Below are 69,918 nucleotides of genomic sequence, written 5' to 3' on the forward strand. Positions count from 1 at the left end.
ATAATTACTTGTTTATAAAGTGGACAAATAAAATAAATAATCTTGCTTTATCAGTAGTCATTTTTAAAGCATTATCGGTAACACTATAGAATAAGGTTCCATTAGTTAATGTTAATTAACTACTTTAGTTAACATAAACTAAGTAAGAACAATCCTTCTGCAGCATTTATTAATCTTAGTTCTTTTTAAATTCAACATTTATAAATGCATTATTCAAGTCAAACGTTGGGCTTGTTAACATTAGTTATTGCACTGCGAATTAGCATGAACTAACAATGAATAACTGGATTTTCATTAACTAACATTACCAAAGATTAATTAATACAGTAAGAAATATATTGTTCATTGTTTGTTCATGTTAATTAATACATAAACTAACATTAACTAATGGAATCTTATTCTAAAGTGTTACTGCATTACCAAGTGACTTTTTTTGTGTCAAGTTTCACTTGTGAGAGCAATTCATTTATTTTATTTGTCCTTTTTCATGGAAAAGTACTTTCTTCATTCTAAATAAGTTAAAAATTACTCATATTCTTCAATCTCTTAACCTTTAGCAAAAGATTTTTGAATCTCATTGGGTCTCTCGCGAGAATTGAATCACACTTGTTCAGTGTTGCAAGGCATGTGATTGGCTGTTCACCAATTATGTTGCACATTCATGTGTACGTGCTCCACAAACTCGGGATCAAAGCCTGAGCTTACAAAAAAGTTGATGATTAGCATTATGGTACCAACAAAGCCGGATTGGAGTGGTTTGGTTTTGTCAACTTGAAACTAATCCTGTACCTCTCACTTTGTTCAACTACCATCATGCTACAGGCCCCAGCAGGTTGTGTTGTGTTGTGTTGCTTGAAAACGCTCAACGGTGCTGCTGTGGCTTTGACTGAAACAGTTTTAGATGGCAGATCAGTTGAAAAGTAATTGTTAATATTGTCTCTAAAATGTAAATTAAACAATATTAACTTCTTGTTTATTGAAATGTTATATAAAAGCAATATCACATCTGCACATGAGCTATTTGTTCATATTTAGACTCGACAGTAACACTTTTGCTTGTGTGATTTTGTTATTCTTATTTAAATTATGTAGTCACTCATAGACTGGACTTGCTGTTCATAATATTTAATAGTCCCACCAAAACATACAAATAGTATTCAATTATTTAAACTTGTGTGTCCAAATTCACTATTTATTGTTTGGAGAGAAAGTTGATAGCCAAAGCCTTCTGATTGATGCAGACTCAACCTTTATGTGTTGTGCAGCACTCCCTGCATTATTCCAGTAATTGAATGTTCATGCTTCTGAGTCACTTCCGTAGGATTACAGTTCAAAAAGACATTCAACCAAACCTTCATATTCCCACCTTCACAGGTCTGACAGACAGGTAAGTCAGCACCAGCACAGTCTGTGACACATCAACTGTCTGCTCCTCTTCTGCCTGCTCTTCAGGCTTGGCTGCGTTTCCAGGGAGCCCAGGCAACATGTGTGTGATTAATTCACTTTAGGAAAATGTTTGTGGACTAGTCATTTTGCTGTTTTTTTTTTTTCATATTACTCTTCACCTTTTTTCCCCTAATGCCACTTAAGTCAGGGTGCCACAAGCCGAGGCTGTAAGGGATTTTTTTTGGTGGGGGAGGTTGAAAGCGTTCCATACAGGCCACAACAAGCCTTTAAGGTCACACACACAACTTATGCATAAATACACATGCAGACATTCCTTGCTTCTGAGAAAATTGCTTTGAGTGATCCAACCGATCCTGTTTGGCGAGGGAATGGAGGGAGGGAAGTGGCAAATGAAGGAGTGACAGATGGAGGAAAAAAATAAAGAGAGATGATGAGGACAGATAAACAGCATGTTCCTTGTGAACTACTTTTAAGGGGTTTATTTGCATGTTGAATCAGGGTTTTTAACTGTAACAGTTCAGGCGGGTGGGGGGGGGTTACCATCGCTATACATCGTTAGTTATTTGGACAATCTAATGAGGAAATAATGGGTGGAAACAAAACAAACCTGTGGTAATGCATAAATAAGATTAACCCTTTGCTTGTGAATTAGGCTATGGCACAATTTTGCTATAATTTGCATATATTTTCATATGAATAAGCAATCATTCAATTGGAAATGGAATTTGAAAACATTAGATTACATTAAAAACATCAAGTTCAGGGATCAAGGGGATCAAGTTCCGAGAACATATAAAACCTGCAATAGGCTGTAACAAACCAGGCTATAAACTTTGAATATAGATTAGCTATAGGTCTTATTTTTCACCCTACGACTAAATTATTGAGTTTATGTAAATATCTAAATTATCAGTTCAGGTAATTGCATAGGATTTATCAAAAATTCATAAAGAAGGTGAAAAATAAAGTTTAGTCTTTCTTTTTCTCCTTTGTTATTATTCAGTTATGTAAGACTGAATAATAAAAAAACATCAGTAAAATGTCATATTATTAAAAAAGAAAATTATAAATAATAGTATATATATATATATATATATATATATATATATATATATATATATATATATATATATATATATATATATATATATATATATATATATATTAAATGCACAATAAATTGTTTGATTATGAAAAAGTGTAATCTAAATCTAAAATAAAACATAAAGAAACAAACACACCCTTCTTATTCTATCATGCTGAGGACTTTCCATTAAACTGTATAGTTTATATACTGAACTAATTATATTTCTTTCACTTACCCACGCCCTAACCCTCACACAAACCTTTTTTAATTTTTAGTTAAGACTTTAATAAAGCATTTTTCCTCATAGGGACTGCTGACCCCCACAACATTGGACCTCAACTTTAAATATAGCATAGTAGATTCAAAAAAGCAAAGGTGAAATACTTAATAGTGAATTTGTGTTTTACTGTCATCTAGTGGCCTTTTGCGCTGTGCTTTTCTCTATTATCTCTGGAAGCTGGTAACCAAAGTGTCATACTGTCAAAGATAAACAGTTGGGAATTTCAAGTGAGTGGCATTGTGGCTAAAAAGGTTCAGTCTCCACAAATAATAATCTATAAAACATCACCACTGTGGCAATGCAATGGATGCATAAAACAAAAAGTTAACTAAAACTGATAATTAGTAATTATAATAAGCAATGAGTAAATATGTTACCAGTAAATGAATATCAGCCTATTGTGACTCATGATTTAGTTAATAAACTATCACTTGCTTTTTATAGAACCAAGAGAGAAGCAATAGATTAAACAGTAAATTGTGGTCAGTTTGCATCTCAACCCTGTTATGTATAAGAGCTCGGCAGATGTTTTTAATTGCAAGAATATGCTTTAGTATATTGGTAAAGGAGTAAAGACGAGCATTAATATAAACAAGAATGAACAAACTGAGCAAACGAGTCCACCTACTCTGAAAATATTACTGACAGACATGGCTCGACTGCTTTCAGAGGTCACATTTGAAAAAGTTTCTGAATAGAGTTATTGATGGGAGATGTTGGCACCAGAGGCAATGTGGTTGCTTTGCCTCAGGCAAGCACTAACATGTTCCCGGCTTATGATTGCAAAGCTGTGTAAACTATTGTTAAAATAGACTTGTTTATGTGCGGGAAAAAATCTGCCCACTGCTCTCTTCACTGTTATTGTCTTTTCTTAATGAAATGAAGTCTAAGCATACGGTCTTTCTTAATTGAGCGTTTCTAGATTCATGTTAACAAGATGTCTAGGTAAAAGACCCTGAAAAATCAGCTAACACCATCTATTTAGCTGTCACTGTGAAATGGAAAAGCCTAAACAATTATCCTAAACAGCACCAAGCACATAAATAAATTAAACCTCCCACTTGGGTAACCTGTCATTGTACCCTATAATGCAAATATTGATTTAGATAGACGCCAGTGAGTTCTTTTCTTTGTGTTTATAGTTCAGGCTTCCCACAGCTGTTCACATGTCATTATCTGTCATTTCATAAGTGATGTTTTCAGTAGAGGAGGAAAGTATTTCAAAATAATCTTTTATTTACCCTTTCACGTGATATGTAACATTTCTCATTCATTTTAGCTACCCATTGTTCGCTTTATCTGTGTAATTACAGTAATGGGCTTTGTAAAATTGCATGTAATTGGTGGTTATTTTGGGTGTGGTGATTTGTTCATTCAGTGTATCAGTGTCATTTTGGACAGTTGCGTTGTGTCAATAATCAGGCTTTATGAGTCACATTCAAACCGTACATTACAGTACAGTACAGTGCAGTACAACAGCCTTATCACTTTGCATCTCTATTTCCTCAACACGTAATAAAAACTATAAATGGATGTAATATTGCATATGAAGACTTCAGAATATTGGCCCCAGCAGGCAGAAAAGTGGTGTAATAATAATTATTGATGATTTGTGATTAATTAAAATTATGTATTGAAATGTTATTATTAATATATAATGTTATTGTTATTAATATATTATGTTGTTATTATTAATATAGTATGCATTCATATTATTTTTATATATATATATTTTTAACATTTTAAAAACATAAGTATGCTGTTAATATATTATTTAAAAAATCCAACATCTAAATGGTAAAATAAATAAATAAATAAAGTTCTATATTTAATTGAGAAACATATGAGATCATTGAATTTTACCAGATATATTTCGGTAAATGATTGAACTTTCAGTCTGTGATTTGACACTGAACTGCAAACATGTTTTGTGGAATTTACAGAGAGGTTCTCTAAAACACCCCCTGTAAAAACTGTAATCATTGGTTTAATTATTGTACACAGTTTACAGTACATTATCATCAGTGCACTGAATTATTTAGGACATCTGTTATTATGCTTGGATTATTACCTATCATATATCAAATTTTAAACAGTTGTTCTATTTTCATCCTCCCATCATGCATTGTGTAGTGCCTCACATTCAGTGTTTGTTTATATTATTCATATATTTATATTTACATACAATGGTACATATATTTTCATTAACTTTTTACATGCAACATTCTATTGTGATTAACTACTGCACATTTATTTATAGAGCACCGTGGTTTACGTATAGTGGCACCATTTTAATCCTGTGACCTATATGTCTATTTTATGAGTGAGAAAAAAAATAGAGCAGAGCATACTTGGCTTCAGAGATCTATGTCACCCAGTTCAGCAGCATTCAACAGAGGAGGAAGAAAACAGCTTATTTTAGCATCTTCCTGCTCTGTGTCAGACTGCTAACCTATTGGTGGATGGGCTGAGCAGCCTGCAGACACATGTGGGTGAGACGCGCGGCAAAACCAAACTATTTAGTCTGAAGATTCCTTTCCTGTTTTCCTACGCGTCAAGTTTAAATACAGGTTAAGCGCGTGGTTTGGGGGAAAACACAACTGCCACTTTGTGCCTGAGAGGATGAAAATCACTTTTCATTTTGCTGTATGTTCTCAGAGAGAGTTTAAATGAGGAGGTTATCCATTTTGTAAAAACAGAGGGGAAATATTATGTTTGAAAACTGCTTCGTAGGAGTAAGTTCAAAATGTCAAGGCTGATTTCACAAGACTAACTGCCAGGTTAATGATAAGCAACATCAGCCATTCTCTGAATTAAAAGGAAGAGTAACAAACCTGCCATTTCAGACAAATACAACAACAGGCTCTTTTCATTTTGGTCTGGCCTTGATCCAGAACCCTCCTCTGTGTTTCACATGGAGCTGTCTGTGGTCTGGACTGGAGTCAGGGTTTTGTGTGGAAACAAAAAATCCTGTAGGGAAAATTCCTCACTCCCCGTGACTGAGCAAACATGAAGTGCAAAGACACAACATGATGTTTATATCCATATTCATACAATATTGTTCAAAAGTTAGTTCTTTCGATCAGCAAGGGTATATATTGATGAAAAATGACTGTAAAGACTTTTACATTATTAAAAAAAAAAATACATATCTTATAAATGCTGTCCCTTTTAACTTTCAATTCATCTAAGAATGCTGGAAAAATGTATGTGAATATTTTTGTTTGTTTCAACATTGATAACAGTAAGCCTTTTTCTTGAGTACCATATTATCAGTGTTAACGTGATTTAAAGGATCATATGACTGGAGTAATGGCTGCTGACCGAAATTTTTGAACAGTAGTTTTGTCTTGATAGACTGAGCACTGCTATATTGAAAATATTCCTTTACAAGTTAAAAACGTAACGGATTTAAATAAGATAATACCTTCTTATTATATATATATATATATATATATATATATATATATATATATATATATATATATATATCATCTATACATCTTAAATGTTTGTAGCAGCAGACATGATGTCCTCGGGGTCAGCATCATCATCTAGGACAGATCTATTGTGAGCCTTTAAGTAGCCATGCTTTAATTAAGATGATTAACCATGATCTCTTTGAATGAACATTTTTGTCACATTTAAATTCTCTTTCAAAAGAAACAATAACCAATATGAAGTACTGTAATGAAGATGCACAGCCAAACGTGACGTGAAGATTGTCGGTCACTGACATGGAAATTATCTCCATGACATTGTGTGTTGACAGTTCCTCGGTCTAGGCCCCTCCGGTCTACTCAAAGTACAAAGTTTGATCCAAAAATATCTGCATCTTTCCTTTTTTTTGCTGAGAAGGCATTTTCCAAATCAAACATACCATTAATCACTTTGAAAAGGTAAATAATTACATGAAGAAAGATGTTAGCAGTGTCCTGGCACAGTTGCTGACGCTCATTAGATGTGTGTCATGGGAAAAAAGGAAGTTCATTAGTGACTGATAATGGAAAAAGACATGTTCATAAGTGTTGTGAACTAATAAATGATTAGAGATTGGTAATTGTATAAAGATTCATCCTGTTCTGAGTTTAAAACAGTTTTCCGTTATCTAAGCAAATTACCAAAATTAATGAATTCATGTTAATAAGAACAATTTGGTATAACAGCAATAGAGCAATATTACATAATTACTTTTCTTTCTTTTTTTGTGTGTGTGTATGTTTAATCAAAGGTTTATTTTAATGGCACTTTATTTTTTAGCTTTTTTTGGCTTTCCAGACCTGCTATAAGAGGAGTCTGTGAATGAGCTCTTGTAAAACACAAAGTTATGTAATATTTATTTCACAGCCCATTGCTGTTATATTATACATAAGTATATGGTCAGGTTTCATGGAGAAAAGTAACACAGAGGCACATGTGTCTACATTACGAAACCTTGAGTACAATTGGTAATTTGGTGCAAACTTCTGGCTAACCATTAAAAGTCTTTGCCTTTCACAGAAGTCTCATGACCCTCTGGAGGTGTGGTTCTCTTTCCTCTCCCCTCCTTCTCTAGTAATTATATATAACAGACAGGACTGAGCTACAGTTAGTTGAGTCGTGGAGTTAAAGGCTAAGAAAGTTTTCAGGGTCATATTTACCTTGTGTGTTTTACACAGGAACTGAGCATTCGTATATCAGTCAATTTACTGATAACGTAACCGATCAAGCAGAAGTCATTCAAGACGTTTGGTGAGTACTCTGTTTAGTTACTTTTAAACTTTATCTGTATTACATTTACATCTGGCAGTTAGTGCTGGGTTACAACAGGGTTGCAGAATTCATCATTTTTTATTCAAGAGTGGATTTTTCCTCCAGGGCAAAGTTGATAAGATGTTGGTAATTGAATAATGCCGCGTTTCCACCGAAATTACCCGGAACATTTTTACCAGGAACTTTTTTTCCCAGGAACTTTTTTCCCCCCAGACCTGTTGCTTTCTGCGTTTCCACCGCGGTGTAAAGTACCGGGTAGATTAGGCAAATAGACTGGTGACGTAGGTCTGCGCGCGTTTCTCAATACAAAGTACTGCTGATTTGTTTTTTGTTTTTTTAAAGTACGCTGATTTTGGACGTGCATCCTCGGTAGTTAGTTCAGACTTTGTGCATTCGACTTGGGAGTGTGATGTCCGCGACGACGCAAGTCCGGTAAATCTATAAACAGCAGCGTACTTGATAACTTCAGTCAGCTCGTCTTGGCTACTGCAATTTTCCTATTTACAATAAAACGAAATGGGATATAAAATACCACTGCCTCCTTTGGTTTTCATTTAAGCATAATAACAGCTGCAGAAATGTACTTAGTTCAGGGATATGTGTATATGCAGCCATTACAATGAAACGAAATATTATATAAATTTGCCTTTTTTATTTTCATTTTAACATATAGATAAATTGAATACAGACCAAAGAAAACCTGTTAGATTTACCCCGCAGCTGAATTATATGTTATGTTTAACCACTAAAGACACATCAGAGCCAGCGGCACATATCAGAAGGTCTAGCCGATTTGAGGCTGCATCTCGGCGGATACATGAGGACTGAGCTCTCGCTGATCGAGTGGAGCTCACCATCGCAGAGATCGGCGAAACACATTTTTTAAATAGGCACGGTCTTTATAAATAAACCATAGATTTGCGTTTTAAACAACTACATTCTCGCCTGAAATACTTTTAAAATTACATTTCATGACACAATAACAGTAATATTTGAAAATGATCCAAATAAATGGTGGTTGAACTCAACCAATGCTGCGTGAACTCAGATCGCTTTGGCTACTGCAATTTTCCCCTCAGTACATTTACAATAAAACGAAATAGGATATAAAATACCACTGCCTCCTTTCGTTTTCATTTAAACATAATAACAGCTGCAGAAATGTACTTAGTTCAGGGATATGTGTAACGTTATATACAGCCATTACAATGAAACGAAATATTATATAGACTTGCCTTTTTTATTTTCATTTTAACATATAGATAAATTGAATACAGACCAAAGAAAACCTGTTAGATTTACCCCGCAGCTGAATTATATGTTATGTTTAACCACTAAAGACACATCAGAGCCAGCGGCACATATCAGAAGGTCTATCCAAGGTGAGGCTGCCTCTGGGCGGATAGATGATCACTGAGCTCTCGCTGATCGTGTGGAGCTCACCGTCTCAGAGATCGGCGAAACACATTTTTAAATAGGCGCTGTCTTTATAAATAAACAACAGATTTGAGTTTTAAACAACTACATTCTCGCCTGAAATACTTTTAAAATTACATTTCATGACACAATAACAGTAATATTTTGAAAATGTTGATCCGAATAAATGGTGGTTGAACTCAACCAATGCTGCGTCAACTCAACCAATCAGGATGTTTAGCGCCAAAGTCCCGCCCCCGAAAGTTCCTGAACTTTAAAAAAGTACCACCTCGCCAGCAGGGACTTTCTGGGGGGCATTTTTTTACCCGGAACTTTTATTTAGTTCCTGGTTCCTGCGGTGGAAACACACCAAGTACCGGACCAAGTCCCTAGTTCCTGGGTAAAGTTCCTGCGGTGGAAACGCGGCTTATATCATTACTTTTCGTTCATGTCAGCTCACAAGAGATGTACAAAGTTGTTCTTGAGACTTTACTTAGAAATGTAGGCCTTCAACTGTCTGTATCTAATATCACTCATACACAACACTTAAATAATTGGAAAATTAACTAATTATAATTATTCAGGGTATTCTTGTGCATGTAAATGTGGTCAGTGAACATCATAACTCTGTGTATAGTCACAAACACCTGTTTTCATAGAATAATACGTAATTCAACAGTTCCTTTACTACTCTAAGAAGCATGTGCTCTAGTGTTTTGTATCAAGCTGAAATTTGTCTCTTAAGATCATCTGATCTCCGAAGGCACGTAATAGTGTGTGTTACAAAGTTGCCATCAAAATGAAAAGTATTTTCAGGCACATATTCAAATAGCATGCTTAATGAAGCATTATTAAGCTTCTTTTTTCAAATTAATATTGCACTTTGTTTTAGAAATTCTTTACTTGACTACTTACACTGGCACACAGTAGAGCTTAATGTCCCTTCAAATGTTTTTTGGAATGTTTCATTGTCGTGTACTAGGTTAGGCTATTTTGCACATAAAAGGCATATAAAAGTAGTGTGGTTTACTTTAATTGTGTGTTTCTGTTTTGTGCTTTTTTATAGTCAGGTCTTAAAGTCTCTAATGCATCCAAATGTCTCTTTCTTTTCTAGAATGTACCATCAAACACTACTAAAATCTAATCCACAATGGATGTCTCTGTCCGTGTAGCCACCCAAAGTCAATGCAAAGCCCTTACTGTTATTAGTATATGTAGCTAACAGTTGCTTTTTACTTTCTGATATTATCATTTTCATTTGTAGAGGTAGACTGTTCAATTTTTTTTTTTTTTTTTTTTTTTTTGTATTCTAATTACTTTGGATATTTATTTATTTATTAAGAAGAAATACCTCAATAATCCAGCTCAGTTTGATTCACAATAGGCCAGTAGTGCACTTACTCTCCAGCAATGGAATCTACTACACTAGCATCCCTAGCAACAGTTACCATGCTAACAGCAGCCTCACAGACAGACATGTCTGGTGTTCTCTGGCTGCTGGTGCTGGGCTTCGTCATCGCTTTTATCCTGGCGTTCTCTGTGGGTGCCAACGATGTAGCCAATTCCTTCGGTACAGCAGTGGGTTCTGGTGTAGTGACCATGCGCCAGGCCTGCATCTTAGCCACCATCTTTGAGACAGTGGGTGCCATACTTTTGGGGGCCAAAGTCAGTGAAACCATCCGCTCGGGTATCATCGATGTTCATATGTACAACGGCTCAGAGGCTGTGCTGATGGCTGGCTCCATCAGTGCCATGTTTGGTGAGTGCATACTTAATTTAATGTGATAGTTCATGTCAAAAATAATCTTCGCATCCTCTTGTTTCAAATCACTATGGCTTTATTTCTTCTGTGGAGCATAAAATAATATATTTTTGAGTTACTGGGTTCTTTTAGTAGTAGTAGTAGTACCTTTATTATCTCCTGTTTTAGTGGTTTCAACATGGGTTTCACATAGATGCAACACAGCAACAAGAACACAAAAATGAGAAAAAAATAAATTTCTTTATTTCAGATATTTTAGACATTTCACTGCTTATGGTAAAAAGGATTTCCTCTCTTATTTTCAAGAAAAACTGGCATCCTAAATCTTCGACCTGAAGGCAAAAGCTCAAAGTTATCATACAATGGGTGCATATGATCAGATGCAATTTTCATCGCTTTGCTAATGCATCTGGTTTGATAAATTTGTTCTAGATCTATCATTGGGAAAACCAAGGACTTTACATAGCAAACTTTTTTGTTCCACTGTAGCATTTCCAAACCAGCAAGTGATACAAGAGGTCAAAACACTTTCAGTAAAATAATTCATACAAAGCCAGTACATAACATATCCAAAAATGTCCATCATAGTCACACGAGTTAAGGCAATTATGCTGAATGCAGTCAATTATGAGCTTGTCACCCAGGTTGGAACTCTATCGTGCTGTCATGACTTGTGTTGGTCACCCTAAAAGCTTACAGTATGTTTTTTTTTCTGTTACAGGATCTGCTGTTTGGCAGCTTGTAGCTTCCTTCTTGAAACTCCCCATCTCTGGGACACACTGCATTGTGGGCGCCACAATCGGATTTTCCATGGTTGCTAGAGGTCATCACGGGGTCAAATGGCTGGAATTGCTTCGCATTGGTATGTGAAACTGAGTATTTTTGATATTTTGCGTAAGCGTGCTTAGTCAGATTATTTTATTTTTTCCCCAAAATTGAGTCAGTTAATGGAAAGATAATATTTTCCCACGTGACCCCATAAACAGTAAATGGGAAGACAACCCCAGCATGATTTAATGCAGATCTCTTAGTTTTATTCTTTTTTTCACATGACCCAAATGAGATCTATTTATGGAACAGAACATTTTGGACTACACAGGAAACATGGTCACATGCTTAGCCCTGGTGACACGTTGGGTTTGTTGAAACTTGGCGTGCAGCCCTGAGAAATTTTGGGCCATACAGTTTTAAGATAAGAGAGAATAACATCACTGTTTAGATGTTATATTATGATTATTGTGTAACCAATTGATATATATGTTCCAGTTGCCTCTTGGTTTCTTTCACCTCTTCTCTCTGGCATTATGTCTGCCATTCTCTTCTACTTTATCCGCAAGTACATCTTGAATAAGGTAAAAAGCAATTCAGAGCTTACCTCTTACATATGTGCCAGTGTATGTTTTGGTACTTTTTAATCTCTTGTTGTTGTCAATAAAAGAAGAACATATGCTTTTTCCCATGTGCTAAATGAGAGTATTTCCATGTATTCCAGGAGGATCCAGTGCCAAATGGTTTAAGAGCATTACCAGTTTTCTATGCTGTTACAATGGGAATCAATCTGTTCTCCATCATGTTTACAGGAGCGCCAAGTAAGTTTTTTTCTTCTTTAAATTATTATTATTATTTTTATATTTTTTTACTGAATTTGAATTTTCTTTATCAATAGCTATGAGTTTTCTTTATGAATTGATTTTCCTATGTCTCCAAATATCATTAAAAGGAGGTTATGTCAGATTTAGCCTTTTGAGGAATATTTTTTTCCCAAATTGTGATCACATGTCATGTCATGATCAGATGTCATGATCAGATGTATGCATACAGGACCCGTCCCTCATTTGTCATTAATTAACCTCCTGTTAATTTACTTCCACATTCACAAACACATAAAGTCTGGTGGGTTAAACACAGTACACCGTATTGAAAATTTGTATTGTAGCTGTCTGTACAGTTTGTTGATGCAATAATAAAGTTATGAAATATAATTTTGGCCCAAGTCCAACAATCTGTTCTCATAAGCAAACTTCCGGGGATCATGATGTACTGAAGATTTTAAAAAAGCCACTGTGAACCAAAAGTTCTCATTGAGTCTGTGTACTAATCAGTGAATCAAAGGCCACCCTCTTCCTGGTTATCTGAGCCATGCACATGATCATGTATTCATTTACATTTACATTTAATCATTTAGCAGACGCTTTTATCCAAAACAACATATGAGGAGACCAATAGAAGCAAACAGACAAACGAGAGAGCAACAGTATACATTTGCTGTGACAAGTCTCAGTTAGTCTAGCACAGTACACAAACCTAGTTTTTTTTTATAGAATGGATAACAGGTAAGTGCTAGTATTAGTTCCACCAGCTGGGCACAGTCCAGGAAAAGGTCTGTGATAGTGAATTTGTGCCTCTTTGGGATGGCACCAAAGGGCGTCATTCACCTGCAGAATGCAAGCTTCTGGAGGGCACATAAGTTTGAACTAGCGAGTTTATGTATATTGGTGCAGCCCCAGCTGTTGTTTGATAACGTTAGTGGTTCTGTTCTTTCAAAGGAACTGAAAATTAACTTAGCCATAAGCTCAAATGATAAAAAAAGAAGTTTTCAGCCTCCTTTTTCGACCTCATTTTAAACAGAAAATTGTATAAACGTTTGCTTCCATTTAGAATTTTTAATAGAATACTTGTATTTAAATTTGACTTATTTACACAGTTTTGCTTTTGAGCCAAGTTTGAAGTTATGCTAATGCTAATTTGCTAATTTAGTGAAACCCACTAACTTTTCAGGAGGAATGTAAGACTTTTCAGAATTAAAATGCAGAATATATAGTAGTGTTTATCACTAAACATGTTAAGTTTTAATCTCTCTCTTTTCTTTATTCTACAGTGTTGGGATTCGATAGGATAGCATGGTGGGGCACTCTGCTGATCTCACTTGGCTGTGCCCTGCTGACTGCTGTGGTGGTCTGGTTCATTGTGTGTCCACGGTTAAAGAAGAAGATGAAAGGTATATATTTACATCATGTCATGTTTGGAATTTTGGAATTCGGGCTAGTTTTTTGTGTTTTTGTTGCTAAATATCTTTATTTCTGTAATTATTTCCTCCTTTTCAGGTCAGAACATTGCCAACGCTAGTGGGACACAGTTGACTGAAAAGAAGCCACCCTCAAATGGCCCCGTGGACCATCCTGCCTCACCTCAAAGCTACTCTCCTGTTCCACAGACACCCCCTGCTGACAGCAACAAGGTGGCCTTTGACATCGGAGGTTCAGCAGAAACCGACCTGGACAACAAAGATTTTGACACCAAAGATCTAGATTGCACTCACGGTCAGTCTCTTGATAAATGATAAATACATTGGATTAACTGTAACTTCTGTTTGTGTTTTAATGAACTGATTAAGCTTTATTTTCTTTCTTTCGACTGAAGTACTAATTCTCTAATCTATAATTTTGGTCATCCATTGTAGCTTTAAATGGCAGTGCTGGAATTGCTGTCCCAGACTTGAACGGAAGCCAGTTTCACACCGTACACAAAGACTCTGGAATCTACAAGGATCTACTGCACAAACTTCACTTGGCCAAGGTGGGCGAATGCATGGGAGAGATGGGAGACAAACCCATCCGCCGCAACAACAGTTATACTTCTTACACCATGGCCATCTACGGAATACATGGATCATTGAAGGATGGGGAGGGAAGTCGGACCGGACTGGATGGAGAGAAAAGGCGCTCACGGTACAACAGCTTTAACAGTTATTTTACTGCTGTGGCTGATGGAGAGGTTGCTGCTGGAGATGGAGGTCTGACAGTGGAGATGGGGGACGAAACAGTCAGAAGAGGCTCACTGGAAGAAGAGACGGATGAGCTTGAGATTGACAAGACAGAGGTGGCCACACTCTTCCAGTTCCTGCAGATTCTCACCGCGTGCTTTGGATCGTTTGCACATGGTGGGAATGATGTTAGGTATGAGAGAAATAATATACCTTTTTTTTTTATATATATATATTTTGTCCAAAATAATTGAAAAATAAAAATGAACTTAGTAAATTTAGCCATCATAGCATTAGAATATAGATTTTGAAACATGGATATTCATTTTGAAATTTGCTAAAGATTACATGTAACATAATCAATAAGTCTTTAGTATAAAAGTACCTAAATGTAAAAATAGCGTAAATGAGCAGTAATCACACTTAATGTCACCCTATAAATGATATGGCATAGATACAGTATATAACCATTCAAATGTTTGCATTCTGTACAGTAAGATATATATATTCTTTAAATAATTTTATATTTTCAGTAAGGATCCATTAAATTAATCAAAAGTCACTGTAAAGATACTTATAATGTTACAAAATATTTCTATATGAAATTGTTTTCAAAATTATTTATTTATTTATTTTCTTGAGCTTCAAATCAGCATTTTTGAATTTAGGGTTTCTGAAGAAATATGTTGTTGAAGACTGGAGTAATGGCTGCCAAAAACATTTGCTTTGTCATCACAGGATAAATTTCATTAGAATTTTTTTTTTACTTTCACTTTCATATTAACATAAACAGTTATTTTACAAAAAAAAAAAGATGAAAAGAAAATCTTACCAACCTTTAAAGTTTACACTTTAGTGTATATCTTGCATTTCTGACCTTTTTTTCACATTGCTTTATAATGAGGACAGTGCTAATCTCTAACTGATAACATTACACACCATTTCTTTCTTACAGTAATGCGATTGGCCCTCTCGTTGCACTCTGGCTGATTTATGAAAGCGCTTCTGTAGCACCCAGTGCTCCTACACCAATTTGGTTGCTCCTGTATGGTGGAGTGGGTATCTGTACAGGCCTTTGGGTTTGGGGTCGGCGGGTCATGCAAACCATGGGCAAAGACCTGACTCCCATCACTCCCTCCAGGTAACAAGCATCTAATTACCATAATACCTCCTCTGAGCAGAAACTGATAAGAGTGCTTATTTGTGGGATCAGAATTTATAGTTCAGTTTTATCACCGTGGTTCTCATGGGGATTATGGGCCTGGTTCCCACTTTCTTATCTCTGTTGACTGTCAGTGTAAACAAACAGTTTAACTCCTTGTCTCATGGAATTTCCCTCAAGCACCACATTTGTCTTGTCTTTAGTATTGACATTTTGACAATGCCACAGTACGTTTTCCATTCAAACAGTCCTTTGCTGTGTTTAAGGATGCTTAAAGAGCTTATTATAATCATCATGTCTGTCTCTCAGCGGATTTAGCATTGAGCTCGCCTCTGCTGTAACTGTGGTTGTCGCTTCCAACATTGGACTCCCAGTCAGCACCACTCATTGCAAGGTGGATACTAGTAGATTAAATCCATATAGTTCTAATTTGTAATAACAAATGTCAAAATCTTTTATCTTTTTTGTTTGTGTGTTTATGAACAGGTTGGATCAGTGGTGTCAGTTGGCTGGCTCCGCTCCAGGAAGGCCGTTGATTGGCTTCTGTTCCGGAATATCTTTATTGCATGGTTTGTGACCGTGCCAATTTCTGGCCTCATCAGTGCTGCTATAATGGCACTCTTCTATTATGTTATATTGCCTCTGACCTAATGTTTTATGTTAAACCATTTATTCCTTGTAAATACTTTTGTGCAAAAAAAGGGCCTCCACTATGGAATGCCTCTTCATCCTGTCCCATCATATGTACTGTACATAGCAAATCAAAGACTGTGTATGTTTGCACATCAAACTCTTACGTTGTGATTTTTGTACGTTTAAGGTGCTTAATAGTGTAAGGAAATTATCCTTTAGCTGTAAAATGTGTGAGATGTGTAGTATAATAATGTTTATTTAGTTTTCCTTGGGGCCTCACATATTTTTATTAAGAAAAATTTTGTTAGTCTTGACTGAAATTCTGTTTCAACCTCTGACAATAAAAATGTATACTTTAAGCTGTAAGGCAGTATTTTATATATATATATATATATTTATATATATATATATATATGTACGTATACTTGCATGACATGTGAAAAAAAATGTTTCAGAATTAAATGTTTATTTCAACCTGTAAATAAAGCAGTTTGTACAAAACATAATAAATTGTGTTTCTTTTAACTAAAACTGTGAAAAACCGGCTTTCAATGCAGTATTGAAATTCCATGTTTAATAAAGCAAGTGTACAGGTGCATCTCAATAAATTAGAATGTTGTGGAAAAGTTCATTTATTTCAGTAATTCAACTCAAATTGTGAAACTCATGTATTAAATAAATTCAGTGCACACAGACTGAAGTAGTTTAAGTATTTGGTTCTTTTAATTGTGATGATTTTGGCTCACATTTAACAAAAACCACCAATTCACTCACATTTCAACAAATTAGAATATGATGAGATGCCAATCAGCTAATCAACTCAAAACACCTGCAAAGGTTTCCCCGGCCTTCAAAATGGTCTCTCAGTTTGGTTCACTAGGCTACACAGTCATGGAAAAGACTGATCTGACAGTTGTCCAGAAGACAATCATTGACACCCTTCACAAGGAGCCACAAATATTCATTGCCAAAGGAGGAAACCAAGGTCGTAGAGGCTGGAGGAACTGTCAAGAGGAAAATGAGGAACGAGGCCAAAAAATGCAGATGGGCTGAAGGCCAGTGTCAAATTCCTGTCAAATTCAAATTCCATACCACCTCAGCAGTGCCACAAACTGATCACCTCCATGCCACGCTGAATTGAGGCAGTAATTAAAGCAAAAGGAGCCCCTACCAAGTACTGAGTTCCAGTAAATAGAGTAAATTTCCAGAAGGCCAACAATTCATTAAATGTTTTTTTTTATTGGTTTTATGAATATTCTAATTTGTTGAGATTGTGAATTGGTGGAGTTTTGTTAAATGTGAGCCCAAACCATCACAATTAAAAGAACCAAAGATTTAAACTACTTCAGTTTGTGTGCACTGAATGCATTTAAAATACAAATTTCACAATTTGAGTTGAATTAATGAAATAAATGAACTTTTCCACGACATTCTAATTTATTGAGATGCACCTGTATTTAACAAATGTTTTGAGGAAAAATAAAAATATCCCATATAATAGAGATTGCTGAAAATTATTCCATAACTCTTTCATAGCACCACAAATGGTTCCTTTAAAGTCTGAAAAACAAAAAGGATTATTACATTTGACAAGACATCAATTATTACAAGAATATTCGATCTGTGGACATGCATTGCTGTCTTTTCCTCACAAATGTTGGGATAAATAGGAACTTACCAGAAGTCAAATATCTGTGACACTGTAGATTAGGGTTAACCCCTGTATTCCTCTTCTGTTGCTGAACAAACTTTTGAAAGGGTTCATGTGAAATACCATCATTTCACTTGCAGTATCTGCCCTTTGATATGCTTAAGACAATAGGTTAAGTTTATTCAACACAAATGTAACATTTTCAGAACAATTTCTGTAGTATTTATCATTTACAAAATATATATATTCTATGCTAAGTTGACAGCTCTGATCAGCTCTGATCAACTAAAAGGGTGTATTCTGTGGATATTGTGCCTTCACGTTTTTGAGTACCACAGACAGGCTAATAACATTGCCTCTTCAACAAAATATGTAAAAAATCCTTTCAAGTGTCTCAAAAGAAATGCACTTCCTATCCAGAAGAGGCAGCATTTTTCACGCACTACACTCAGGAGCGTGCGAACCCGGAAGCGGAAATAACATCAACCTGCGTTTTGAAACCGTCGTGCGTGGTTCAGACGTATAGCGCTGTTTCGGGGATAAAGAAAAGAGAGTGAACTTTTCAGAGTGTGTTATTTTTGTAGTGTGCACGTAATTCGTACACGCTAAGCTACCTTTTGCATAACTAAGAACATACATGAGTGCTGTGTCGTGTATTTAGCCGTTTGTTTTTCCGCTAGCACCGGCTCTGCTGGTTGATAACGAAATTTCATTTGGGCCGCGTTTACAGTAACGTTAATAAGAAATCATGGCGGATGTTACTGCACGTAGTTTGCAGTATGAATATAAAGCGGTAAGAGTTTTATAAGATCTATAATAATAATTTCAACGAGTTTGATATGTTTACTAAGCGTGCTTAAACGACTGGGGTTTATTGTGCGCGTTCTGCATCATAACGTTGACGTTACTTTCTGTATTTTAAAAACCTGTTGAGCTGCCCAAATAGATAGCATTGTTGGTCAAAAAAGTAGCAGTAAATGTTCCGTTTAGTTTTTAATTAAATAGTCTCTTAGCAGAATACAAGCGCATAAAGCACTTGTAATATTTACAAATGCAGTCTATGTAACGTTAGGCTGCTCGCTAGGATTGAACCGATCGTAAGGGTTTGTGTTTTCCCCCCCAGAACTCCAACTTGGTGTTGCAAGCGGACAGATCTCTGATCGACCGCACCCGCAGAGATGAGCCCACCGGGGAGGTGTTGTCTCTGGTCGGCAAACTGGAGGGGACAAAGATGGGAGACCGGAGTCAGAGAACCAAACCGCAGATGCTTGAGGAGAGGAGAGCAAAGTGAGTTATCAGAAACGCATGGTGTTTACTGGCTTGCATTCATTCATTGTGTCATGGTCGTTTAAACAATTCATTCTCATTGTATGATGCAGGAGAAGAAAGAGAGATGAAGACAGACACGACATAAACAAGATGAAGGGCTTCACACTGCTGTCTGAGGGGATTGATGAGATGGTGGGCATCGTGTACAAGCCCAAGACCAAAGAGACCAGAGAAACTTATGAAATCCTCCTCAGCTTTATTCAGGCAGCCCTTGGAGATCAGGTATGATCACTGCCCCTGTTTACATGTGATATTAATTTAAATTAAATTTGTAATGTAGCTACTGTGGGGTTTACTAGGATTATGCACCATTTTCATGTGAACAAATATTTGACCAACATAAATTCTGTACTGTTTTGTCTAAAGAATCAATTGGAATGATGCACCAAAAACGAACTAAATTTCATTTTCATTTCAATTTTAAATAAATAGCTTTTTAAAATGAAATTATTATAAATTATAATATATTACAGTTTTACTGTAATTCTGATCAAATAGATGACAATTGATGAGCGTAAGAGACTTTAGAAAACATCACCAACCCCAAACTTTTGAACTCCGCTTTTTAATTTTCTTTATACTGTGTGTAAACAAAACCATTCAGTGCTATGTTATTACGGTTTAAACATGTTATGGCTTTGTGAATTCACAAAAACATTCTCTTTGTTAGTTCACTAGAAAGAACTTTTAATTGTCTGATAAATGTGGTGTGATGTTTATATGTTGGAGTTGATGTAAACAGTGGATTACATTAGGTTAAAGTACCACATTATAAATTACTGCTCTTTTTCTCTACTTTAAGCCGAGGGATATCCTTTGTGGAGCAGCAGACGAGGTGTTGGCCGTGCTGAAGAATGACAAGATGAGAGACAAAGAAAGGAGGAAAGAGGTGGAGCAGTTGCTGGGGCCTACAGACGACACACGCTACCACGTCCTGGTCAACCTGGGCAAGAAGATCTCAGACTATGGTGGAGACAAAGAGCTTCAGAATATGGGTAAATAATTTAGCTCAAGCTCTTGATTTCAAACTCTTCTCATCATGATGTTCAGCAAGGTAACACCTCTCTTCTCTTTTTTGCAGATGACAACATTGATGAAACCTATGGAGTCAATGTGCAGTTTGAGTCTGATGAGGAGGTGAGCTTCTACATGATGGTTGTTGGTGGTCTGATTGTATTTTTTTAGCTCTTGAGGTGACGCCAGCATGTATTTGTTTGTGTGTAGGAGGGCGATGAGGACCAGTACGGAGAGGTTCGTGATGAAGGTTCTGATGACAGTGAGGGAGTGGAGGCAGATGAGAGCAGCACCCTGACTGCCAATGTAAGTCACATGGCCAGTGTGTTTCTGAACACTCTGTCATAGAGCAATGGTCCCCAATCCGGATTCCGGGACCTGTTAGGACCAAATTCCAGTGTAGTCTCATTTTTTCTTTAAATTATTATTTAAAGTTAGTTTATTTTAATTTAATATTTGTTAATTTGTTTTTAAATAAAATGTACAACATGAAACTGATGTCATGTTTTGAGTGTATTTTATTACATCTCAAGTGCAATAGGAACACATCTGCTTACTTAAGAGGGTCTCCGAATATTGTCTTCAACAAAGGGGGAGATTTGGAGTTGGAAATGCTTGAGAACCACTGACAGAGTCAAAAAATCAACCTAACATGTTATTGTCTCTTTAGCTGGGAAACACAGGTGACGTAATGATGACCAAAAAGAAAGATCTTCACCCCCGAGACATTGACGCTTTCTGGCTTCAGCGACAGCTCAGCCGCTTCTACAATGATGCTATCGTGTCTCAGAAGAAAGCAGATGAGGTCTTGGAGATCCTTAAGGTAGGGAGAGTTCAAAACCTTGGAGACAAAGAGTTTTGTTTGTGTATGTCTTCCTGTGTGGCTGATTCATTCCTCCCTTTGGTTAGACTGCCAGTGATGACAGAGAGTGTGAAAACCAGCTGGTGCTGCTTTTGGGCTTCAACACATTCGACTTCATCAAGGTCCTCCGCCAACACAGACGCATGAGTAAGTAATCACAATAGTCAGGAATGTGTCTGATTAAATGGACTGAGAATATGCTTCAAAATATGACTTCGTGCAAACAGTTTGGAGGTTTACGATGTGTTAAAAAGCATTGTGTCATTATGCTCTACTTTTTTATCCAGTCCTGTACTGCACCATGCTGGCCAGTGCTCAAAGTGAGGCTGAGAAGGAAAAGATCATGAATAAAATGGAAGCTGATCAGGATCTTTCCAAAGTTCTTTACCAGCTGCAGGAGACCGAAAAAGAGGACATCATCAGGGTCAGAACTCCGCTCCTTATTTAGTTAGTTTAGCTGAGTGTGTTGGAGATTTAGCTGTTTAAAGAAGGATAGCCATTTGGAAACTTATGGTCTTATGTTTTTACTTGCAGGAGGAGCGATCTCGCCGGGAGAGAGTGAGAAAATCTCGTGTGGATGATCTGGAGTCTATGGACATTGATCATGGAGAGGTCACAGTCTTATTTATTTTTATTTTTATTTTTTATTTTTTTTTTAGCTACTACAAGTGCTTTTTAATTTGATGACCCAATGTCTTACAGTTATATAATTCCTGTGTTCTTTGTCTCTAGGCTGTGACCTCGAGGCAACTGCTTGATCTGGAAGATCTGGCCTTCACTCAGGGCAGTCACTTCATGGCCAACAAGCGTTGTCAGCTTCCTGATGGCTCCTTCCGCAAACAGAGGAAAGGTTATGAGGAGGTCCATGTGCCCGCTCTCAAAACCAAACCCTTTGGTGATGATGAGGTATTTTCCTCTATTTTGTGAGGCATTTTCTTCAAGTGGGAATAAATGGGTCGTTCTGTGGGGGGTTTCGGGTTGTTTGATTATTACATTAAATTACCACACAAATATACACTGCCTTTCAAAAGTTTGAGGTCAGTAAGAAAGAAAGAAGTCTGTTTTGCTAACCGTTAAAACGGTTAACTATTTTATATATTTAAAAAATGCTACTTATTCTTGTAAAGGCAGAGCTGAATTTTCAACAACCATTAATGCAGTCGTCAGTGTCATATTATCCTTCAGAAATTGTTCTAACATGCTGATTTGAAGAAACAATTCTTATCAGTGTTAAACTGGTTGTAGTGTTTAGTGTTTTCGTGATAAAATTTTTCTGGACATTTTGATGAATAGAAAGAACAGCATTTATTTTAATATAGTATATTACATATAATATAATGTCACTTCTGATCATTTTAATGCATACTGAATAAGTGTTAATTTCTTAAAAAATATTTTTTTAATTACTGGTTTATTGGCCCTATGTAATTTCTCTTTTGTCTCATAAGGATTCTCTAATTTTTTTTCTTTAGACATTGGTGGCGATTGAGAAGCTGCCCAAATATGCCCAAGCTGGATTCGAAGGATTCAAAACCTTGAATCGCATACAGAGTAAACTCTTCAAAACCACGATGGACACAGATGAGAACCTGCTGGTTTGCGCGCCAACGGTTAGTCTGATAAAGGCGCAACTGTCCAGACGCTGGCTTAAAATGAACATTTCCATTAAAAACTTAATGTACAATAAATATTATGTAATATAGGCATTAATTTGAATTGTACATTCAGCCATAAGATATTTACTCTAAAAGAGACTAAGGCTTTTGTTTTAATCTCTCTCTTTGATCTGCAGGGTGCTGGCAAAACTAATGTTGCTCTCATGGCAATGCTCAGAGAGATCGGAAAGCACATTAACATGGATGGCACCATCAATGTTGATGATTTTAAAATCATCTACATCGCTCCCATGCGCTCACTGGTACAGGAGATGGTGGGAAGCTTTGGCAAGGTAAGACTACATTATCCTTTTCCCCATCATTTTAAATTAGTAGCTATGAATAGAATTACATTTAGACTTGTTTAAAATAATGAAAGTGTTTAATGTCCCTAAAAAGGCTTAATTCATTCGTTCATTCATAAAACATTTGTTGGTCTGTCTACAGCGCTTGGCTAGCTATGGCATCGTTGTTTCTGAGCTGACTGGAGACCATCAGCTGTGTAAAGAGGAAATTAACGCCACCCAGATTATTGTGTGCACCCCAGAGAAATGGGACATCATCACCCGGAAAGGAGGAGAACGCACATATACGCAGCTTGTGCGCCTTATCATCATCGTAAGTAATTTAGTAGAGTCAGATTCTCTTTTGTAAAGTTTTTCTTACATGTTTTTCCAAGTCGATGTGTTGCGATCTGTCATACAGGATGAGATCCACTTGCTGCATGATGACCGTGGCCCCGTTCTGGAATCCCTGATTGCTCGAACCATCCGCAATGTGGAACTGACACAGGAAGATGTGAGGCTCATTGGCCTCAGTGCCACACTGCCCAACTATGAGGATGTGGCGACCTGCCTTCGTGTAGATCCATCCAAGGGGCTCTTCTATTTTGACAACAGGTGAGAAATGGACTGATGTGGAGAAAAAGTCTTCTGCAGCAGTATGCAGATAAATTTAAATAGGTTTTTGGTATAATAAAATATGTATTTTGGATGTTTTTCTCTTACTAGTTTCCGGCCTGTGCCTCTGGAACAAACCTATGTAGGAATTACAGAAAAGAAGGCTATCAAGCGTTTCCAGATTATGAATGAGATCGTCTATGAGAAGATCATGGAACATGCAGGAAAGAATCAGGTGAAACTGAACACTATAAACCTGACTGGTTCTTTGTAGTCAAATATATATTCTAACATGTGTTTCAGTCACCCTTCTGTTTCCTGAACATTTATTTCTTTTTTTTCCTAGGTGTTGGTGTTTGTGCACTCGAGAAAGGAGACCGGAAAGACGGCACGTGCGATCAGGGACATGTGTTTGGAGAAGGACACACTGGGTTTGTTCCTGAGAGAAGGTTCGGCCTCCACTGAGGTCCTGAGGACTGAAGCAGAGCAGTGCAAGGTCAGCTCACAACTACCACTAAAGTGCTGGACATCAGATACGACCTCAAACTGATGTACACTGGAAATAAGACCTACATGAACTCTTTCACAAAGAAATATAGATTTTTGGCTTATGTTTTAGTGTAGTACCCTCACCTGCATTTAGCACATGTAGTGTATATTGTCTTACAAACACAATATAACGATAACCTATAACTGTTTTAATTAAAGTTGCAAACATAAATTATAAGTTGTTGTAATTTTTATGACTCCAACAGTAAATTATAATTTATAATAAATAATAAATTGTTACTCAGTTTATTTATTTTTTATTTAATTTTCAAACCAGTTTCAGACATTTCACTTGTCTGCAGTTGTTTGGTGAACATTTCATCCTACCCCAGACTCACATCATTGTTTGAGCTGATTTCATGTCCAGTAGCTATTAATCCAGAAAACCATTTATTTTATAGATGTTTTTTCCTTGTGAGATTAGTACAATAAAAAGTCCCCAGATTCATAATCTGGTTGTAACTGAACACATTTATTGTGGATGTTGGATATTGGATGACCATTTGTTTACTTTCCGTTGACAGAACCTGGAGCTGAAAGATCTGTTGCCGTATAGTTTTGCTATTCACCATGCTGGAATGACCAGAGTGGACAGAACGTTGGTAGAGGATCTGTTTGCTGACCGTCACATTCAGGTTAGTATGCAATTCAGCAATGTCAAGAACGCTTCTGATTATTTCTTATTTTGAAACCAAGAGTATTGAACCGTGAATGTGTGTTTCCTAGGTATTGGTGTCTACGGCCACTCTGGCCTGGGGTGTGAACTTGCCAGCGCACACCGTCATCATCAAAGGCACACAGGTGTACAGCCCAGAGAAAGGCAGATGGACTGAGCTAGGAGCCCTGGATATCCTACAGGTCAGTAGTATTTCTACACATACTCTGTATCATGATTAGTTAAATGGATGACAAGTAATGTCTCGATTTCCACTCAACCTTTGTGACGCAGATGCTGGGTCGTGCTGGCAGGCCTCAGTATGACTCTAAGGGAGAGGGTATTTTGATCACTTCACATGGAGAGCTGCAGTATTATCTGTCCTTGCTCAATCAGCAGCTGCCCATCGAGAGCCAGATGGTGGCCAAACTACCAGACATGCTCAATGCAGAGATAGTGTTGGGCAATGTGCAGAATGCCAAGGTGAGCTTTAAATAGACACGCAAATGTTCATTAGTCAGCCATTTTTTTTTATTATTAGCCATTTTTTAATATATATATATATATATATATATATATATATATATATATACACGGTACTCTTATATTGTGAAATTAATGTTAAATGTAATAGGCAATTTTATTTTCATTTTTTAATATAAAAAAAGCTTTTATATTATAATTTTATGTGCATGTGGTTTTATGCATCATTTGTTTCCAAAATTGAAAAAGTAGTTTTTATATTGTTATTTAAGCATATTGAAAAAAATCTTTTATTGAAAATATGTAAGCATCTATTGCTCTATTTGTTACTGTTTACAGGATGCTGTAAATTGGCTGGGTTACACATACCTTTATGTCCGGATGTTGCGGAACCCCACTCTATATGCCGTCTCCCATGACGACCGCAGCATTGACCCCCTGCTGGAGCGACGCAGGATGGACCTGGTGCACACGGCAGCCACCGTCTTGGAGAAGAACAACTTGGTGAAATATGACAAGAGATCTGGCAACTTTCAGGTACACACAGTTTGTCATATTAACCCCCTTATGCACAATAAATTCTGAGGTTGTACCAGCTTGAAATACCCAACCCAGCGTAATGGATTTCAGCAGGCCCATCTAAACACATCAATTACATTTTAAATGACTGCAACAGATGTGGTTTAAATAATTTAATTTGTTGTGTTGTAGGTGACAGACCTAGGCCGCATTGCCAGTCATTTCTACATCACCCACGAGTCCATAATGACTTACAACCAGCTGCTGAAGCCTACACTGAGTGAGATTGAGCTCTTCAGGGTGTTCTCGCTCTCCTCTGAGTTCAGAAACATCACCGTCAGAGAGGTACGTGCCTTATCTAATTAAACCTGCTGAAACATTTGAACAACCCTCTACCACCAGGATCTAATAAACATGGTTGTGATGTTCTGATTGACAGGAAGAAAAACTTGAGCTTCAGAAACTGCTTGAGAGAGTCCCTATTCCAGTGAAGGAGAGCATTGAAGAGCCCAGTGCAAAGGTAAATGCATTTTAAGATCTAACTTTAAATACGGATATGCATTTAATTATGATTATGATTGTTTCTCTTAAATTGAATGTGACATCTGTTTCTCAGATTAATGTGCTGCTGCAGGCATATATATCTCAGCTCAAACTGGAGGGCTTTGCTCTCATGGCTGACATGGTCTATGTGACTCAGGTTAGTGACTTTATCTTGTTTTATGTAAAGGCCTAAAGAACAACCATCAATTGAATCTCTTAAAAATCAGAGAATATGCATAGATTTTCTGTATTAATGTTCTGTTTTATTCTACAGAGTGCTGGCAGGCTTATGAGGGCAATTTTTGAGATTGTCCTGAGCAGAGGCTGGGCCCAACTTACCGACAAGACTTTGAACCTTTGCAAGATGATCGACAAAAGGATGTAAGCTGTCAAGATGCTGCTGATTTTGCCACTTAAATGTTTTTCTTATTATCCAATGTGATGTTCATTCTGTTGGCTTTCTTTCCTTCAAGGTGGCAGTCGATGTCTCCCTTGCGCCAGTTCCGTAAGCTTCCAGAGGAGGTCATCAAAAAGATAGAGAAGAAGAACTTTCCCTTTGAGCGCCTCTATGATCTGAACCACAACGAAATTGGTGAATAGTGGTTATCAATACGTTGTGCTAGCCAAGTTTTGTCTTTATATGCCAGTGTCTCTACAAGTGTTTTTTATGAATTTTATGTAGTTGTCTCATGATCTGTGTTTAAACCTTTCAGGTGAGTTAATCCGCATGCCAAAGATGGGTAAGACCATTCATAAGTATGTCCATCAGTTCCCAAAGCTGGACCTGGCAGTTCATTTGCAGCCCATCACACGCTCTACTCTGAAAGTGGAGCTCACCATCACACCAGATTTCCAGTGGGATGACAAGGTCAGTCTCAAAAAAGATCTGTAAATGACTGTTATATTACAAGTTTCATCTTCACAAGAATAAATAATTATATAAAATATTATATATATATATATAATTTTTTTTCCTTCATTTTAAGAATTTTGTCATTGAACTGACGGCTATATGTCTGCTGCTTACAGATGCACGGCTCATCTGAGGCCTTCTGGATCTTAGTGGAGGATGTGGACAGTGAGGTCGTTCTTCATCATGAGTACTTCCTCCTGAAGGCCAAGTACGCACAGGATGAGCATCTTGTCACTTTCTTTGTGCCCGTGTTTGAGCCGCTGCCACCACAATACTTCATTCGCATATCTTCAGACCGTTGGCTGTGTAAGTTTACAACTTAATACTGCAGAACAAATTACTAAACCATATTGAAAAATATAAATTCTAATTCATTATGGTTTTGACGTAGTGACCAAAAACAATAGTACTGTTTGTAAGGTTAATAAAGCATTGGAGGTATTAAAGATGTCTAAAATGAAGTCTGAAGATTTTTTTCTCTCTCTCTTTTTTTTCCAAGCATGTGAGACACAGCTGCCTGTTTCTTTCCGTCACCTGATCCTTCCTGAGAAATATCCTCCCCCCACCGAGCTGCTGGACCTGCAGCCATTGCCTGTGTCTGCTCTAAGAAACACAGCCTTCGAGAGCCTCTACCAGAAGTTTCCCTTTTTTAACCCAATCCAGACCCAAGGTACCTGGCTTTTATAGATCATCCACAACACACTATATATTGGACTAAGATCTTCAAAGTACCTTTTAAATGAAACTATTCTTGTTTTCCTCAGTGTTCAATGCGTTGTACAACAGCGATGATAACGTCTTTGTTGGCGCCCCCACTGGCAGCGGGAAGACCATATGTGCTGAGTTTGCCATTCTTAGGATGCTCCTTCACAACCCAGAGGGCCGCTGTGTCTACATCACACCCATGGAGGCTCTGGCCGAACAGGTATGTCCATAAATAACTCCCTTCTGGAAATAAATGTCTTGATGTGAAATTTCTATAAAATTAAGAAAGTCAGTGAAATGAGGAATTACATTTAATCATTGAGACTTTTTTTTTCTGTGCAGGTCTTTGTTGACTGGCACCAGAAGTTCCAGGATACTTTGAGTAAGAAGGTTGTCCTGCTCACCGGTGAGACAAGCACTGACCTCAAGTTGCTGGGTAAAGGAGACATCATCATCAGCACCCCAGACAAGTGGGACATCTTATCCCGCCGCTGGAAACAGAGGAAGAATGTGCAGAACGTTAGTCTCTTCATTGTAGACGAGGTTCATCTGATTGGTGGTGACAATGGAGTAAGTGTTGGTTTATTCTGGTTTCTGAACTATATTAGTGAGCTGTTAAGTCACCAGAGATCATTTATTTTGGTTTATTTTTAATTTTCTGTCTCTTGTAGCCTGTGCTGGAGGTGATTTGCTCCAGGATGAGGTACATCTCCTCTCAGATTGAGCGTCCCATCCGTATCGTGGCCCTTAGCTCCTCTCTGTCCAATGCTAAAGATGTGGCCCACTGGCTTGGCTGCAGCACTACAGCCACCTTCAACTTCCATCCCAATGTCAGGCCGGTTCCTCTTGAACTTCACATCCAGGTTGGTCTGAAGCTCTGTAGCTTAATTTTATGTAATGTTTTTGCACAATCTTGACTGCTACATTTGGTGAAATTTTGTTTCGTGTTCCTCACTGTGCTTTCCCCTCTCCTTAGGGCTTCAATGTGAGTCACACACAGACTCGTCTGCTGTCCATGGCTAAACCAGTGTATCACGCCATAATGAAACATTCCCCATCCAAGCCAGTGCTGGTGTTCGTGCCATCGAGACGTCAGACTCGTCTCACCGCTATCGATATCCTCACATTCTGTGCTGCAGACGTGGTCCCACAAAGGTGCTGGGAGCAGATCGATATCACATCTCTACACTAATATAGACTCTTCTTTGATCAGCTCTTTTCCTGAGTGACATCAGGCATCTGACCTCTCTCCTTATTTACATCCCTTGTAGGTTCCTGCGTTCAACTGAGAAGGACCTGGCTCCATTCATGGAGAATCTGTCTGATGTTACACTGAAGGAGACCCTCTCTAATGGGGTGGGATACCTTCATGAGGGCCTTTCACCTACGGAGCGCAGGATTGTGGAGCATCTCTTCACTTCTGGTAAGACACATGAAACCTAACGATTTGTAAAACGAGTATAATTTGTTCGAAAACCTTTCAGAGTAGTACTGATGTTTTGTTAGAAAATGAATATACAAGGTGTATGTTTTTGAGCAGTCATTAGTAAGTTGAAAGAAAATTAAATTAATTTAGGTAATTCTCTGATTAATTGATCTTAATTTCATATAATGACAGGAATATATTGATATAAGATTTCACATTGCACCCTCCTGCTCTTTCATGCCAGGTGCCATTCAGGTGATGGTAGCATCTCGTTCTCTCTGCTGGGGCACCAACATCTCGGCCCACCTGGTGATTGTCATGGACACGCAGTACTACAATGGAAAAATCCATGCGTAAGTGTTTTCTTATCCTTAGAGGGCTGAAATGATTGATGCAGTCACAAGTATTTACTCTTTGCATGTGTATTGCTCATAAATGTCTTTCTCCAACTAGATATGTGGACTACCCAATCTATGATGTGCTTCAAATGGTAGGAAAGGCTAACCGTCCTCTCCAGGATGACGAGGGCCGTTGTGTTATCATGTGTCAAGGGTCCAAAAAGGTAAAGCTTAAACTAATCCACAGATTTTCTTGATTTAAGATCACCATTGTTGATTAAATCTTAATAATTTTGAACATCTTTGTTCTTTAGGATTTCTTCAAGAAGTTTCTCTACGAGCCTCTGCCTGTGGAGTCTCACCTGGACCACTGTCTTCACGACCATTTCAATGCTGAAATCGTCACCAAGACGGTGGAGAACAAACAGGACGCTGTAGACTACATGACATGGACGTTTCTGTATCGCCGCATGACCCAGAACCCCAACTACTACAACCTGCAGGGTGAGGAACCACAAGCATTCAAATGACCACAATTCTCACTACAGCAGAACAAATGGATTTGATATTCAAAATCTACACTTCATGCTACAAAATCTAGAGTTTGATGCAACATGAATACATGTGTAAAGTCAAGCAACAATGCAATTGTAACTTTTTTTTTTGTGTGTGTGTGCATCAGAGACTAAAATATCTTTGTTTTACAGGTATGTCTCATCGTCACCTGTCAGATCATCTGTCTGAACTGGTGGAAAACACCTTGCAAGATCTGGAGCAGTCCAAGTGCATCAGCATCGAGGATGAGATGGATGTGGCACCTCTGAATCTGGGCATGATCGCAGCCTATTACTACATAAACTACACCACCATTGGTGAGGACTCTCTCTGTTTAACACACTTTTGTGAAGTCTCTTTGAAACAAGAAGCAACAGATCTTCTCTCCTGCATTGTGAGATACATCCGAGTGTAATTGATTATTGAAAAAGGATGTAGGGTTGGGATTTCGTACAGAATTGGAACATAATCCCCATGCTTCAAACATGCCTCTTGATTGTCTTGCTACATCCATCTCATCTGATGCAACTGTTATCTGTGTTTGTCCTCTCTCCAGAGCTGTTTAGTATGTCACTGAACGCCAAGACAAAGGTCCGTGGTCTCATCGAGATCATCTCCAATGCTGCGGAGTATAAAAACATTCCCATCAGGCACCATGAAGACACTCTGCTGCGGCAGGTTAGTAAAAATACACTTTACTTTAATGACGGAGTATAATCATAGCATCAGAGCTCTCTATTTAACTATTTTGATTTTTTTGTACTTTTTCAGCTGGCTCAGAAAGTTCCTCACAAACTGAACAACCCCAAATTCAACGACCCTCATGTGAAGACCAACCTGCTGCTCCAGGCTCATCTGTCCCGCATGCAGCTGAGCGCTGAGCTCCAGTCAGATACTGAGGAGATCCTAAGCAAAGTGAGGGGAAACACTTTGAGCACACAGTGAACCTGATTCACAGCTCAACAACAAAAAGTTTTAGTGGCCCCAGTCCATACAAATTAATAATTAAATGCATTTTTGTGTGCATTTAAATTTTTGAATGTATAGGTTTTACTTTTTAGTTTTAATATATTTTCAAATGTTGTTAAAGAGAAGTATTTGTGAGCACAAGAGACCCTTTTTAAAAGAGATGATTATTTTTAATAATATTATATAACTTTTTTTAATGAAATGTTTCCTAAGTGTTTCTGCTCTTCTCTTGCCTGTGTTTTCAGGCTGTGAGGCTGATCCAGGCCTGTGTGGACGTGCTCTCCAGTAATGGCTGGTTGAGTCCAGCGCTGGCTGCCATGGAGCTGGCTCAGATGGTCACCCAAGCTATGTGGTCCAAAGACTCATACCTCAAACAGCTGCCCCACTTCACTTCTGAACACATCAAGCGCTGCACAGACAAGGTGAGAACTGGGTCATCATCATCTAAATGCTAAACTTTATCTTTTGGTTGTCTCACTCATATCTGTTCTGTGACCGTGTATAGGGTGTGGAGAGCATCTTCGACATCATGGAGATGGAAGACGAGGATCGCACTGGTCTTCTGCAGCTTACAGATGTACAAATGGCGGACGTGGCACGCTTCTGTAACCGCTATCCCAACATTGAACTGTCATACGAAGTGGCTGAAAAGGACAACATCAAGAGGTACGGACTGAACTCAAAATCCAAAAGGCTTCAGTTGAAAACGCGTAACCTTGCATGGGTGTACATTTAATAATTCTTACCATTAATAACTGAAGATATTAATTGATGATCTTTTGCTCACAGTGGAAATCCAGTGGTCGTCCAAGTGCAGTTGGAGCGAGAAGAGGAAGTTACAGGTCCTGTCATTGCTCCATTGTTCCCTCAGGTGAGTTTCTATCGACAAACTCTGTATTTAAAATAATGCTCAAAAAATTTGGGACTGTAAGATTTGTAAAAAGAAAAATTCTAAATAAAGTGTCATGCTCACGCATGCTGCATTTACTTCATCAGAAATACAGTGGAAAAAAACTATATATTGAAATATTACTGAAATGTTTTTTGTTTAAATACATTTTTAATTGTAATCCAAGTCTTTGACTTTTATTCAATTTCAACCATCTGTGCTGAATAGAAGCTAATTTCTTAAAAAAAGAAAAACGAACTGACCCCAATCTACAACAAGATAAACAGTTTCAAAGTTATTTAATAGAAATGCAGCATTACTTCATGACATTGTTTGTTTTGTGCAGAAACGTGAAGAAGGCTGGTGGGTTGTTATTGGAGACCCCAAATCAAACAGTCTCATCTCAATCAAGAGGCTAACTCTTCAACAGAAGGCCAAGGTCAGTCCTGCTTTTATGTCCAAGGCAGTAGTGCATTATTCCTGTCTTTTTTTTAATACTCTAATTGTAGTATTAAAAAAACATTGACATTGAGTCTGTTTTCTTCCCTCAGGTGAAACTTGACTTTGTGGCACCTGTTGTTGGTGTGCACAACTACACACTGTACTTCATGAGCGATGCCTACATGGGCTGCGACCAGGAATACAAGTTCAGCATGGACGTTAATGAAGCCGACAGTGAGGGGGAAAGTGACAGTGATTAATCCCAGATTAGTCATAGTGAATGGCTCTATCAAGTGTTTTTTATATGTATTTTGAGGAATATTGTGACAGTTTCATTAATTGTGATTTTTTTTTTTTTTTTTTTAATAAAGAAACGAACATTAGAGATTTTGTTTTGCACTTTTATTAAAAGATCATCAGAAGAAATCATTGAGGTCATTTAATGTTAAGCGTTAAGAATAACTTCAATGAATAAAGAAATGGCTCATTTATGGTGTTTAGATATGGAGATTCAATGAGCTTGTTAAAGCAGTGTCTCCAAACACACTGATGTATGAAGCCTTAAGGTAGTGGACGTAGTTCTGCAGGCTGCGCTTGTCGCGTTTCACTTGTTCCAGCTGGTTCTTTATGTCTTGAAGTTTGCACCGAAATCACTTCTCCATCCGAAAAATGAAACTCATAAACCGTTTCTAGACCATCTTAATGCAAGTGCAACTATGAATATTTGACATGTAAGGAAAATAAAAGTGGCATGTTGCTGATTCCCACAAACATCGACTCGTCTCAGTTTTTGACTTATGAAATTCAATGACCTTTCCAGTGGTTCATCTTTACTGGATAATGATTTTTAGAATTTTTCAGAGATTGATGGGCTTGAATAAAAGCAATGTTACCGGAGTGACTTTTGCTCGTTTCATTGTACAAATAGTGATATCTAGCTGCTTAAATATTTAAGAGAAATAACGTTTGCTCGTGATTTTCTATAAATTTTCAAGGGGGGTGAACAAAAAGAACAGTCTAGATCTAGACTGATTTTTTATTTTTTTTATTATTGCCTTGAATCTCTGGTTTTCCAGTTTGGTAGCTGTGCTCTGAGTTGAGGGAGTGTAGACGGCTGAGAAGCCCCTCTCTCTGTGTGCAGGACTTATCCTCTCATCACTCAACTCAGTGAGGCGACTGCAAATAGGGTAAAAGGGTAAATATATATGTATTTTACTTGCCAGTTAATGGGACAGTCACAAGCCTTCCAGTTTTTTCCAAAATCTCTTAACCCTTATGTGTTGTTGGGGACGTTTTCGTCCACTGTGGGGTAAAGTTGAGTCTTATTTTGGCCACAACTTTCTCTGTGTTTCAGCAAATGGAATGATATTTGGTGACAAATTTTATTTTACATTTACATTTATTCATTTAGCAGACGCTTTTATCCAAAGCTACTTACAGATGAAGACAGTGGAAGCAATCAAAAACAACAAAAAGAGCAATGATATATAAGTGCTATAACAAATCTCAGGTTAACACAGTACACGTAGCATGGGATTTTAAATAATATAATAAAAAAAAGAATAGAGTAAGCTAGTTAGAGGTCTTTACACATACACACACACATACATATACAATTGCATAATAAATGAAAAGAAAATAGAATACAAAAAGATTAGAAAGGTAGTTAGATTTTTTTAAGAATAGAATTAAAATAGTGAGTGTTAAAGTTAGATGGTCAAATAAAGATGGAAGAGATGGGTTTTAAGCCGAATCTTGAAGATCGCTAAGGACTCGGATTGAGTTGGGCAGTTCATTCCACCAGGCACAATCAAGCGACGTTCACTTGCAGAACGCAAACTTCTAGAGGGCACATAAGTCTGAAGTAACAAATTTAGGTAAATAGGTGCAGAGCCAGTGGTAGTTTTGTAGGCAAACATCAATGCCTTGAATTTTATGCGAGCAGCTATTGGAAGTAGTGCAAATTGACAAACAGAGGTGTGACGTGTATTCTTTTTGGCTCATTAAAAATTAATCTTGCTGCCACGTTCTGAATTAATTGTAAAGGTTTGATAGAATTGGCTGGAAGACCTGCCAAGAGGGCATTGCAATAGTCCAGCCTGGACAGAACAAGAGCTTGAACAAGGAGTTTTGCAGAATGTTCCGAAAGAAAGGGCTTGATCTTCTTGATGTTGAATAAAGCAAATCTGCAGGATCAGACAGTTTTAGCAATGTGGTCTGAGAAAGTCAGCTGATCATCAATCATAACTCCAAGGCTTCTAGCTGTTTATGGTTGATGTGCCTAACTTGATGGTGAAATTGTGATGGAACGATGGGTTTGTTGGAATCACAAGTAGTTCTGTCTTGGCAAGGTTGAGTTGAAGGTGATGGTCCATCATCCAGGAAGAAATGTCTGTTAGACAAGCTGAGCCATGTTTCTGAATGACAGAACCTAATGATGCCATGTAGTCCAAGTGGTCCAAGAACTGAGCCCTGAGGCACCCCAGTAGTTAGATGTTGAGACTTGGACACCTCACCTCTCCAAGATACTTTGAAGGACCTATCTGATAGGTAAGACTCAAACCATTGAAGTGTGATTCCTGAGATGCCATTTGCCAGTAGGGTTGATAGGAGGATCTGGTGATTAACCATCTATTGGTTTTGACACATATTTTGGGAAAATGCTTTGAAAATTTGTAAAAACTCAACAATACACTGTGGGCAAATTCACTACCCTTTCGTTATGTTTGTGGATGAAAACATCCACTAAATTAAACTGCTGTAAAAATGTATCAGATAAATATTTTTTTTTTCTAATTTGTTTTGCATAAATCTATTAATCAACCTCAGTCCTGATCAAAACTACCAAATGTTTTTATTTTTTTATTCAAAATTTTAACTCTTTAATTACCAAGTTTATAAATGATGTCACTGATTTGGGAAGAAAAACACACACAATTACTTATTTTCAATATAAAAAGAGATTGTGGGCTGGATATTTTTTTACCTTTTATCACAATCTTGGGCATGTCAAAGATTAATAACAACATCGGCTTTCATGCATTGTTAGTTTTTGTGCAGGATTAGATTTTAACTTTTTCTCCCTCATTTATTGTTCGTGGCTGTTTTTGCCCCATTGACTTCCATTATACTGACATTTTTTGATTGCAAAGCCATGACACCAAATAATCAAGCATTCTTGATTGTTGGTGGTTTTCCCTGTTGGGAAGAGGTAAAACATTTTAATTTTAACAGTAGATCACTACGTGGGACCAATAACAATTTAGATAGGCCTGTGCCTAAAGCAAAGCAACTATTACAAACTGAATACAGTACTCAAAAGTTCGCTCTCAATCAACCCCCCTCCAACTTTAGAAAAACATTCAACTGTCAATTTCCAGTCAATTCTGTAAAGAAAACTTTCTATTGTCGGAAGAATAACCATATTTGGGGTCCATAAAAAATAAACAAACAAACAAAAAACGTTTCTAATTGAATATAATACACAAATATACCAATGTACCAAATATACCAATATGTTAATGCTACCATTAATAGCGCTTAAAATAAATTAATTCTGACAGGAACATACATAGATTTGATACTCCCAAGATACTCACTTGCTTACCAGGTATGTCTTGCTTAGAAGACATTCTTGTCTACATCTGCTCCAGCGGTGGTGAAACTGGTGGACTGTGACAGCTCACTCAGGGCGGGTCTAAGGTAAGACACCAGTCCAGTCTGTGCTGAAACGCTACTGTCAATCAAACTATCGTGGCTAGATTTGAGAAATGGAAAATTATTTATCAAGAAAAAAAAACACTGGGTGGATTTTTATCATTATATAGGGTGAAAATGATTTTCAAAAGAAAACCCAACATTTCAGGTTGACTTTGCACCGGGCCATTCTCTGCAGACTTATTTAATCATTACGCAGGGTTATCCAGATAGAACAGCCAGTTGATGTTGCCAAGTGTAAACACGCCGTGATCTGACTGACTGATGATCTGATCTGCTTGATCATGGTGATCGCATGTTAATGCCCAAAGACTCTTTGAACTAAGCAGTTTCACAGTGTGGGTCCCCGGCAGGAGGCGTATTAACAATTTATTTTCAGGCATTTTACCATCAAATTATTGATTTGGAAGAATAAGTTACATTGCAGCTGTTTATTCTTTCTTTCTTTCTGTCAGTAACTGTGTTTCATACATGGTCTGTTCTATAGTGATATGGAAGCTGGAAAAGTAAAATGTTCTGTGTCAGGAAAAGGGGCACTCAGCATTGTTTAACTAATGTTATAAACAAAGGAAAAGCTTTAAGAATGTTCAGACAGTTGTTTACAGCATCTTGTAAGTGATGAGTCATTACACAATAAAAAGGATGCAGAATTTTTGTGGTATCCTCTTTGGCAATATGTTGTGTATCTGTCCCCACTGGTCTTACAGTTTAGAGGTCTAAGAGTTACAGCTATTGCCGTTGACATATATTACTTTAAAGCTATATAACAGATTCATATTGCTAGACTTGTGACTAATAACATTTTGAGTGTCTACAGTAGAAATGATATATATTTTAATAGAATCATTCTTAACAGCACAGTAGCTGTATTCATGCTGTCATACATGCAGTTGTTGAAGTACAGCCCTTGGAAAATTTTATCTAGAGAGAGAGAAGTTTCCCATCTACGTGTCACATTTCTTCATGATTCCATTGCCAGTGTCCTGAGGCCGAGTGGAACATTAAAGTGAACAGCTCCAACAGTAGCTCTCCAACACCACCCTGTCTTGTCTTTGTGCGGAGTTGGATCTCTGTGTGCATTCAGACAGAAGTTGCACTTCCTATCTATTACCTCTCATTCTACAACACACAGTTCTTCTTAGTTTTATAAAAGCAGGGGTCCTTTCCAGAGGACACTATCTTTAAAAGAAGCCTCTTATGTTCACCAAGATTGCATATATTTGATCAAAAAGAACAATGTTATTGCAATTTAGAATTATGTTTTTAATTTTTAAATATATTTTAAAATTAGATTTTCTTTTCAGCAGCCATTACTCCAGTCGTCAGTGTCACATCCTTCAGAAACCATTCTGATTTGGTGCATAAAAAACATTTCTAAATATCATCAATGTTGAAAACAGTTGATCGGGATTCTTTGAAAGAAATTCTTTCTTTCAATATATCACTGACCCTAAAAATGTAATCAAATACTGGTTCATGCTCATGTCCCGCTTTAGATTTAGATTACATTTACTTTCATCTATCATGAGTACAAAAAAATTTCAATGCTAATTCTCCAAATACTCTGTATTAACAATATCTTATCAAAATCTTTAGCAAATCTCAAAATGAATATCTATTTTTCATACTGTAAATTATAATATTGTAATGCCTAGATTCACTTGTAGCACATAAGCAATTGATGGTCATTTCAGTGTTTTATTTTTTATTCAGATAAAATATTATGGATATAAAACACTGTATAAAATTGAGTGATGTATTGTAACATTTTAAAATGTTTTGTATATCCTTGGTCTGTGTTTGATCTCTTACAACCATCATACGTGAGAGGTAGTGTTTCAACTTCCAAGTTGTTCACAAGCCAACTTGCATGTCTGAACGTGAATGGAATGTAGGCAAGGCATGTTAGTGCATATTCTATGTGAATTCTAAATGTCACCAGACTCTTAACGTGCTGCACAGACTACAGAATGCAACTAAAGCGCATAAATCTGAGACAAACTTAGGAACTGCTTTTGTGCATACGTCTTTGTGGTGAGGTATGGTGTTCTTGTGCAAGTACAGTTGTCTCTGTGGACTTTATTGCAGTTCCTCTAGGCATCTCTTTTCAAAGGTTGAGCGTTTGCTGTCTCCATGGCAACCACATCTCTCTATGGCTGCGTAGGAGACCCTCTGCATTTCAAAACAGTTCCCACAGTCTGTGCTTTCATAATAGAGTGCAACCTCCCCGTGGTCCTCAACTATGCTGCTGTATAGATAATCATCACATGCAACCCTTCAGTAACAAACCTTATTCATATTTATACTTTTTTGTCTTGTTGCATGACAGGATATGAACGATTCCAGCATTTACATTTGTGCACATCCCTTAACTTGCGTGGAGTGCTAGATAAATGTCTCATATACTGTTGGGTTTAAGGCAGATTTTAGTATAGAACAGCTGTTTGTGGTCAAAAAGCTTTGTGACCTAGATCGAATGATACGGCACTGCAATTTTTTTTCAACTCTTTAATGGTTCCGAGTGTTTGTCTGCAATTTATGTGTGTGTGTTGTAGGATCCAGACCCACACTCCCAGCTGCACAGGTCACTGGACAGACTGGTCACATGAGCGAGAACACACTCTAGGCACTTTTGTTGTTGCTTGAACAAAATGGACAGAGCACATGAGCCAGAAAGCACTTTTCCACTGCCGAATCACTCTCAGATACACAAACACAGGGTCTCTAAAGGGCACATCAGGGGAGAAGTACAGCAGAGCGCAGAAAACACCCCTCCAAACCCGTCTATATCTCGGTGAGCTGGAAAACAGGAGTGTGATCAACAGCCGTGGACTGAATGTAATGCTTTACGAGGGAGGGAGAGGCACTGTTCTGCAGAGACGCTGCATTTTAAAGCAAGATCTACCTGCATACCTACGTCGCATGTATGGGTGTGGGTGTTTACATGGTTAGGAGATTGTAAGAGAGCGAGACAATGTGCAAAAGGAAGCACTGGGAGGAGGTCGAGTCACTCAGATTTCTTACCGTCTCCTGATGCGAGAGAAGTAGATGACAGCAGAGTGTTAGTGACAGCTGCAGCAAGTTCCTGTTTGTGCTGCATAACTAGTAAGAGAGAAATAAATACAGAGAGAGCCGAATAGTTTTTGTGCACGAAAGAGAGTACGCCTGTGCACTCACTCTGGAAAGGGAACGACTGAGAGGGAGAGAGAGGGAGTTGTGTATCAATGAGAGAGCAGACAGGGGGAACAGCATTCCCCTAATATGAAGCAGGCGCCTGGACAGCAGCCTGCACTCTCTCCATCGGGTAAGATGGAGCACAAATCCCTGTTCAGCCTGCATAAAGCCCTGGCTCAGCCTGTGAAGATGTGCATGTTTGATTTCCCTGTCTCCATCCTGGATGATCTGGTAAGAGAGGAACTGCAGTCATTTTGTTCTGATTCACCTGGTGCGAGCTGGTGTCTGTGTGTGCTTGTGTCTTCGTTTAGCATAAGTGTGTGCTTACCCTTTGGCTGTATTCTGCTGTTTCCATGCATGTTGGCTTAGAGCCAGTGAGGACTTTAATGACAGTCTTTCTTTTCTGGTAAAAGCATGTCAGTTCTTGCAGTTGCTCGTCATTAAATGTGTTACAACTAATTGATAACGGCGTCTGGAGTTAGTTGTGAATGTCTTGCACTCAGTAGTGAGCTCTACCTTTGGCATGCTGAACAGGATGTTGTTGCTATGCTGCCCGTCGCTGTTTATTCTTTTCTTTTTTTCTTTGTTCTTCTGTGGCACATTTCGTCCAGAGTTGTTCAAAGATCATGTGTTACTTTTGCTAAGTGGCAAGTGTATTTATATGTCAGCAGTTCTGCAGTATGCGTCTAGGTTACTGAGACGTTCTTCGTCGCATACTATATGGTCCACTTCTGTACTGCACTTCAACTGCTTCAAGTTTTATGAGTCATCTTGAAATAGATGTGATCCACTGTTAGTTTTGTGGGTTTTGTTTTGGATTTGTTTGAATAAATGTCAATGAAATGTTATAAAGAGCAACCGGGTTGATAACATGATGCTTAATTTTGTCCACATATATTAATTCATTTAAAAATATGAACTACTATACTATACTACAGGATGAGCATGTTTAAAAAATATTTGAAGGGCAAAACGTAAAAAAAAAAATAAAAAATAAAAAATGGTGACAAAATACCTCTGCATACCTCATTCTTGAAAATAAATTATTAATAGTTTTGCATCTTTTATTCTAATGTCTTAGAAAAAAAAAGTGTATATATATATATATATATATACACATTTCTTAATTATATATTGTATCATGATATTTATTCATTAATAAACTGTGATATTTGGAGAAAAAAAGAAGTTCTTATATTTTCTTAGAACATTTTTTTAAATAATTTACAACATTTTTAAATAATAATACAATTTATTTTCATATTTATTAATTGATAAGTCAGACATTTTTGTAAAAAAAATTGTGAAATGTAGTTTTTTACTTTAAATTTTTTTTGATTTGCTCAAAATGTAAGGAAAGTCTTGCTTTTTTATAGAATTAATTCAATGGAATTGAAACTTTACATAAAAATAGCATCTTTTTTAAAGGTTTTTAATATGACTTGATTTTTTAAATGTTTCCTTTTCTTTATTATGGACACTTTTGTATACCATTGACCAGTTCTTAAAGTCTTAAAGTCATAATTGTGTCTTAGTGAACACCTTAAATAGATTCCATTATTTTCAGATCTTAATAAACTCACTAAACTAAAGATTCATTCACATCAGTATACATTGCACTTTTTCTATTAATGATCATATAATCATTTCAGCAGAGATAATTGGTTACAGTGTTACCAGATTCACTAGTATCTGTGTTACAGCCAGTAACTGTCTGTACTCACTGTGACTGGACAGGGCTTTTGATATAGCTTCTTATTTGGCCTCAGTGGTGAGGAGAAAGCACTTTTAAATGCCAAGTTCTGAGTGTCAAAGCGCCTTAGAATCGCAATGAAGCTCCAGAGAATACAGCAGGGTAATAAACTGAGCCACAGAATGGTGTTTCTGTTGCACTCGAGAAAGGAAAGTATGTGAGCTCTCAGTGTGAAAAAGAATCTTACTACGTTGGGTCGGTGAATTAAGTTCTTGCTCTATTTTTTAAGAAGGTGTTTGGGGACATTCAGCTATTGTTTTTGGTTGGGTTGCTCTCCCGTATCATTATTTTAAGGCACATAGACATGCATTGACCAGGTCTGGCTCCTGAACACCAGTGTGTGTGCAGTCTGTGTTTGTGGGTCAGGTTTTTTTGACAGTCCATAGCTGCAGCTTATTCTAGCCAAGAACTCTCAATTTAACTAATGGCATTGCAGTGTCTGCAAATGATGTGAAAACTGTAAAAAAAAAAACTGTCTTATAAGATTAAAAATAAGAGATTAATGACTGAGAATAAAGTAAAGACAATATGTAGACTATTTCATTTACATAATTAGCTGAATAAACCATAGAAATCTTGTTACCTGTTATACCTAAAAAAATATATAATTTGCTTTCACGTGGTTTGATTTTCTTGTTGCAACAGTTAGTTGTCACACAGGTTTTAGGGGTTTTACGATTGCTTCACTTGCAGTTTCATTTTGTGTGGGAATTCTACTGAATTCCCGGAGCAGCCTGATTATCACAGCCCTTACAAACGATTTCACAGTAACCTTGAGCAAACGTTATAGTCTTCAGTGAGAGACAGTTGAGAGAGGGAGAGTGTTACGCCGTTCTCTGTGTATTGATACAGCTGTTTGAGTCCACACGTGTCGGACAGGGCCAGTGTTTTGAGGTCAGCGAATGGCAAAGGAGAATTCTGCACTTCGTATCTGTCAGAAGATTGAGGATCTCTTACAGTTTACACTACAAAGACTCAATCAAGAAGGTGATGTGTTGGAAAGACAGGATTGATGAACTTGTTCACCTGATACGCTGGTGTGGCTTGGGTTGTGTGTTCGCGAGTGAAGCTCTGCACTGTGATTTAGAAAGTTTAGAGGAAAGAAAACAGGTAAGAACCATTTATTTCCCGTAGTAGTCTGCAGATCTGTCTAGTTCATCTTTCCAGGTCTGGTTTTAACAGATCTAGTTATTTCAATGGAGTTAAAATGCAAATTTTATAATTACATTATTATGTTTATTAATATGTCATGCTGTTTGTAGTGTTATAAGGCAGGTTAGTAATTTGTAGGATTATGTACAAAGGCTTTATACAACATATTCAAGCTCCTGGAGCATGCAAAGTGTTTTCTTTTAAAAATAGTGGGCAAGTACTAGAGAAATCTGTTCAAGCCGGGACAAACCACAGTTTGACATTTCCTTAAGGTGGTAGCGTTTGTGTGTGGGTGTGAATGGATACCAATGAGTGACAAGCTGCTTCCTGCTCATTTTAAAGCATTCTTGCCTGTGTTAGTATCTTTCAGGTGTTCTCCACAGCCTGAGAAGAGCATACCTTTTTATCTTTTTTTTTGACATAGTAAAGCAAGAAGGAAAGAAAGAAAGGTTAAGAAGTCCAGTTTCCACACATTCTAATTCCAGAATAGAAGCTTTTTGGTGTTGTAAGCACTTCAAAATCAATAAAACATTATTGATTGCTTTCCCTGATAAGGTACCTCAGTGTAATTGTCTATTTGTTGAAATTATGAGTGTGCAATAAAGAGAAAATATAAATATATATTGCATTTGTTCCTATTTGAAGTTGTGTACTCTCAAAGTACAAGACCTTTCTCAGCATGACACTGTACTGTTGAAGAAGAAACTGGGTTCAGGGAGAACACTGTTTGCTAACATATGAGAACTCTGATGGTCTTGTTTCCCGATAGTAGGAAAGATAATAGAAAAGTTATTTGGCCCAGTTTAAGTGTCCAATGGAAAGGGGTTTCCAGATTCTGTAATCACCTTGTTTTTGACTGTGTATGTCTGGGCAAAAGGACAAAAGAGATAAAATGAAGCTTCTCCAAAGATTGATATACCATGCTGGTGCTGTTAGAGAAAAACAAGCTATTATCTATCAATCTCAGCAGAGAGCAGCACAAATAGTGGTTGTGCAATTTAAATCCAGCTGTGACAGAGATAGCCTTAGCCTAAGTACAAGTTACAGCAATCCCAAACTATTGGTGCCATGGGTCATTATCCCTGTTACAAAAATATTGCATGGACATTATATATATATATATATATATATATATATATATATATATGGTGAATGGAAGTTGAAAAGAACAGGATTTCTTTGTAATATAAATAGATTTTTGTTGTTGATTAAATAGTTTTTATTGTCCCTTTGAATCAATTTAATGCAGCCTTGCAGAATAATAATAATAACAATTTTTTTTTAATTTATGAATGGTAATAAATGGTAAAGCAGAAAATGATGGGCTGTTATGTTGTTATTGGTTAATTCTTAGGACAAAATGTTACTTAGAAAAGTACGAAATGTCTTAAGTGCAATATAACGTGACGCTAGTTCGCTAAAACTTACAGTATAAAATAACTCTGTGTGATCTCTCTACGTGACAGCTGAGCATAACTAACAACTGTTTCAATTCAACTAGAGATCCCAGGGTTATTCTCATGCAGTTCAGTTTGTGCTGATTATGGCTGCAAATCTAACGGAAGTAACCAGTGGAAATATTAGTAAAAGCTTATGTGAATCCTAAATAAAGCTAAAAGTAATTGTAGTATAATTAGTATCGCCAGTTTTGTACTTTATAATGAAACCTATGGTCCTGGCTGCTCTATTGAGTTTGTTATAGTGTTTGCTTTGTTTCGTTAAAGGGCTCATGAACTGCCTTTTTTGTTATTTTGTCCTGTTCTCTGAGGTCCACTTAACAATAATTTAGTAATAGGCTATTTTCTGACCTGTTTCGACCCCCTTATCAGAACGCTCTGTTTGAATAGACATGATAGATTGTAGACTCAGAAGTAAATGCCCACTGCTATGATTGGCTATCAGTTGTGTATGTATGGCAGTCTTCATAGATGGACGTTGCTGTGATTTAGGGTAAAAATGCATACCCAACAACCTGTTATATCAGACAAAGCAATAGTGACCACATAATAAAAACAGTTACTCACACTTGTATGGTGAGACATTACTGTCGGATTCAATATAGTCAACACAGCATGGTCTTTTAATTTGAATCTTTCAGAAAATCCTGCATTGAATTGTGCCTTGTTTATAAAGGAATCTTCTTTAAAATGAAGTGAAAGTGACTGAGTTCTTACTGATGTGATCTGGAACTTCATTAAATACCAAGTTCTGTCATGAAACTCTAGATGGCGCAGGCTGATGGGTTCGTAATGTAAACTAATACTATTCTTAGCATTACATGACTTGTCACAAACTGATTGGTTTATGTTGCATACACAGCCAATGAGCTTGCTGCTTTACATTTCAGTGACTGGTTAGCATTAGTTTGAGCATTGCACTTTCAGAGTTCCTCTGAAGCCCTCCACCTTCCCCAGCTCCACCATAGATCTGCTATGGGTTATTATATAAACTGTTTGTGGAGCAGCAGTATGTCTTGAAAACTCACAGCATCATATCTACATATGTATTGGCAGTAGCAAGTTCCTGTACTTGCTTGCAGCAGCAATAATCTACTAATACAGCAACCAACAGCAGCAGCAGCAATTCAGCAGCAGAGTAGCAGATCTATTCCGCCAACAACAAATACATTAACATTGTCATTGTCACTGACATTGACAAATAAAGTTCATCCACTCTTTCCTAATTTTGGGATCCGAAGGAAGGCAATGCAAAGACTTTTTTTCACAACTTGCCACTGCACAGCATCTTGTTGTCTTCAGAGCAACTTCTTCGTTGGGTTTCTTTATCGAGTTGCATTATCAAGTCATAAACTGACACATTCCACAACCTGTTGTTGTTGTGATCTAAGTAGTTCTTTGACGAGAAAGTTTTGAAACTTACAGGATATTTTTGTAGTACAATGACCTCAAGACAATGATATGTCTAAAGAAGGGAATTTTGATTTCTCAGTTCATGAACCCTTTAAGGTGTACTTTTATGTTTATGCATTGTAAAGTGCCGCAAATACTGGCTATACATATTATCATTGCTACCATAAGTAGTAGACAAATGCATGACATCGATGGCCATGCCCTGACATGGAGATATTTACTCCATGGATAATAAAATAGTCTTTTTCTAAAATATTGATCTCTCCTATATATATACACACTTAAGTGCACTTTTAAGTTAAGTAATATTTAGGATCTCTACAGCTTCCAGCACAGAGACTTTTCCTTCAGACAACTGTCCAGTCAGATTTCACGATATAATCATAATGGTTACCTCAGGGAAAACATAATCACCCCAAGAAGATGCCTCACACAGCTGCTGCTCTTTCGCGCTAAATAAATAAATAAATAAGTATTCCTCTGGATGGTTTTCCTAGGAGCCTTGCATCAGTGTTGCAGTCATACTCCAAGAGTAAGTTACTAGTATTTTCCAGCAGAGGGCGCTATTAGTCTGCATTGATGACAGGGTCAGGGCACTGGGAAGATCATGCTGGAGTTGTTTGTTTGGTGGTAACTAGGCTTGTAGCTCAACAAGGTTGAGATTGAAACATGAATAATCTACATATACAGTTATTCATATACAGTGTAGCTTAGCTTTCCAAAAGAAAGATGGATCAGGAAGAAAATGTATTAACATGAGCCGGTATGGATGAAAAATCCATTTTGTTCCAATTTGATCTGTAGACAGTAGAAAAGTTAAATGCATTGATTATTATTGTTTGTTGTTGTTGTTGTTGTTGTACATTTATTTGAGCAAATCCTTTTTATTCACAAATACCTTTAATGTTTAAGCCGTAAATTCAACAATGAATCATCATTTTAATTATCACCACATTCTTATTTCAATTACATTTGTTTATTTATAGCACATGAAGTTATAATCAAGGGATTAAAAGTGATATTTTTAGTAGCTCACAACAGAGTTCCCAGGAGCTTGACTTCACGATTAGTCATACAATGGGCGGGGCCACGTGTGTGCTCTGGGAGGATGGCTGAGCTCGCGCAAAGGGGAGGGGCCTAGCAGCTCCGGGTATTCCCTTCACCCAAACTGATGCAGACAAGCACTTGTTCTTACTACAGCTGAAGTCTGGATGACAGAATATGGAGTTCGCTATAAAATAGAACTAATACATCGTAAACAGAAGTGACAGTCTTTCAGTAATGGTGTACATTACGGGGATACAGTCGGACGCCCTTGGTGTCAAACCGACGTCCCTGGACGAGCTTTTTGAATCTAGCACATGGAAAATTAAAAACATTTGGGATGGGGTGAAGCTGGAGATCGCAGCCGGAGATGGATGCCCTGTGGTCTTAAATAGCTTTACACATTTGGACCCTGATCTGCCTGTGCTTGAGGTAATATACAGATTTAAACATGATTCTTTTCATTTTCATTTTTGTATGTGTGTATATATGCATACATACATACACACGTAGATACATAACCTAACTCTTAAAACATTATAATATATTAAATATTAGAAATATATTAGAAATGTCATTTCATTTAGTTAAAATTAACTATATAAAAAATGTTTACTTATATATCATAAACATGAATTACAAAGCAGAAATACACACAAGATAATATATTTATATACAATTTTAGGTTTCATCCCGTTTTTTCTAGACATTTTTTAGCATGTTGTGTCATTGTGTGGTGTTTCTCTCTTTTGTAGCAAACTTGCCTCTTAGAAACTTTCAAATAAAAAAAGAAAGATTTCAAATACCTTTGCTCATCTGCAGCTTCAGTTACAAATTCTTCTGACTTTATATGATCTTTGTCTTGTATATGTCTTTAAACTGAAGCTGCATCTGATGCTGCATGTATATGTCAAGACAGAATAAATGCATTTACAGAAATCTTTTATTCTCGATGGCCTACCTGAAGTAAAGCAGAAATCCACCATGATCTTGGCAAGAGCGTCACACTCTGTTTTCCTCTTATTCACTCTGTCTCCAACTTTCCCCTTTCTAAATTCTCCTCAAAAAGGGCAGTGGAAATAAAAGTCAAATGATAATCACATCCCCTTCAGGTATTAAATTAAAACACAGCTTCAGGATGATTCAGTTAAGGACTTGGAAAAAAATGCTGTAATGTGGAATTCATTATCTGGGAATTTCGCTGACCTGTTAATCCGATGTTACAGGTGTTGTTATTTCTAGAGTTTGTTTATGATGAGATTTCCCACAGCAGTGTAGATATGTCAGCTGAGAATGAATGATTTTATCTGAGAACCTCTTATACGTGACAATGCACTTACTTGTCAGATGTGATGAAAGACTTTCATTATTGATTTCCTATTCATGACTTCTCAAGCTCTCCCGTGTAAAATGTTTCTCTTGGTTGAACACAAGTTTTATTAGTTTTGTCAACATGGCAGTCACACTTTTTTAGGGTTTAAAGGTTGTTATTCTAAACTTGTGATATCTGACTCTGGTTTGTGAACAATATGTCCTCTTTTTTACCTTGCATTTCAATGCCAACAGCACATTGTTGTGACTTAAACAGCAGTTCACACCAAAACTTGTTTACGGCATATAAGCTTTAATCCAGTCACGCGCAAAAAGAAGGTTCCAGTGTGTCACCAGCTGCTTACCTTCACTACACTAAATCTAATCAGCTCTCATTACACAATTAGTGATGGTTAAATCCACCCAGCACAGCACTAGAGCCATTCTCCTTTGTGGGTGCTCTTAGTTTTTTTTCCTCATTACAGAGATCATAATTTATTTTCCAACAATTTTAATGTGGAAATGTTTGACTTATCTACCTACAAACGTCTAAAAAGTAGATCAGCTAATCTTTTAACGTAACAGCTGCCTTAAAGAATCCAGTGTAAGGTCTTGAGTAAGTAAGAGCACTTTAATGCTGCTTCATTGTCAGAAACAGACCACTTTGAATAAGTAAATAAATAAAGTAATTTTTAATATGGTCCAAGATACTGTGAGCCTTTTATACATAAGTTTTATATATATATATATATATATATATATATATATATATATTTAGCATCCATTACTTCAGTCTTCAGGGTCTCATGATCCTTCATAAATCATTCTAACATGCTGATTTAGTGCTCAAGAAACATTTCTTATTATTATTTTTGATGTTGGAAACAGTTGTGCTGCTTAATGTTTTTGTAGAAACCATTTTTTGATGAATAGAAATTTCAAAAGAAGCCTATTTATTTGAAATAGAAATCATTCTCATAAACGTCACGTTCAATCACTGAATCACTGAATAAAAGTGAACAGAAGTTACTGATCCAAACATCACTATTGTTAAGGTATGCTTTGATTGTTTACCAGTGAACAAAGGTCAGAGAATTGACTGGCACTTTTGTCACTGGGTTTTCTCTTTAATACATTTTGTCATTGTTCTCCTGTGTTTGTTAAAAGTGTTTACAAATTCTGCTTTTCTCTAAAAGAGGCCATTGTGTGATAGATTGAATTAGAATGTCATAATGGCTGAGCATTGTGTAATGAGGAGGACAGACAGGGGTTACATTGACACATACAGAGATGCTTTTGTCGTGAAAGATCTCTTGAATGGAAAGAGAGGGATGAGAGGGAGGAATAGTGGGATGATGATGAAGAGGAAACATGGATGTGAGAGGAAGGAAAGTGGCAGAGTGAAAAGGCAAGAATAGGTGAGCACTGATTTAATTAAACAACAGTACAAGGCGTAAAATACAAATACTCAGTACACCATTGTTAAATCAGGTTTGTTAGCTTAAATTTAGAAAAGCAGCTCAACTGGTACAGTTCAGTTCCCAGGGAGCACACATATACTGATCAAATGGCTCGCTTGAATGCACTGTAAATCACTTTAAATAAATGGTCTGCAAAATAAATATGTGTAAGAGTAAAAGTGGTTCACCAAAAATGAATATTCATCATTTATTATTTATATGAAAAAAGGTCCCATTACATTTTTCCAAACAAAAAATAATAAAAAATATACACTTTGTTTACATGTTGTTTTTCATATAGAATGTATACAACTATACTTCTGCAATGTGCAGAAATTATCTGCTCTCAGAATAATACCATACATTCCTTATTTTTACATCTTCAGTATACCAGAGCCAGACAACAACCACTCAGCATTTCTAAGCTGCACTGCGGCAAAGTCTGGTAAATCTTTTTTCCAGGGTTTATAGGAGAATTCCTTCCTTAGCTCTGCTAATCTCATTCTGAAGTGCTGGAGCAGATTTCACAAAAACCTTGGCACAACCAAAACACAGGCCAAATAAGTGACAGCAGCATCCAGTTATTAACAACATCCAAGCCAGGAAAATACCGATAAAGCCTTTTATCAAATGAAGAGTATTAACAAAATACAGTCAATACAGGAAAGCTCATTAGAGGTTAATTATTTTTAGCTCGGTGCTTTTTCCCATTGTTTTGGTGAAAGCTGATGCTCCTTAAAGGGAGGGTGAAAGGATATTTCATGCCTACTGAGTTTTTTACACTGTTAAAGAGTTGGATTCCCATGCTAAACATGGACAAAGTTTCAAAAATTAAGTTGTACGTTTGAAGGAGTATTTTTGTTCCCAAAATACTCCTTCCGGTTTGTCACAAGTTTCGGAAAGTTTTTTTCGAGTATGGCTCTGTGTGACGTTAGATGGAGCCGAATTTCCTTATATGGGTCCTAAGGCACTTCTGCCGGAAGAGCGCGCGCTCCAGTATAGCAGAGCAGAGACGAGACATCCACTGACCAGAGCGAGAGCATCGTGGAATGTCACAAAAGAAGTGTGTTTTTGGTTGCCAGGGCAAGACAACCCTGCACAGATTACCAAAAAAAAAACAGCATTAAGGGACCAGTGGATGGAGTTTATTTTTACAGAGCATCAACAGAGTTGTGCAAGTGTTTGTGTTTGTTCCCCTGCATTTCGAAGATGCTTGTTTTACAAACAAGGCCCAGTTTGACGACGGATTTGCGTATCGTTTATTTCTTAAGGATCATGCAAAGAAAAAGGGTCACGATCGTGTGTTGGAACCGCAGGCGGTGAGTATAACTGCTTAAAATATCTCTGCCTCCTTGTTAGTGCGTCCCCTCCCATGCAAGAGACCCGGGTTCGAGCCCCGCTCGGAGCGAGTCGTTGCTGCTGCTGCTCTCGTTCAGTTTCAGCCTCGGGATCTGATTCTGGTTCATAAATAAACGGCTGAATCTGACTGTAAGCCATGGTTTGTTTTGGATGATGGTTTTTCCCTCACGGTAATGTCACAGCTTCCAAACGCTCTCAACGCAAAAGCCTATTCGCGCTCGTGATTCTTTAGCTCCGCCCACACGTCACACCTCCAGCCGGTCATGTTTTTCCCGGGAAAAATCGGTACAGACTATCTTTCTCTTATGAATATAATAAAACTAAAGACTTTTTGGAGTTATGAAGGATGCAGTACTACTCTATAGGTACTCAAGATTAACATGATATTGAGTGAAAACGAGCATTTCATCCCCCCCCCCCTTTAAAAACAGCCATATTACAAAATATATACTAAATTAATTATATTATTGATTTACAATTTATAATGTTTTTTGTTGTAATATATTTTAAATGGCAAATTATCTGTAGCCATTACTCTATTTTTCAGTGTCAGATTATCCTTCAAAAATCATTCTGATTTGGTGCACAAAACAGTTTATTGTGGAAACTATGATACAGTTTTTCAGGATTCTTTGATGAATAGAAAGTTCAAAAGAACAACATTCATTTGAAATAGACTTTTTTGTAACAATGTAGAGGCCTTTATAATCTTTTGACATTCAATGTAAAAGGCATTCAGTTCTTTCAAAAGAAATCCCAAACTTTCTAATGCCATTTTATTTAAAGAATAAACCTGGTGTTTCAATATTTCAAACTGCGTGGTATTTTTATGCTGACTGTCATGTCATTTGTGTCAATCTTGCATACTTTGAACTCAATAAGCCTGGTTTGAATTCAGATGTTTTGTATAAATGTTTTGTCATAGCTTTGTGTCCTACCCAGCCAAGGCAATAAAAGCAAACATGTGCTGAGGTATTTAGGCAATGTTATGACACATAATAAAAATATGAATGAATGCTAGCCTTTTGAAGCCAGGCTTTTAATGATCAGCAGGAGGACAAGCAGATTGATCACTGCTGCTTCAAATTCATTTAGTCTGACCTCATCTATTTACTTTCTCACTTTATATTCTTACAACAGCAAAGGTTGTTCTTTCAGGGTGTGTTCTTGCATTTCAGATGCACTATTTTTCAATTTAGTCTGCCAGACAGACACCTTTGACTCTTCAGCAGCTCCAGCACATTCACACAACACTTTCCTATGATTAAAAACAGCATTTTTAAACATTTAATTTGACAAGAAATGTCTTGTGTGAGTAGTTATGTCATATCAAGTTAAAATCTTTGTGCGATAGATTGAATTCAGAATGTCATAATGGCTGAGCATTGTGTAATGAGGAGGACAGACAGGGGTTACATTGACACATACAAAGATGCTTTTGACGTGAAAGATCTCTTGAATGGAAAGAGAGGGATGAGAGGGAGGAATAGTGGGATGGTGATGAAGAGAGAACATGGATGTGAGAGGCAGGAAAGGGGAAAGTGAGTGAAATCATAGCCAAGTTAAAATCATAGCCTGTTGATGTTAAAGTCTATTTTTAACATATTTACTCTTGTTTTTTCTTGATTGTTTCATAATGTGAATAAGTAAAAAGAGGACACATAATAGGGTTTGTCCTCTTAACATCTATAAACCTCTCCCTGATTTTAACTGGAACAAATTCTGCATTGTTTTTGTGTTTTCTTAACATTGTGAAGGATGCAGCTGTTTAGGAAGCTGTTAGGCAGTATATTTACAGCACTCTTTGTCTTTTCACAGGAAACCCTGTGCCTTTAGTGGATCAGAGGCAGTCGAGGGGTTCACAGAGCAGAGCTTGAGGAGTGTTCAATGCGTTCTGTTAGAATTTGGCTTTTTGGTGAATTTGATCACCTCATACAATATTTTAAGCAAGCGTATTTAGGTAAAGTGCAAACCTGTGATTAGTGATAAACAATATTCTTTCACCATATAAACATTTGTCATGCTTTCGCTGGCAGTCTGTAGTTGTGAGGTGGATTTTCCCTCAGAAAGTACAGCCGAGTGTAGGTTCTGTGTATGTTTTGAAATGTCAGATGTCAAAGACAGACCTTTATGGCGCCCCTGTGTTGTGTCAGGGCCGGCCTATTTCTTTCTCTCTCTCTTTTTTTCAGGTCTCTGTGGCTGACCCTAGTTCTAAACTGAGTGAGAGGTGCTTTCCAAAGTGTGCGAGAATTCACTTCTTGATTTGTTTTATTGTTTTGCTGAAGTGGTCTACTTTCCCTTTTCTTAATTTTTTTATTTACATACACCAAGTTTACCTTTATAATGTAATATAATATAATATGATATGATATGATATGATATGATATGATATGATATGATATGATATGATATGAAATGATATAATATAATATAATATAATATAATATAATATAATATAATAATGGCTGCCCATCCAGGGAGTTTCCTTGCCTACAGCCTTAGATAGATTGATAGTATAAAATACACTCCTCTACTTTTTAGTTCTTTATTTACTTTATTCTTTAAGTTCATCTTTTAATATAATCGAAAATGTCCAAATGCTCTGAGATTGCCATTGCCTTCATGGTTTGTAATCATCAGAGGGAAATTGTCTCGCATGAAGTCGACATCTAACATCTTGTGTGTTTTACAGGATTGTGCAAAATTCTGAAAGCAAAGGAAGGGTTGTTCCTTTTTTTGCCCATTGATGCAAAATGCCACAGCAGTGAATGACAGAAATAGTGCGTGCTTGTGTGTTTGTTTCCATAGCTGCTCCTGGACAGAGCCGTGGGGTTGGGTTATCTGTGTAAGCAGTCTTCTCCTGTAGAGAAGGCTGTTCTAATGACCATACACACCCACACTTACACGATTGGCTCGCTCCCTAAGGCAAAGCTCATGGTCACTTCCCACATTTCCCTGAGAGTTCCCTCTTACTTTCCAGAACGATGTCAGGAACAGTACTTGAGATAGTAGCCTTTTGTAAATTACTGACTGCAGAGTTTATAATTTAGCATTATGTATGAGGACCCCACTGAATGAAAGTATAAAGTTATATTCTTAGTTTTTATGACCATTGATGTCAATCTTTGTTGGTCGAAGAGAGAACTTAGACCATTTGTCATTAGCACAACAAATCACAGGTGCCACATAAGTTTGCAGTGACACTGAGAACCAAAAACGCTTGCATCATGCTTCATCCATGTCAGTAGTTGTCAGCATGAATGGGCATATTGTAGCATCAAATCAGCATATTGAGCAAAACAACATGAGCAAAATATTTGAAAACATCCCAAATATCTTACCGACCCCAAAGGGTTGAAAGGTTGTATGTGTTGTAATGAAAGAAAATGCCTAATGAATATAACGACTAGAATACTCAACCCTTCTCTTTATCTGTAGAGCTCAGTTCAGGAGATTGGAGAGGAGGTAGAAGACGGTGCCATCTATACCATCACACTCCGAAAGGTGCAGCTCCACCAGACGGCTAGTAAGGGGCAGCGATGGCTGGGAGTGGAGACCGACTCTGCCCTCAGTTTGTACGAGACATGCAAGGGTCGGACCATTAAGGCTGGCACACTGGAGAAACTGGTGGAGTACATGGTTTCAGCTTTCAAAGGCATGGACTATACATACGTCACTATTTTTCTCTGCACCTACCGAGCTTTTGCCACCACCAAACAAGTGCTGGACCTGCTGCTTAACAGGTAAACAGGCCATCAACCCCAAATACTTTTGGAAATATAAATTAATTCACTATAATGTTGCGTAAAATACATTTTTATCTATCTTAGGTATGCCAAACTGCATGATCAGCCAGTTTCAGGCAAGCCAAAACTCTCTCCAGAGGACTACATAGAGCTTAAAAAGTAAGCATTTACATTGTTCAGCTAAACCAAATAAATTTAGCTGCTGTTAGAAGTTGAGATTTTGTGAATTTTAACCATATAGATATAGTTTGGTTGATATTGTTCATAAAGTATATCGGATGATGTTTGACATTTAATTGTGCATTGTGTAATTTTTTTCAAATTTTATATGTATACTACTTTTAATTAAATCATGACTTAAAGGTAATAATTGGCTTTTTGATATTGCACAGAATTTTAGTATTGATGCATCCATGTTTTAATGTGCATGGCAGTACTGTCTCATCTATCCTGGGTGCATGGCTGGATCAGTACTCTGAGGATTTCTGGAGCCCTCCAGACCACGAATGCCTGCAGAGCCTCATATCTTACTTGCAACTTAACTTCTCTGGATCGGACCTGGAGAGACGAGCCCATAACCTGCTGGAACACTTTCAGCATCGGCAGCAGACTGAGGTTGAGCTTGAAGGTACTGATGATGAAGTAACCCATTGAACTTCGTATTAAAGGCTAAACAACTGAAAAGTAGTTTTCTAAATTGACTGTCTGATGACTTGTCTGTTCTCTGCAGGTGATCTGTGCACCTGCCCCTTTGCTACACCAGAGGAGAGCAGCTTGGATGATGAATTCTCCCCCTCACACATCACATCCTTCAGTCCTGCCCTAGTCGCTGAGCAGTTAACAGTTATGGATGCGGTAAGGGATCAAGAAATCGTCAGTCTTTCCTAATAGCAGAAGTTTAAGTAATCTAGTGGTTGAGGATTGAAGCTGGTGGTTAGAAAGTTGGCTGCAAAGGTGTAAGCAAACTGGAGAGAGAATAAAGACCATCCTGCAACACAAGGTGCTTAACCCAATGTTTTATGGGGCCTGTTTATGCACAAAGTATATGCTATTCAGCATGTTTTGGTACATTTGAAGCATTTCAAGATTAAGGTCAGCTGAGAGAATTAAACTAGTCATTAATTAAAAAGTCATTACATGCCATAAATGTAAATAAAGTTGTCCTGCAAAACATTCTCAAGGCTCAAATCAAATTAAACAAGTGAATACATACTGTTAAAAAAAAATTATCGCCTGAATGCACTAAAAGTCACTTTGGATAAAATGTAAAAATGAATGCAACTGAACTCTTTGTTTTTTCATAGGAGCTGTTTAAGAGGGTTGTTCCCTACCATTGTTTGGGTGGCATATGGTCCCAGCGGGATAAGAAGGGCAAAGAGCACCTGGCACCCAGCATCCGTGCCACTGTTGCTCAGTTCAACAGTGTGACCAACTGTGTGATAGCCACCTGCCTGGATAACAGGTCTCTCAGACCCTTTCAAAGAGCGAAGCGCATTGAACACTGGATAGAAGTGGCCAGGGTGAGGCACCATTTTAACAGTGGTTTTGTTGTGGGATATAGTCCCCACCTAGCTACCAAATATAAATGCTTTGTAGCACTCACAGCACCTAGCAATATCATAGCAATGCCTTGCTGTTTTATATACAGGGTATCATTTTATCCTCAAGCAGTCCATAAGTGTTATAATTCATGAACATCTGTTTGTTTGTCTTGACATCAGAAATGCCGTATCCTGAAGAGCTTCTCCTCTCTGAAAGCCATCCTGTCCGCCTTGCAGAGTAATGCCATCCACAGACTGAAGAGAACCTGGGATGATGTGTCCCGGTATGGATATTTGACAGTAATGATTATACAGAGTCAACGATAATATTTAGCATTAGCATTAGTCACTGATTAATAGTGCTACCTGCTTATATGTTCAGTCATACAAACCTCTAATTAAAGCTCAACCTTCTTTAAGAAAGACTTGAATTATAGCGGGGCATTTGGTGATGGGGAGCAGAAAAGTTTTAATGATAGTTAATTACAGTATTTGTGTTTCACATAGATGCAAAAGATTATGACTCAACTGATTTCCTTCTGCTTGCAGGGAAAGCTATCGCACTTTCCAGGAGCTGTCTGAAATTTTCTCAGATGACAATAATTATTCCCTCAGCAGAGAGCTTCTCATTAAGGTGAGTTAAAGAATTGTTGAAGTGGTCTGCATATGTTTTGCTCACAATTGTTGCCTAAAATCTGCTTTCACAACAAAGTAATTCCCTGAAATGCATCTTAACTATACCAAGTGGGTGAAATTTCACCCTGAAATGAATTGATAAAAATAGTAATGAACTAAACAGCCACACTTGTTATAATATAATACTGTTTCGATCTGTTTACTATTTGCAATGGTTACTATTTACTATTGTCATATTATGATTTATGGTTAATTATACTGAAGCCAGTTTGGTCAGTTTGACCCTCAAACATCACAATAATTATTAATAGTATATGGAACTTACAACAATTAAAAACAAACTTACACAATAGTTTTGTCCTTGTTTTATATATATATATATATTTTTTTAGAAAGATCATAACAATCCATTCAGTGATATCTTGACCACTGAACAAGGAAATGTTTCTATTTCAAAAATCTGTTATAAGTCACATGTTCAAACAACCTGCATTTTTCAAATTTCTAAAAGTGCACCATAAGCCACCAACGTACACTGTATATGTTGTTGGTGGAAGACAGGATGTGGTTATATCAGACTGTCATCCACAGTAAAGCTCAGTGACTTTAACCAGTGTTTTCATTGCCTGTAAAAACATGTTTCTATAGCAGCCACAGTGTATGTTGAGTAAAGCGTCAGATGCCTTTGTTGCACTTTTCACTAGTTGTTAACGGCATGCTTCTGCATTTGATAAATGTCTTGAAAAGAATCCATTTATGATAAAAGCATTATGAAACTTTGAACAGAGTGAGTTTTGAACAGTTATTTTGTACTCAGCTCTGCGATTAGTCTTTCATGTTCTGTAAGATAAGAGTTGTTTTCAAAGAATATAACTTTATTTCTTTATGTACTTTTAAAATTTGAATGATTTTGTCAGGATCATGTGACACCGACTGCTGAAAAATCCTGTTTTTGCCATCACCGCAATAAATTAAAATATTAGACTAAATATTACAGTGTTTTATACTGTATTTTTGGTCAGATAAATGCAGCAGCAGAATAAGAGACTTCACTCAAAAACATTAAAAAGTCTTCCTAACCCTAAACTCATTCATTCATTTTCTGAAAATCAGTCTTACAGAACTTTAACTCATAATCAAGTAAATTAATCTTGTATGGTTAGAAAAATTGACTGTTGTGGCACCCTGACCTTCCATGGCACACAAATGTGACTCAGGAAGTGTGAAGGTTAAAAATAGGTTCAGTCGTGTTGATATTATCTAAAAATCTTCACCGCAGAAGTAACTTTCGGGACTTGTCTTGAAAATAGCTGTCCCACGACAGAAGGAAACCAAGCATGATAAAAGCTTTCCTTTACGTACATTCAACATTAGTGAGCAAACTAGAGCAGAACATTGTAAAGTATCCTTGGTATGTGTGCTGGGGCCAAGAAACAAAACAGTTCCTGTAATTCATTATGAGGGAATTCCTGGGATGAGGTCATAGGCCTTATGTATGGCCAGATAAACGCCCCTCCTAATTACCTAAGGGCTTCTCCAGGGAGTTGGCTGGCAATATCACTAAACACCATAAAGTCGAACACCACGTTCATTCTGCGTCATGGTATATCATGAAAGTGCAGTCTTTATATTTCACTTTGACAGCCTTATCTCCCTGCAACGTATACTGCTGCTAATACTGCATCAGTGTAAAATGCTTTCCCTTTTGAAACCCAAAATGATGATTTGAAACTGATGTCTCCACAGGAGGGCACCTCCAAATCTGCTATCGTCGAGATTAACCACAAAGGTGCCCAGAGAAGACACCAGCAGCAAACAGACATGGTATGTATAGGAATAAATGTCACAAAATGTCAGTTGAATTTAATATTTATTGAGCAACAGTGCCCTCTTATGGTCAAAGCGTGTCAGATATTCCATTTGTAGCTCTCGCAAGAAGCTGTCCTCAATGGAAATGCAAACTGTCTGTATTTTACTTAATGTAAATTGTAAACCATATGTTTATTTATTTTTCTTCTTCTTTCTGTTGTTTAGGGCATTGTACAGGGAACTATTCCATACCTTGGCACTTTTCTGACAGATCTAGTCATGTTAGATACTGCAATGAAAGACCATCTTGAGGTGAGAGCTCAGTGAGGCTTTAATATTTCGAAATATTAGAAAATATTTATTTGGTTCTCACAAAATATACATATATTTTTTAGGTTGGGCTGATCAACTTTGAGAAGAGAAGGAAGGTGAGTTGCAGAGTAATACAATATTTTTGTAATGAATGATAAAACATTGACAGCCAATCAGAATCCACCATGATCTCACATATTTAAAGCAGCAGATGACAAAACTGTGCACATTTATAATAAACAGACTGTTATTGCCTTTTTGTGTAGGCACTTATATAGTTATCTTTATAGTTACTGTTCTTGGCTTTAAGTAAATGCTTCTAAATGAAGTATATAATTTTTGTTTCTTTGTTTAGGAATTTGAAGTGATCGCTCAGATCAAGCTGCTGCAACTGACCTGCAATTATTACAACTTCACCAAAAACCAGCGCTTCACTGAATGGTTCAAGAGGGTGGAGAGACTTACAGAGACTAAGAGGTGAAAAAGACAAAAAAGCAAATATGGACATGAAGGACATGAAAACAAATGATTTGAGAGAGATATGCTAGAGATTATAATGTAAGGTTTTTTATGTATTTAATATCTATGATGACTTTTTCTGTTTCAGCTACTCTATGTCCTGTGATATCGAGCCGCCAACTGAGCCAGTGTGCAAAAAGAACGGGGGCATCATCAAACGCATGAGCGAAGAGTCGGGTTACAGCAGCGCAGGGACGTCACAGTATAAGTCCTTTGAGCAGCTGCGCTTAAGCCAGTTCAAAGACAGCTTCAAAGATGGAGCAGATTCCCTCAGCCTCACCTCAGCGGGATCCAGCTCAGACGCAGAGGAGACGAGTCTCAGTCTGCTCAACTCCCCAGAATCAGGAAGTCAAAGAGTAAGAGTTTATTTACAGACCTAATATTATGCTTAGCAGACATTGTTGAGATTTAAAATTCTTTAGTTGTTGGCAGTAATACACTATATACCAGTTCCATATCTGTTATTGGTCAAGATCATATCGACTGATGTTGGATCTTAAATTGTTCATAATAATTTCCCTTATTTTTATATTTATGTTACTTTTGCCATTGTCTAACGCTAACTTAAATGTAATGCTATAAATATGTAAATTCACCAAAAATTTCTAATTTATTTATTTATTATAATTTATATATATATATATATATATATATATATATATATATATATATATATATATATATATATATATATATACGTAGTGACTCTGTATTAACCTGACTACTGAATCTTTCTCCAGACATCTTTTTCCACACCAACTATGAAAGATTCTACATCAGTCTCCGATGCAGGAGATCTTGCGTCTGATTCCTCTTCTAAGGTATTCGCATTTTCTTGAACATGTTTGTCATTTAAATTGAATCATAATATTTGCTTTTACAAGCTTTAAACGCATTCATTTATGTCTGTATTTTCCAGCTCTGGGAGTCCTCCACTCCTTCATCCTTGGAGGCCTCTGGATCAGGCTTGGGCTGCAGCAGCTCCACCTCCTCTTCTTCGTCCTCAGTCTCTGCCTCTACAGGGAAGACCTTCCATTTTCACAAACGGTCTGTCTCTGGTGTCTCTGACTACTCGTCCCTCTCCCTGCCGCTGTACAACCAGCAGATTAACGACTGCTGCATCATCAGAGTCAGCCTTGACGAGGACAACGGCAACATGTACAAGAGCATCCTGGTGAGTGAGAGACATTCACCAGATGGACAGAGATATATGATGATGAAAAGTTGGTGTGGTGGTAGTAAAATTAATCTTGATGGTTTTTTGCAGGTCACTAGCCAGGACAAAACCCCTGGTGTCATTAGGAAAGCCATAGTCAAACACAACCTGGACGATGACAAGTCAGAAGACTATGAGCTGTTACAGAGGGTCTCCAAGCATAAAGGTACAAACCTGAAATATCAAAGTGCTCGTTCTTTTTACGGTTATATCGGTACATTACTGGCAGATATTAGAGATTTATCAGTATCTGATGCTTTTTTGGATATTTAATATTTATTTCCACTATTGTTACGTTTAAATTGCCTTAGCCATTATCTATAGTTCTCTTTAAGTTAATCTTTAACACCAGTTATTTAATAAAAAAAATCATAATATACATTATAATGTTGTGATGCTGTAAATTCACTTAAAATCATTGGCTTTTTTATTTGTTTGGTCTAATTTGTTTGACATTTCAATATCAGCTATTTATCAGTTATCAGCCATAAAAAGAAAATAATTATTATCAGTTAATCAGCTTCAGCCAAAAATCTATTATTAGTGCATACCTAATTTTTTTTTTTAAACACCAATAGCCTTTCATTTATATAACAGTCTGCCAAAATATTGATTTGCTATTACATAGTGAATGTCAGTTGGTATTTATTGTACAATAAATGTCTTTTATAGATATTCATTTTTTTTGTAGAGTTTCCTGGAAAAATAAAGGCTGTCGTTTTAAATGTGTATATCAGATAAAGGTTAAGTCACCTTTTTGTTGTGCATCTGAATTTAAATGGACTACACAGACACTAAAAACAACAAAAAGAACTTCAGTTCTGAGTTTGATGGTATTTTCGATTCCAAATTAAGCTTGTTGATATTTCTAACTTTCATTTTTCTTTTTTTCTTTTTACTCCACAGAACTTAAAATCCCAGATAATGGAAATGTTTTCTATGCCATGAACTCATCTGCCAACTATGACTTCGTGCTGAGAAAGTGTGGCGCCCCCAAAACCTGCCGCTCGAAGAGCTCCCCGAGCCTGACTCTACCACGCATGAAGCAGAAAGGGTTCAAAATTCCCAGGGGCTTCTTCTGAAAGTGCTTTGCCGAATTTAGCAAGCCTGAAGCTGTTGGAGATTACCAAGAGTTACTTTATTACTCCCCCAGTATTATCTGGATCTTTAATCCAATGGATTTGGTGCATTATAGAGCTGCTTGTTTCTTGCAGGAAACTGTCCCTGTGTTTCCTGTCCCTACAGACTATGTGATAGGCACAGGAGGACCACTGTGGTACTTACAAGGTTTGCCTTAAGACTGCACATAAGAGGCAGACTGCGTATGAGAGGCATTTACCAATGCAGTCAGTCATGCATGAGCACACTAATCAAAGACATTTCAAGCACTTTAGAAAGGTCCTGAAAGCAGGAGAGCAGTTTGGAGAGTTGATGTTGTCCTTTTCAAATTCAAAGCGGATTTTCTATTGATTCATCTTCAAACAGACTCTCAGATAGCACAGTCTCATGGTATAGTATTACATGTACAGTACAAACTATGTAAAGTGTATAGGCCTTTGTTTGCTTTTTGCTCTTTTACATGATTGTTTTGATTGTTGATGCTGCCAGTTTGGCTTGCCTGTTTTCCTGTAACTGATCACAGACTGAAACTAGCCTTTCAGGCAATAATCGGATCGCTCAAGACTGAAATATTCTCTTTTGACTGCTAAGTGACTTGGTTAAAGTCACATTTGAGCATGAGGAGATGACATGTCTGCGCTGCAGGATTTACACTGTTATTTATGGTTTATTAAATAATCATAAATAATATAATTTGTGCTTATTAGTGAATTTAAAATGCAAATGTTGTCATCTATGTCTTAATGAATTAAATAAATGCCAAAGCCGTTCACTTTTATTTGCAGCTGGCCTCTCTCTGTGTTTCACATTATAGATCACTGTAACTGTAGAGAAAGGCTTTTTTTTGTACCAAACACTGTTAGTGGCTTCACCCTGCTAAGCCTTTTTGCATTGTGAATTATATCCATGAGTGCTTTCTTACCATGTGGTCTAATGTGATGAGCAGAAAATTTGAGGGGATGTTATTCCTATCAGGAGTGATTTCAGATGTGTTTATTCAGCCAGAGGTGTGTGTGTGTGTGTGTGTGTGTGTGTGTGTGCGTGCGTGCGTGCATGCGTGCGCGCATTTTAATTTGAGAGAAGTGACATAGAAGAATTTATATTGTAATACAATGAAAGAAATACACCAAACATTGGTTGTATTCTGCTACTATGCTAGCTATATAGCCAAACTGGAACAAAATATAGATTGTGCTTAAATTATGAATTATGAAAAGATCAAAATCCATGGGAAAAAAAACATGCCAGTAGTGATTTCACTGTTAAAAATGTCTTCTTGACAAACCTGCTGTCAGGAAACTATGACCTTTCAGTGAAATATTCCTTACTATGGCTTGTCACTCAACACATGTGCCATATCCAGACTTCATTTTGTATTTGTTTTTGTCCCCTTTTTAGCCTTTTGTATGTCTGAATCTAACTCTGGCTGTTAATGTCAGAGTTAGAATTTTGAATTCCAGTTTTATTTATTTATAAGTGTGTAATTGTTTTATTTATAATTTTGTTGTTGTGAAGATCATTAAGAAATGCACCTTTGTATGTACAAACAAGCACTACATTTTTAAGAACTTACAAATAAAATTAGGGGCACTGAGACCCCAGTACTTGATCCTTCTTGATGTGGTTTTTGATTTCACCTACACAAGCCCCATGGCAAACAATGTTGCTGTTAAAAATTAACAATAATAATATAAATAAACATAGGTATTAACAAATATAGCCAGGGGGGACATTAGGATAAATAAATATATGTATATATATATATATATATATATATATATATATATATATATATATATATATATATATGTGTGTGTGTGTGTGTGTGTGTGTGTGTGTGTGTGTGTGTGTGTGTGTGTGTGTGTAAACATACAAAGAAATACATTATAAAGAAATAAATAACAACAATTACTAACACTTTTTTTATTATTGAAAAATAAATCTACATACAAAATAGGAATTAACAAACAATATTAACCATTTTCAGTTCTTAAAAAAATTTAATCCATTTTGTAAAGCATTCAGAGCCCGCATACGTCTTCTTCCTGCGCTCGCTAATACACGTTCATTGGAACGAGTTGCGCAAAAAAAAAATGGATTTAATAAATAATATGTAAAAAAAAAAAAAAAAAAAAAAATTGTTTTGTTATTCAATGTTTCCCATAATATCAACGCTCCACACTCCGTCCCAGTAGGTGGCGGTATATGTAGCAAAAGCCAACCGATATAAAACGTTAAAGAAGAAGAGTTGCGCTAACGTTCAACATGGCGTTAAGCAAAACATACGGACAGAAACCTATTAAATTCCAGCTGGAGGAGGATGGAGAATTTTACATGATTGGATCAGAGGTGTGTAATAGGACGCACTAATGTATTTACGATGATTTATTCATATCGCTTTGCATTAAATGCTAATACAACACCTAGTTCGCTAAGATTACTGTCAGTCGGTATAATATTGCTAACACACATCAAGTTTAGGGCTGTGCTCTGCGGTTTCACTGAGTTCACTAACAGAACTAACGTTACAGTCAGACCTGTTTCATTATGTGTCTGTTTAGGTGGGAAATTACTTGCGTATGTTCAGAGGGTCTTTATATAAGCGCTACCCATCTCTGTCAAGAAGACTAGCGACAGTAGAGGAGAGGAAGAAGATAGTAGCATCATCTCACGGTAAGTGTGAACTCACTGTGTAGACATTTGATAACAGGCCTGAGGACCTACAAGGGTTAAAGTTAGCTGGAGGTGGCACTTTCTCTCTTACAGTATAAGCAATGTTTTGTGTCAGATCACGGTTACACCACTTTAGCCACCAGTGTGACGCTGCTGAAGGCCTCCGAGGTCGAGGAGATCTTTGAGGGGCACGACGAGAAATACAAGGCTGTGTCCATCAGCACTGAACCTCCAGCCTATCTCAGGTAAAACCATTCCTCACCTGCTATATAGAAAATGCATTCACACTGGCTTCATATTTGAACATGGTCATTACAGAAGATTCTTATTCATTACACAAATTACAAAAATGTAAATTTATCATCATTGATTGTTATTGTACTCTTGTTACATTATGTAGATAATTAAAATAAGACATTCAGTGCAAATAAGCATCTTTCATTGGGGTTCTCCTTTCCTCTGTGTTTTTGCAAGGGATAAATTACATTCATATAAATTTCTTAATTTATGATTTTTTCTTTCAACAAACAACCCAAAAGAAAAATTCATTTAATTATTTTATGCACCAGTTTATCAATTCATAAACATCATTCACATTTTATTTTACTAAACATCTAAATAAGAAACTGCCTATAAACTGCCCTGTAAATATTTTCAGGTTATGGCATGAGTGAGGAAATTAGTCTTATGGTGCAATATTTAATATTAGTATAGAATAAGACCCGTTCACACCAAGAATAACTATTAAGACAACTGTAACAATAAATATATTTGCATCCACACCAGTGGACAATAACATTGTTTATTATAGGGTAATATGTTTTGTTTTATCCAGCTGTTGTTGAATGACAGCACATCTGCTTTAACCCATGGTATCCTTCACAGGGAGCAGAAAGCCAAGAGGAACAGTCAGTGGGTGCCCACTCTTCCCAATAGTTCCCATCATTTGGACGCTGTGCCTTGCTCCACCACCATTAACCGCAATCGACTGGGACGGGACAAAAAAAGGACTTTCCCGCTCTGGTGAGACTTTTTTTCTAATAGGCCTAATCTTTCAACATCACATTGAGCTGAGCATCACTGTTCATAAAGTGATGGACTCAGAAGTTCATCAGTTTATGATAGCATGTGAAAATATCATGACTCCCGTAATGTTGTTTTATGTCTGCTTAAAGTGATAGTTTACCCAAAAAAGCAAATGCTGTCTTCCTTTAATGCCATCTCAAGTTGTTCCAAACCTGTATGCCCTTCTTTGAAACACAAAAGAAGATATTTCAGGTCCCATTGACTTTGCATGGACAAAAAAATACTGTGGAAGTTGATATATACATTGGTTGGACAAAGTAATGTGAGCACCTGGGAAATGGGGAGTATTTCTTTAAGATGTTTTACCACCATTTGAATTCAATACAGCTTCTGCCTTTCTTAGAATATATTCATACAACTTTTCAGACGTCTTCAGCTTCAAAACATCTGCAAGTTGTCTGAGATATTTTGGAGGGGATTTGTCTGGCCAGGGCAGATGTTAAAGTTCATCTCCGACTGTTCAGGTTTCATGATCATAAAACCAGAATTTTTGCATTTTGTGTTTAAACTTGTAGCAATTACAGCTCTTTTGTGGATGTTGGATTTATTTGTGGAGCTCTCTGTGTGTGATTTTTGTAGAAACGGTGTATTCAAGGTGAATATTGTATTGTACCCCTGTATATAATTTCACTAGTTTCATTTTCTCACCGTTTGTCCCCTGGATTTGTGCTGCTACAGCTTTGACGATCATGACCCTGCAGTCATTCATGAGAATGCCACTCAGCCTGAGATCCTGGTGCCCATCCGTCTGGACATGGAGATTGACGGGCAGAAGCTGCGCGATGCTTTCACATGGAACATGAATGGTAGACTCCTTTACATACTTCCAGAGCAGCATTCACTGAAGTTATTTTTGAAGGTTTTTATTCCTCGTTACACAAGGGCCTGAACTCTTAATATTTTCTTTGTCCCGATAGAGAAGCTAATGACTCCGGAGATGTTTGCTGAAATCCTTTGTGACGATCTGGATCTGAGCCCACTGACCTTTGTTCCAGCCATTGCCTCGGCCATCAGACAGCAGATAGAGTCCTACCCCACAGACAGCATACTGGATGAGCAGATGGACCAGAGAGTCATCATTAAGGTACATGTGTCAATCTGTCAAGTGTCATCTTTAAGCATCATATCTCATTACTCAGTTATTTTGACCATCTGGTGATATGCATGGAAACACAATGCTGAACATACATTTTTTTTAATGTTTCTAATGCTCATTTTTTATTTGCTGAAAAATTACAGCAAAGAACTGTTATACAACAAATTATTATTCTGTTGTGTTTTGTTACATTTTAAGATGCAATTTATTTATGATCTTTCAAACACTCTAAAATGCTGATTTCAAGAAGTTCAAGAAACATTTTTATAAGATTGATAGATTATCATAGTTTTTGATTGTCGTTGATTTCTCTCTCTATCTCTGTAGTTAAACATCCATGTCGGGAACATTTCTCTGGTGGACCAGTTTGAATGGGACATGTCTGAGAAGGAGAACTCTCCGGAGACATTTGCTCTGAAGCTGTGCTCCGAGCTGGGCCTGGGAGGAGAGTTTGTCACCACTATTGCATACAGCATTCGCGGTCAGCTCAGCTGGCATCAGAGGACCTACGCCTTCAGGTTCAGACTCGTGCACACTCGAATCCTTTATTAAGAAACACTTTAACACAATCCTAGCCAAGCATGAATTCTTTTAGAGGTTATTCACTGATAATGATAAAATTTAACGTAATAAGTGAAGTGTTTGTGTGTTGTTAAATTGCTGTTTGTTGATTAAAACACAGAAAAGTATAGTCCACATATGGTTAGAGAAATTTTGTGAGTGACTCAATTAAATGTTCTTCTGTTTATATGATCAAGACCATAGGAAAGTGTGAACAACTTGTAAACAAATGTGAACTTTCTCCAAGTTTTGACATCTTTTCAGACAGTGTCTTATGTCTGGGACATTACAAAACTCATCAGAAGGGTCATGTTTTTCCTTTGGGAGGAAGACATAAATTGTTTAGCCAATTTTTGTGAACCTACTAATAAAGAACAGACTCAAAAGAACAACTGGTCTCTGAACTGGGTCTAACATGCTGTGTTTTGTCTTTTTGTAGTGAGAATCCTCTCCCCACAGTGGAGATTGCCATCCGAAACACAGGTGATGCTGACCAATGGTGTCCACTGCTGGAGACACTGACAGATGCTGAGATGGAGAAGAAGATCAGGGACCAGGACAGAAACACAAGGTGAGAGAGAATTAACTGCCTCACTTAAGATAGCATTTTGCCCCATAGCAGGTGTTCACCAACAAGACAAACTAGGTAAACCATATGTCAATGACCATGTATCATTTCTTTAAGACTAATAATACTGCTTTGTACAGATTTGGGAGATATTGTGACCGTTTCATATCAAACTTTTTCTCTTTCAGGCGAATGAGACGACTTGCAAACACAGCCCCAGCATGGTGAAAATAACAGCCCCCTCCACAACTATGTAAATCTGAAGAGGAAATAGTAATAGAGCTGCAACCTGGCATTACTGACATAAAATCATAGAGACATTCCACTGGCCAGTTCATATCAGAGTTACTCACTGTAAATAAAGCAACATCTTTTTCAGTCTGGCCTGACCTTCCTCTGTACCCACTGTATGTCATCTTGGAGACAGACCGTCTTTGTCTTGAAATTGAGAACATTTTATGGCATCTTTATTTGTCTTGTTTTGCATTTTGTGTATAGATGGCATTTTGTAAACATAATGTGCTTTTAAATAAAATTAAGACAATCTTTTTTCATTCTCAAAAGCTTGGGATGACCGTCCCAATGGGGCAAGTGGGACTAGTGCCTTAAGAAATAAAAGTCTCAGTATTGTTCTGAACTTGCAATCTATTCACTTTCAGTGCTGTGGATATGGGTATAAAAATATAAGCCATATTTTTATTTGTAAAGCAGAAATCTCCAACAAGCAATCAAATTTTCAATATAATACAACAGAAAACTTAATTCATCAGCATTCAGACAAACAAATGTATTTGTATTCATATTTAGAGAAAAACACATGTACATACATCTGTGCTTTTTAGTTAATTTAATCTTTTTGTGGAGCGCATTCTTCCAGGCAATCCATCTTTCAGTTCCACTGCATAAAGCTTTTTGTGTTTTCGCATTGGTGCTGTGCTAACAAAAGGCCACAGGCTTGAAAATGCATAGTCTGCAGTTCAGTTTGGCATTTCAGATAGTCGGCACATTTGTGATTGTGTCCCAACTGTCTCACCACTGACTGTGTTGTGGAGAAAGAGATACGGCACAGTATTGTACCCAGGAAAATGCCCTCTTGTGGAGTTTGCACCCCCTCCAAAATGATGGATTATAGTTTGGGAGATTGAATCTGGCTTCTCTTTCAACTCCAATCCTTCCATCCACCAATACTTTGTAAAATGCATTAAATGGAAGTCTTCGAGAAAATGGCAATTGTTTCGAACCCTGTGGTGTGAAGTAAAACAGAAAGGCATTGTTCTTCCAGAACAAAAATAACAAAGGAAAACTTGTTTGTGATGTGCATGGCACTGAATGCAAAATTTGGATCCATTTATTGTGTACACAAAGGCACTGAGGTGGCCATAGTCTCCGGCTTTCCTGGATCCACAGTGGGACGTGTGCTAAAGCATCACCCTGTTAACAAAGTGTGTCTTCCATTACACAAACTGACTTACAAACCTTGACATGCAGACATAAACTTCCCCAAGTAAAGCAAGGAGGACTCTAATAGCAAGACAAGATTTATTGTTGTCTTTGTGGTATAGAAACCTTCAGTTTTCGTCATTTTGACCTTGCCCATCATCTTCTTCACCTTGTCCATTCTGGGATATCCCACTCTGGTCTTCTGGAAGAGGGGCATAATTTGGATCTTCTTGAGGCATGTCAAACAAAACTCGACTGCAAAACATTAATGAATATATCAGATTTAATTTTCCGTGTTGAAGGCAAACAAATGATAAAAAGAAAAACATAATATTTCAAATATTTATAGTAATACTCACAAGATTCCTGGAGTGGTAAGAAGCTTTCTGCCTCCGGGCTGGTTAGGAAATACATCCTCCAGGAAGTAGTAGATGTGTCCTACACCAATCCCTATTTATACACAATCATAATCTATACACTACTGTTCAAAAGTTTGGAGTAAGTAAGTTTTTTTTTTTTTCGTTTTAAGAAAACAAAAATTGCATTCTGTCATAATGTTTATGCAAAATCATATCAAAAGTCAGCACTTTTGTCATGAGCATTTAGGGACAAAAGTTAACATACCCAGGAGATCAATAACAATGGAGTTGCCCAGTAACAGTGAGAATCCCATGAGCACCCAGGGAAGGAATGGGGCCTGGAAGTTGAGCAGGCCGAAGAAGTTCATGCGGATATAAGGGTTCCTTCTACTCCAGATATAAACCAGCATGATAGTGAAAGCCTGTCCTAAAAAGAACAGGTTGGCAAATAGACCAAAAAGCTATAGACACTGGAGTTAAAGAAGACTGAATTAGACTAAAGACTGAATTCATCACTACAAATAAACAACATGATGAAATGTTCCTGACAAATAAACACTGACACTTAAAACCCACGGAAGCCCATGTCTGCCACATAAGAAATAAAAATCATGCTTTGGTAAATCATATTTATGACATTGGTCATAATTATGAGATAAGAATACATAATTATGACATAAAAGTTGGAATCATGACAAAAGGTTTAAACAATGACAAATCATTTGTGAGAAAAAGCTGAA

The 69,918-nt window shown here is 37.1% G+C and overlaps 5 protein-coding genes across 11 annotated transcripts in view; 4 read left to right on the forward strand and 1 right to left on the reverse strand.

Annotated features, from left to right (window-relative positions):
* The first annotated feature begins 7,354 nt into the window (after nt 1-7,354).
* On the forward strand, nt 7,355-16,648 carry LOC113096350 (sodium-dependent phosphate transporter 1-A-like). Its single transcript, XM_026261722.1, has 11 exons — nt 7,355-7,505; nt 10,057-10,701; nt 11,426-11,566; nt 11,971-12,056; nt 12,197-12,293; nt 13,583-13,702; nt 13,809-14,024; nt 14,165-14,660; nt 15,423-15,608; nt 15,939-16,023; nt 16,116-16,648. The coding sequence occupies exons 2-11, from the start codon at nt 10,353-10,355 to the stop codon at nt 16,278-16,280; spliced, it is 1,941 nt and encodes a 646-aa protein (XP_026117507.1). The 5' UTR covers nt 7,355-7,505; nt 10,057-10,352; the 3' UTR covers nt 16,281-16,648.
* A 2,013-nt stretch (nt 16,649-18,661) lies between these two features.
* snrnp200 (small nuclear ribonucleoprotein 200 (U5)) lies at nt 18,662-33,428 on the forward strand. The gene is made up of 45 exons (XM_026261726.1): nt 18,662-18,706; nt 19,037-19,200; nt 19,293-19,464; nt 20,045-20,237; nt 20,324-20,379; nt 20,467-20,562; nt 20,927-21,079; nt 21,166-21,265; nt 21,406-21,542; nt 21,653-21,730; nt 21,851-22,024; nt 22,591-22,728; nt 22,911-23,066; nt 23,221-23,391; nt 23,479-23,672; nt 23,784-23,907; nt 24,019-24,168; nt 24,746-24,856; nt 24,948-25,079; nt 25,171-25,359; nt 25,699-25,896; nt 26,071-26,223; nt 26,318-26,398; nt 26,495-26,578; nt 26,696-26,802; nt 26,895-27,013; nt 27,135-27,289; nt 27,451-27,640; nt 27,834-28,004; nt 28,099-28,259; nt 28,382-28,609; nt 28,711-28,902; nt 29,016-29,194; nt 29,311-29,462; nt 29,710-29,818; nt 29,919-30,027; nt 30,118-30,307; nt 30,511-30,675; nt 30,915-31,036; nt 31,130-31,273; nt 31,573-31,749; nt 31,833-31,993; nt 32,117-32,198; nt 32,563-32,655; nt 32,768-33,428. Exons 1-45 carry the CDS (start codon nt 18,662-18,664, stop codon nt 32,915-32,917), a joined length of 6,405 nt encoding a protein of 2,134 aa, XP_026117511.1. The 3' UTR covers nt 32,918-33,428.
* A 5,848-nt stretch (nt 33,429-39,276) lies between these two features.
* On the forward strand, nt 39,277-63,004 carry LOC113096342 (ral guanine nucleotide dissociation stimulator-like). Of its 4 annotated transcripts, none has more exons than XM_026261708.1 (17): nt 39,277-39,779; nt 53,936-54,240; nt 54,328-54,402; nt 54,678-54,871; nt 54,974-55,098; nt 55,548-55,763; nt 55,965-56,068; nt 56,334-56,418; nt 58,167-58,244; nt 58,455-58,541; nt 58,625-58,657; nt 58,897-59,018; nt 59,149-59,416; nt 59,801-59,881; nt 59,980-60,234; nt 60,328-60,442; nt 61,183-61,358. In XM_026261708.1, exons 1-17 carry the CDS (start codon nt 39,636-39,638, stop codon nt 61,356-61,358), a joined length of 2,463 nt encoding a protein of 820 aa, XP_026117493.1. In that variant the 5' UTR covers nt 39,277-39,635. The 4 variants fall into 4 exon arrangements, with proteins under 4 accessions (XP_026117493.1, XP_026117495.1, XP_026117494.1 ...); XM_026261710.1 differs by having other exon boundaries at nt 39,280-39,678; nt 61,183-63,004; XM_026261709.1 differs by lacking the exon at nt 39,277-39,779 and adding an exon at nt 42,014-42,411.
* Nucleotides 63,005-63,601: 597 nt separating this feature from the next.
* LOC113096330 (SWI/SNF-related matrix-associated actin-dependent regulator of chromatin subfamily B member 1-A-like) lies at nt 63,602-67,928 on the forward strand. Of its 2 annotated transcripts, none has more exons than XM_026261684.1 (9): nt 63,602-63,744; nt 63,957-64,068; nt 64,205-64,313; nt 64,954-65,091; nt 65,833-65,960; nt 66,072-66,238; nt 66,578-66,768; nt 67,251-67,382; nt 67,568-67,928. In XM_026261684.1, the coding sequence occupies exons 1-9, from the start codon at nt 63,661-63,663 to the stop codon at nt 67,605-67,607; spliced, it is 1,101 nt and encodes a 366-aa protein (XP_026117469.1). In that variant the 5' UTR covers nt 63,602-63,660; the 3' UTR covers nt 67,608-67,928. The 2 variants fall into 2 exon arrangements, with proteins under 2 accessions (XP_026117469.1, XP_026117468.1); XM_026261683.1 differs by having other exon boundaries at nt 63,603-63,744; nt 64,184-64,313.
* Nucleotides 67,830-69,918, reverse strand: part of derl3 (derlin 3) — a 4,744-nt gene continuing 2,655 nt past the window's right edge. Inside the window, exons 5-8 of one of the 3 annotated variants that reach the window (XM_026261687.1) lie at nt 69,444-69,639; nt 69,179-69,269; nt 68,946-69,074; nt 67,830-68,621 (exon numbers count right to left, since the gene is read on the reverse strand). In XM_026261687.1, the coding sequence (XP_026117472.1) occupies nt 68,948-69,074; nt 69,179-69,269; nt 69,444-69,639 (414 nt within the window). In that variant the 3' untranslated portion in view covers nt 67,830-68,621; nt 68,946-68,947. Of the gene's footprint in view, nt 69,075-69,178; nt 69,270-69,443; nt 69,640-69,918 lie in introns of all 3 variants that reach the window. The other 2 variants (XM_026261686.1, XM_026261685.1) reach the window with 2 other exon arrangements.

Source organism: Carassius auratus, unplaced genomic scaffold (genome assembly GCF_003368295.1).
Source record: "Carassius auratus strain Wakin unplaced genomic scaffold, ASM336829v1 scaf_tig00215912, whole genome shotgun sequence".
NCBI lineage: Eukaryota > Metazoa > Chordata > Actinopteri > Cypriniformes > Cyprinidae > Carassius > Carassius auratus.

Bases quoted from the DNA above. Each gene is read 5' to 3' on its own strand.
- LOC113096350 (XM_026261722.1), top strand. From the start codon at position 10,353: ATGGAATCTACTACACTAGCATCCCTAGCAACAGTTACCATGCTAACA. The intron at 10,702-11,425 runs GTGAGTGCATAC...TTTCTGTTACAG, and splicing joins CTCCATCAGTGCCATGTTTG to GATCTGCTGTTTGGCAGCTT. The intron at 14,025-14,164 runs GTCAGTCTCTTG...CATCCATTGTAG, and splicing joins AGATCTAGATTGCACTCACG to CTTTAAATGGCAGTGCTGGA.
- snrnp200 (XM_026261726.1), top strand. From the start codon at position 18,662: ATGGCGGATGTTACTGCACGTAGTTTGCAGTATGAATATAAAGCG. The intron at 28,610-28,710 runs GTAAGTGTTGGT...TGTCTCTTGTAG, and splicing joins TGATTGGTGGTGACAATGGA to CCTGTGCTGGAGGTGATTTG. The intron at 31,994-32,116 runs GTACGGACTGAA...TTTTGCTCACAG, and splicing joins GAAAAGGACAACATCAAGAG to TGGAAATCCAGTGGTCGTCC.
- LOC113096342 (XM_026261707.1), top strand. From the start codon at position 46,605: ATGGTGTACATTACGGGGATACAGTCGGACGCCCTTGGTGTCAAACCG. The intron at 46,800-53,935 runs GTAATATACAGA...CTTTATCTGTAG, and splicing joins CTGATCTGCCTGTGCTTGAG to AGCTCAGTTCAGGAGATTGG. The intron at 59,417-59,800 runs GTAAGAGTTTAT...ATCTTTCTCCAG, and splicing joins CAGAATCAGGAAGTCAAAGA to ACATCTTTTTCCACACCAAC.
- LOC113096330 (XM_026261683.1), top strand. From the start codon at position 63,661: ATGGCGTTAAGCAAAACATACGGACAGAAACCTATTAAATTCCAGCTG. The intron at 64,069-64,183 runs GTAAGTGTGAAC...GTTTTGTGTCAG, and splicing joins GATAGTAGCATCATCTCACG to ATCACGGTTACACCACTTTA. The intron at 67,383-67,567 runs GTGAGAGAGAAT...TTTCTCTTTCAG, and splicing joins GACCAGGACAGAAACACAAG to GCGAATGAGACGACTTGCAA.